The sequence below is a fragment of the Glycine soja genome, chromosome 4 (assembly GCF_004193775.1).
Source record: "Glycine soja cultivar W05 chromosome 4, ASM419377v2, whole genome shotgun sequence".
Taxonomy (NCBI): Eukaryota; Viridiplantae; Streptophyta; class Magnoliopsida; order Fabales; family Fabaceae; genus Glycine; species Glycine soja.
Window position 1 is genome coordinate 9,802,759 of NC_041005.1, and position 72,089 is coordinate 9,874,847.

At 33.8% G+C, this 72,089-nt stretch overlaps 4 protein-coding genes across 8 annotated transcripts; 2 read left to right on the forward strand and 2 right to left on the reverse strand.

The window, feature by feature from the left end:
- Window positions 1-14,529: 14,529 nt before the first annotated feature.
- On the forward strand, window positions 14,530-17,319 carry LOC114409303 (transport and Golgi organization 2 homolog). 2 transcript variants are annotated; one of them, XM_028372712.1, is made up of 5 exons: window positions 14,530-14,680; window positions 14,805-14,988; window positions 15,813-16,019; window positions 16,652-16,843; window positions 16,932-17,319. In XM_028372712.1, the coding sequence occupies exons 1-5, from the start codon at window positions 14,598-14,600 to the stop codon at window positions 16,935-16,937; spliced, it is 672 nt and encodes a 223-aa protein (XP_028228513.1). In that variant the 5' UTR covers window positions 14,530-14,597; the 3' UTR covers window positions 16,938-17,319. The 2 variants fall into 2 exon arrangements, with proteins under 2 accessions (XP_028228513.1, XP_028228511.1); XM_028372710.1 differs by having other exon boundaries at window positions 14,531-14,680; window positions 16,915-17,292.
- A 5,444-nt stretch (window positions 17,320-22,763) lies between these two features.
- LOC114409304 (uncharacterized WD repeat-containing protein C2A9.03-like) lies at window positions 22,764-27,751 on the reverse strand. Of its 4 annotated transcripts, none has more exons than XM_028372716.1 (10): window positions 27,552-27,750; window positions 27,298-27,465; window positions 27,128-27,214; window positions 25,580-25,628; window positions 24,318-24,452; window positions 24,124-24,234; window positions 23,947-24,038; window positions 23,763-23,868; window positions 23,572-23,658; window positions 22,767-23,480 (listed from the first exon to the last, which is right to left on the reverse strand). In XM_028372716.1, the coding sequence occupies exons 4-10, from the start codon at window positions 25,580-25,582 to the stop codon at window positions 23,070-23,072; spliced, it is 945 nt and encodes a 314-aa protein (XP_028228517.1). In that variant the 5' UTR covers window positions 25,583-25,628; window positions 27,128-27,214; window positions 27,298-27,465; window positions 27,552-27,750; the 3' UTR covers window positions 22,767-23,069. The 4 variants fall into 4 exon arrangements, with proteins under 4 accessions (XP_028228514.1, XP_028228517.1, XP_028228515.1 ...); XM_028372714.1 differs by having other exon boundaries at window positions 25,580-26,882; XM_028372713.1 differs by lacking the exon at window positions 25,580-25,628 and having other exon boundaries at window positions 22,764-23,480; window positions 27,552-27,751.
- A 9,520-nt stretch (window positions 27,752-37,271) lies between these two features.
- Window positions 37,272-38,890, forward strand: LOC114410531 (protein MAIN-LIKE 2-like). Its single transcript, XM_028374516.1, has 3 exons — window positions 37,272-37,691; window positions 37,782-38,363; window positions 38,525-38,890. Exons 1-3 carry the CDS (start codon window positions 37,272-37,274, stop codon window positions 38,888-38,890), a joined length of 1,368 nt encoding a protein of 455 aa, XP_028230317.1.
- Window positions 38,891-62,917: 24,027 nt separating this feature from the next.
- Window positions 62,918-63,313, reverse strand: LOC114410533 (uncharacterized mitochondrial protein AtMg00860-like). The gene has a single exon (XM_028374518.1). The coding sequence runs from the start codon at window positions 63,311-63,313 to the stop codon at window positions 62,918-62,920; it is 396 nt and encodes a 131-aa protein (XP_028230319.1).
- Between the last annotated feature and the right edge of the window lie 8,776 nt (window positions 63,314-72,089).

The window sequence follows — 72,089 nt, forward strand, 5'->3', positions numbered from 1 at the left end:
TGTCAGCGTACTTTCCTTTTCAATTTCAGTGATCGTTAATAAAATGAATTTCATAGATATATTCCTTTTCTGCACCTTTGTTGCTTTAATCTCTTAGCATATTTCATTGTGATTAAATGATTTTCTGTAGATTCGATAATGAGTCTTTTGAAGACAGTGATATCGAGATCCCTAATGTCGATCAAGCTATAGAAGAGGAAAATTTGGATTAGGAATTATCTCCTGATTTGTTGAGGATGGTGGAGCAGGAGGAGAGGGAAATAAATCCACATCAAGAGGAAATAGAGCTTGTTAACCTGGGCACTGATGAAGAGAGAAAAGAATTCAAGGTCAGCACTTGTATGTTAGCTAACATCCGAGAAGAGTTGATTGTCTTGTTGCGAGAATACCAAGACATTTTCACATGGTCCTATCAGGACATGCCTGGCTTAAATCCTGAAATTTTGCTACACAGATTACCATTGAAACCTGAATCCTCCCCCATGAAAAAGAAACTAAGGAGGATGAAGCCTGAGATATCTTTAAAGATAAAGGAGGAGGTGAAGAAGCAGTTTGACGCAGGTTTCTTAGTTGTTGCCCGTTATCTAGAATGAGTTGCCAACATTGTGCCAGTACCAAAAACGGATGGAAAAGTGCGAATGTGTGTAGAATATTGAGATTTGAATCAAACTAACCCAAAAGATAATTTTCCTTTTCCTCACATTGACATTCTAGTGGGCAATGCAACCCAATTTTCTCTATTTTCTTTCATGGATGGTTTTTCGAGGTACAACTAGATAAAGATGGTGCCAGAGGATATGGAGAAAGCAACCATTATCACTCTATGGGGAACTTTTTGCTATAAGGTTATGTCATTTGGGTTGAAGAATGTTGGGGCAACATATCAGCGAGCCATGGTAACATTGTTCCATGACATGATACAAAAAGAGATTGAGGTCTATGTAGATGATATGATTGCAAAGTCTAGAACAAAGGATGAACACATAGTTAATTTGTGGAAGTTGTTCGAGTGACTGCATAAGTACAAGTTGAGATTGAATCCTGGGAAGTTCACATTTGGGGTGAAGTCTAGAAAGCTACTTGGTTTTGTTTTTAGCCAAAAAGGGATAGAGATGGATCCAGACAAAGTGAAAATGACCCTAAAGATTCCTAAGCCACGTACAGAGAAGCAGGTTTGTGGATTCTTGGGAAGATTGAACTACATTAGTAGGTTCATATCATAGTTGTGAGCCTCTATTTAGATTGTTGTGCAAGAATCAATCCGTCAAGTGGAGCCATGACTGTCAGATGGCGTTAGAGAAAATTAAGTAGTGTTTGATGAATCCTCATATACTCGTGCCACTAGCACCTGGAAGGCCTCCCATTCTGTACATGAGGGTGTTAGATGAATGGATGGGGTGTGTGTTGGGGCAGCACAATGAATCAAGAAGAAAAGAGCGAGTCATCTACAACTTGAGTAAGAAATTTACTACATGTGAAATGAATTACTTCTTGTTGGAGAGAACTTGTTGTGCATTGACATGGGCAACAGATCGCTTGAGATAGTATATGTTGACTACACTATTCGGTTGGTATCCAAAATGGATCCAATCAAATACATATTCAAAAAGCTCGCTCTCACTGGGAGGATAGCTCGATGGTAGGTGTTATTATCATAGTTTGATATTGTTTATGTCACTCAAAAGACAATTAAAGGGAGCGCTCTGGCTGATCACTTGGCTCAGCAACCCATAGAAGATTATCAGCCTATGCATCCTGAATTCCCTGATGAGGATATCATGGCCCTATTTGATTATGAAAGTGAGGTTGATGGCTCGTCTAATGTATTGGGGCATGGATGTAGAGCAGTGTTGGTCTTGCTAGATAAAAAATATTTTCCTTTCACAACTAGATTATGTTTTGATTGCACAAATAATATGGCATAGTATGGAGCATCCGCCACGAGGATCCAAGCAACGATTGAATTTAGGGTTAGGCTTCTCAAGGTGTATGGGAATTCAACATTGATAATCCATCAGTTGAAGGGTGAATGGGAAATCAAAGACCATAAGCTAATACCTTATCAGGCCTACATCAGAGAATTGATGGAATGCTTTGATGATATATCATTTCATCACATTCCTAGAGAAGAAAACCAAATGGTTAATGCCTTCGCTACTTTCTCATCTATGTTCCAGGTGAGCCCTCATGGGGACTTGCCATGTATAGAAATTAGATTCACGGTGAGCCTGCTCACTATTGTTTGATAGAGGATGGCAAACTTTGGTATTTCGATATCAAGAGATATATCAAAGACAAGGAGTACCCACACGCGGCCTCTGAGAATGACAAGAGGACACTATAGAGGTTAGCAGCTAGCTTCATTTTGAATGGGGATTTTTGAGGGCCTATTCGATGGAATCGGTTCACGATATTATTATGTTTTTTAGTTCTTTGACGTCCGGACTTCAGAGAAAGTGCCCCTCCAATAGTGTTCTCTTATCATTTGAGGGGCACTTTCTCTGAAGTCTAGACGTCAAAGAACTAAACAAAAAACAATATCGTGAACCGATTCCATCAAATAAGTCCTCAAAAATCAAGCACAAAATAAAAAAAAAGGATTTGGACCCTTCAAACTATGCCTAAGTACCCCTGTTCGGCATTTTTTTAAAATTATGTGGGCGTCGATAACGACATTCGAGGGGCGCTTTTTCTATTTCCTGGACATCAAAGAACTAAAAAAAATAATATTGTGAATCGGTTCCATCGAATAGGACCTAAAAAAACAGGCACAAAATAAAAAAATATAGGATTTGGACCCTTCAAACTATGTCTAAGTACCCCTGTTCGGCATTTTTTAAAAATTATGTGGGTGTCAATAACGACATTTGAGGGGTGCTTTCTTTGAAGTCTGGACGTCAAAGAACTCAAAAAAAGTAATATCGTGAACCGGTTCCATCGAATAGGCCCTCAAAAATCAAGCACAAAATAAAAAAAAAAAGATTTGGACCCTTCAAACTATGCCTAAGTACCCTTGTTCGGCATTTTTTAAAAATTACGTGGGAGTCGATGACGACATTCGAGGAGTACTTTCTTTGAAGTCTGGACGTCAAAGAACTCAAAAAAAATAATATCGTGAACCGGTTCCATCGAATAGGCCTTCAAAAATCAAGCACAAAATTTAAAAAAAATGGATTTGGACCCTTCAAATATGTCTAAGTATCCCTGTTCGGCATTTTTCAAACAATACATTCAATTTTATTCTGGAATTGAAACACGCTGTAAACAGATAAAACTTACATGAAAAACTAAAAAATAAACCTTCCATTTAGTCGTTTAGCGACGTAGTCACGTCGTCTTCCATTTCCATAACATGATTAGTAAAAACAGCTAAAATTTCTATTAGCCCAAATTTTTTCCAGTAGTTAGACTATACTAACACCTTCAACACTTCATCGTTGGTGTTCAGCTCAATAATTTCATATTTTATAACTTTATCTGAATTCTCAAAATGACCTGGTTGCCGAAAAAACAATCGCCTTACCGTTTGTGATTCGTGAATTCCATGAGGAGGAATCCCTTTAGGTGCAACTTGCTTTACCAAATCCTTCAGTTCATCGATGGTACATCCTAAAGGAATTTCAAATTTCTTTGGATTTTTTCCTGTGAACACGCAACCTACAAAGTTGTTCTGGCGTGGCATGTTCCACCTCCCGTTGTAATACAGGAGCGTGTCATGAGTATGGGTCATAGTGCGTTCAAGTAAGTTTAATATTCCATCTGGTGTTCTACCAACAATGCATAACAATTCAATTGGACCAACACACGAAAATTGATTGATACACATTAACATGGTTTTGACATCGTCTTCATTTTTCAATTGCATACATTGAAAGCGAAAATAGCTACCTGTCTTTATGACTGGCTGCCGGTAGTGAATTTCATCCAAAAATTGTTTGTGGGTTAGATTAAGGGTGATGTGTAATCTGGTTTTCAACGTTGCAAGGTCACAACTGTTTGGTACTCGAATGAGCACTGGAGTGGAACTTTGGAAGTAAACCCCACTATCGTTGTAAATAATTGATCCATTTGAAAAAATGAAACCCAACCTTGAGTTCACAATCGTCTGACTGCTTGTTTCTCCTAAGAATGACATACTTTGTTGTAACAATTGGGAGAGAATGTGAAAGCAGGTAGATGTGTGATTCTGTTAGCGAGTTGTCGTGTGTCATATATATAGATCACCGACAGATTGCTTCACTTTGTTTTAAAAAAAAATTCACACGCGTGAACATGTTTCGTGTTTATGTTCCCAAGTAAACTAATATGGCCTCAAGAAGCTTTATCGTGCATCAAAACGTGTTGTCAGGTAAGTCATTTGTCATGTCACGCTCAGACTTTATAAAGCATGCATTTCATTATGTGTTGTCAATTATGACAATGATGTATCATACATGTGTAGATTATTTTAGATGCACAAACAAATTTATTCCATAACGCAATAATTAATTAACAACTAATGATTCATTATTATAAAACAAATTACATTCAGTCTTCATTTAGGTCCACATATTCTCTTCTAGTTGTCTAATGGCTAATGTATTGTTGTATTCTACCAATATATGCAGTTGGCCACTGTTTTGCCTGAGGAAGAGAATTGCTTGACCAAAACAACGCTACAGGCGGTAAAGGACAATGCTCTTTCAGATAAACCTGTTGTACGTGAATAAACATTATCAACTCAAATGAACGACCCAAGCCATTGCATAATTGTAAAAATTAGAATAATTATCTTCAATGTACCTGAACAAAATGATTTCCAAACATGTGACCGACACATATCATGCGATGCATAGAATAATTTGGTGGTGGTTGACTTCTCAAAGGAAAAAATGTCATGCTTTGTTGTCGGGATAACGATACAATGATTACGTTATACCTAGATGCAATGACATATCCCATGTCTGTTATATCCATCCACTTGTCCACACTAACCTGAATCAAAGAAACATACACATGTAATTATTTTAAAACTTTGTTTATTTTTAAAAAAAATCACAAATACAACATACATGGGAGAACCCATCAACATGTAGCGACATCCTTAATTGTTCGAATCTCTGTGTGCCACCGAAGAGGTTGATGTAGTCATGCAACCATTTGCCAAGTTCTTTGATCAATTCGTTGCGGACCATCGACCAAGATTCTTCGCCCATACCTAATAAAGCGTCAATGGAACGATATCCATAGTTACCGTCCACTTTGACATCCACAAAATCCTCAATGAAACCCTGGATAAAAGGCACAAATTGAAACAACATCAGGATGATCCTTGTTGGTTTCGGCGGTTCATAAGATGATGCACTACGTTTCACTAAAGTGTTGCTGCTTTAAACAGAATGAAATGCATCAACGTACTCCCAATAAGATGGATCACGCTTTGTGGATCTTTCGCTTCTTTTCATCGGTTTCTTCGGTGCACCTTTAGTCTTGACCTTGGACGGAGGAGGAAACATAGAGTTTTCCTCATGGTATGCAATTTCTCGAAGTTTACTCTTCAAAGTAACTTTGCCGCCAACATCAACATCCTTAAATCTTTTACGTATGGTCTCTATCTCATTGTTGATGCTGACTTCTGCCTCACATAACCCTTGGTTAGAAAAATAAAGTCTCCTCCAAAACATATGGACCGATTCCAGAGGGATGCTAGCAACAATATACCTAGACAGCTCACATGCACAAGGAAAACCGTGCGTGGATCTCATAGCACAACCACAAGAAGAGGAATCATTGTCAAAATATTGTACGCTGTCCAACTCAGCAGCAATCTCATTTAAAGCGTATCTTGAAACCATTCCAAGAAGCCTCTTGAATAAGGTTTTTTTATATACATGTCCAACGAAATGTGTGCTTGTTTCGAAGGATGCTTTAATTTGAGTGTGTTGCAGCGTCATCATGTTGTTCATGGCATCCCAAACACTACACTGGTCGCCAAGGCTATTCTGTAATATTCTTTTCAGAGACCAATGAGCAGATTCAACCCTACATTAAAAACACACAAGAAACGGTTAAAAAAAATACATGCATTTACTACTAACCCATACTACAACCAATGAACATTTTAATACATGTTTGTTGTTGTGTTGCATAGGTGCATCACCTTGTTCGTCCATGCCGTAACAAATTTTTCCTTGTGTGGGATAATCCACGTTTCATAGACATAGTCGATGAACATCGGCCATGGTGAAGAAGTCATTTCAAACTTATGAAGGCACTCAGGGAACTGTTGTTCCGAAGGACAATTTGCCAGAGTACCCCGGGTATCCATCACATAATCCCATGCATTTTTTTGGCCGATTAAAGATTTGCACTTGGCCTTTACATTCTTGTTGATGTGAAACCTGCACAACAAGTTGGTACACTCCGAAAACACAGTATGTTGGATCAAGTGGCCTCGGAATAATTAAGAAGGGAGGGTTGAATTAATTATTAATAAACCTTTACTAATTAAAAATCTATCCTTCTTAATGTTACTAGATTCAATTAGGCTTTTACTATAATGTTAAGAAAGTAAAGAACAGTAATTGAAACTTTAACCAAAAGTAAAAACAATAATTAAAGTGCACAGTGGAAATTAAAGAGTGTAGGGAAGAAGAAGACAAACCCAAGAGTTTTATACTGGTTCGGCAACAACCTTTGCCTACATCCAGTCCCCAAGCGACCTGCGGTCCTTGAGATTTCTTTTCAACCTTGTAAAAACCTTTACAAGCAAAGATCCACAAGAGATGTACCCTCCCTTGTTCTCTTTGAACAACCAAGTGGATGTACCCTCCACTTGAACTGATCCACAAGAGATGTACCCTCTCTTGTTCTCAGTTACAACAACCCAAGTAGATGTACCTTCTACTTGTACCACAAAGGATGTACCCTCCAATGTGTTAAGATAAAGTTCTCAGGCGGTTAGTCCTTTGAAATCTTTTGTTTAAGGGAAAGGGAAGAATCAAAAGAATTCTCAGACTGTGTCGTTTTGAATTCTTTGAAAAGGGAGAAAGGAGACACAAAAGAATTCAGGTGATTAGTCCTTCATTCTTTTGGAAAAGGGAGAAGAGAGACACAAAAAGAATTCAGGCGGTTAGTCCTTGGCGAATTCTTTTTGGCAAAGGGAGAAGAGAAAGAAAAAGATGAATAACACACTTTTGTTTTTTGTGAAAGAACAAGGTTTGGAAACCAGAAAACTTTGAAAGCTTTTGGCAAAGGGAAAAGAAGAAGAAGATATTCAAAAGTATATTAGAAAGGTTGTGTACAAAAGTTGTAAAAAAAATTGTTCGTCAAATGCAAATGAAGGTCTTGCTTTTATAGACTCTTCATGTCTGGTCAAGAAAACCATTAGAAGAGTTATAACCTTGGGAAAAAAACTGAAAACCATTGCAAGAGTTATATCTCTTGATTTTTATTCAAAACTTGTCACTGGTAATCGATTACCAAAACCATGTACTTGATTACACAAAGCTTTTTATGAAAGCATATGACTCTTCACAATTGATTTTGAATTTCAACGTTCAGATACACTGGTAATCGATTACCAATATATTGTAATCGATTACACCATTTAAAAATCAATTGGAACGTTGCAAATTCAGTTAAAAGCTTTTGAAATCAAACTTTGCCACTGGTAATCGATTACAAGAAACTGGTAATCGATTACCAGAGAGTAAAAACTCTGGTAACTTAGAAAATTTTGAGAAAAACTCTTTCGAAAAAAAAATTGTGCTATGTTTGTTTTCTGAAAAATCTTTTCAATACTTCCCTTGTGAAGTCTTCTTGATTTCTTCTCTTGAATCTTGAAATCAAACTTCTCTTGATTCTTGAATCTTCTTGATTTCTTCTCATGAAACTTGAAATTAAACTTGATCTTGAACTTGTTGACTCAATCTTGAAATCATTCTTTGGGCTTTTTGTCATCATCTTTGTCATCATTAAAACTACTTGAATCAACTTGATTCATCATCATGAAGCTTGCTTCTACACAATATTCACTGCTTTCATCAATGTTAGGTCTCTGTCAGTAAGAATAACACCAGAGAGGCGATCTTTTCGTAAAAATAGACCTCAGAATCGTTCCAAATCCCATACAATATTATTCACACGCTCACCCTCCAGATATGCAAAAGTAGCAGAGAAAGTCATCACCATTGGTGTCACCCCGATAATGTCAAGCAGTGGGAGTTTGTACCTATTTGTTTTGTAGGTATTGTCTATCAAAAACACCAGATGACATGCATTGCATAATTTCACTGCATCTGGGTGACACCAAAACAGATCATGCACCACAACTTCATCCTTTAATTTGTGCCAATGAATATATTGGTCACGTTCGAGAAGCTTCATTAGATGTTGCATTTCAGTATCAACTCCTTTAATTGAAGAACGATATGCACTTCTTGCATTGTAAATTTGTTTGATTGTGGTGCAACTGTGGGCATTGTGTTCCTTCAATGTTAGGAAGGATGTTTCTTGGTTTCACCATCGACTTTGTCATATCTTCAATAATATTCTTCTCAACCTTCGTTAATCGCCCGGCGTATGGATGTCCAACTAAGGACTTGGCCAATTCATGATTGTGCATCCCACAAATCAGTTTCACCATCCAACCTTCCCCTCCACGCACTGGTTTCTCACGCAACCTGAAGGGACAACCACATTTCCTAGTACTAGTGTCTCTTCTAACAAATTCTTTATTCCTACACTTGTATTGACCGCTTCTTTCACAGACAATTAACACAAACGAACTTCTTTCTCTACGACCAGTATCTGTGTCAGACCTAATAATAATTACAACAAACCCGTTTTCATGGGCAACAGATCTAGTCCACAGCAAAATATCATCTCGAGTACCAAAGACCTATAAAGCAACCCTCACATATTATTTTTTATACAAAACATACATTCAACCAAACGACTGAAACTAATGAACATCATTACCTGAGAAGTATTAAAAGCGTCTGAACAATCAACATGTCCTTCATTCACACCACATTGTTCTTCATCTTCAAAATCCATATCAAATTCTTCGTACATCGAACTATCATACGTTCATTGATCTTCGTCCATCTTAATGAAAACTCAAAAAAAAAACAAATATGCATCGTCCACAACTTAATTCAAACTATAACTATCAACTCATTCAACATTTTAACAATCCACTAATTAAACATTTTACGACCTAATTTTTATCAATTAATTCAATATTTTACTACCAAATTTGAACATCGTAACTATCTACCTAAATAAATTGTCAAATAAATACATCATACAAAAAATACCAACTAATTAAACATTTTGTTACCTATTTTCAACATTATTACTACACAAATAAACTCACAAAAAAAACTTCTAACAATATTTATCAACTAATTTTATCAACTAATTCATTTTACTACCTAATTTTATCAACTAATTCAACATTTAACAACCTAATTTGAACATCATAACTACCTAAATAAATTGTCAAATTAATACATGATACAGAAACTACCAACTAATTTTATCTTCTACATACTTTATAAATCTATCCTAATTCACCATTTATCCACAAACTGATGAAATATGGCATAAAAAAATTAAAAATGTTACCAAATTAAAAATATTAACATTTAATCTTTAAAAAAAGAAAAACAAAAAAAAATACTTCATACGAAAGAACTTCTTCCATATGAAGTAATTTTTATAACTATGGAAGAAGTTCTTCCATGAAGCCCATACGAAAGAAGTTCTTTCACAGTTGTTTATCTACAACTACGGAAGAAGTTCTTCCGTATGGGCTCCATGGAAGAAGCTCTTCCGTAGGATTCATATGGAAGAAGTTCTTCCATAATGAAGTAATTTTTAAAACTATGGAAGAAGTTCTTCCGTATGCTTTATACGGAAGAACTTCTTCCGTATGTATAACTTTTGCATTACGGAAGAAGTTCTTCCATATGAATCCTACATAAGAACTTCTTCCGTATGTTCAAATTTCTTAGGAAAAGCTTCTTCCATAAAAAGCTAAACGAAGAACACTTTATACCTCGATCGAGTCGAAATGAAAACAGCACGTTCCAACTACATAGCAACACTAACCCTCTAACAGCTTCAAAAAACCACACTTTAATACAACAACAGGACCACACCGGAAAAACGACACTTAAAAGGTAAGCTAGTAGGGACCACAGCAAAAAAACGCAAAAAAACAAAGCCAAAACCGTAAGCGAGGAGGGACCACAAGCTTCCTTTTAAAGAAAATAATCAGAGGGGCAAAATGGGGATTATTTAATATTGTTGGGTGCACCAGCAATGTTGCTGGGTGCACCTAGAAAAGACCCAACTGCAATGGGAGAGGTTGGACTAGGAGGAAGGAACGGGCCTGAATAGCCCGATTTCTTTTCGCAAGGAGAGAAACTAATAAGAAAAAACTTGTTAGCAGATGAAAAAAAAATTGATGAATTGGAAATCCATTTATGAAAATGATTAATATTGCTAGATTGTCCAACGACATTTTCCTTTTTCAACGAAAATACACCATGCCATTGCTTGAAGGTACAGGTTTCATGGCCTTTAAGCCTTATAGTTCACCAATGGATCTTGGAATTAAGCTCCATGTCTCTGAACGAGATCCTTTATCTAACATCTATGCTTGTAAGAGGATCATTGGTCACATCATATATCTTACTATTGTGAGAGCTGACATTATTCAATTCATAAGCTCAGTCAAAATACATGGTTAGTCCTCAAATGTTTCACTTACAAGAAGTTCATCACCAACTACATAATTCAAAATAATATCCTAAGCAGCAATTACTTCTATTTCTAGTTCAACTTTCTTTCACTATTTCTGCTTAATTATGCAGATGTTGACTAGGGTAACTGGTTATTAGACCCGTGAGCACATGTAACACATTGAATATTGAACCACTGCAACAACCGCTCTTGAACACTTTTGGTCGTAGAAGCAAATCGTCGATGATTTTGAAATTTTACCTCAAACAGCAATGTTGTTTTGTGTTAACAATTCTACTATTCAGTTAGCCTCACTTCCCAACTTCTTTGATAAGTCCAAATACATTGATATCGCCTGTCATTTAACCCCGGATCACATTTCTGCTGATTTCCTCATATTAATTCATATCTATAAAAATATATTAGCTTGCAAACTTCCTAACCAAGCTACTTTGATCAAATATTATCAAGTTGGATATTTATATTCCAACTCAAGAGGGTATTGACAACTCACGGACCCGTACGTTGTAGCTTATACGGTTAAAGATTGTTAATTTCTTGTGAAGTTTTCCTCACTACAATCTTGTATATATTTCACCATTCATTCATTGAGAATCACTATCACTTTGGTCCCTCCAATCAATATCGCTTTAATACAATGGTTTTAGATCTATCTCCTATATATTATAAAACTGTAATTATTTGCTGATTAAAAAAATATATCTAATACAGAAATTAAAATTTTGATTTACTCAATAATTAATTTTTTCACCAATAATTTTTTTTGAGTAAGTTAGAAATGATTGATTTTCTAAAAAAAACAAAATTATACTAAACACATACTTAAAGAATGTATCGCAAAGATTAAATTTGGATAGTTGAACAAATAATTATTTTTTTTAAAAAAAAATTCTCAGACAATAATAAAAGTAAATTAATTAATAGTACCTGGTTTTGAATTTTCATCAATGAAGTTTTATGATAATTTTTACCTAAAAAGACAATTTAAATGTTAAAGTAAATGCCATCATTAATTGAATGATTAAATAAACACAAATATTAACTAGTGTTCTAAGGAGATTGGTTAAAAAATTAAAAAAAATGTTTTTTATTAAAAGATGAAAAATTATGTGATTTATATTATTTTATCATTTATGTAATAAATATTTTTTTTCCTTAACCAACATCCGAAGAACTGGTCAACAAATCCCTTAAATAAATCACACTTACATTTGGAAATTAAGATGGGTGTTTGACACTTGGAATGTTACAAATTAGAAAACATTTTTCACCACCAAAACTAACACTATAAAACATAAGTACTGTAAATTTTAATTATTTTATCCTATTTAATAAAATCACTTCAAAATGTTCTTTATTTAATTAAGAGTATATTTCCAATGATATTTTTTATTTTATTTTTATATCAAGTTCTAATGAATGACAATTTAGATTTAGGATAAAATTACTTTCTAAATAGTACTCCTTCAAGAATCAAATATAAGTAAAATTAACTAACTTTTGTAGTAATTAAGAAATTTATTTAATAAATTGAGAAATGTCATCAATATTTTCTTTGCCACTTCCTTTACAACAATTTCTCTATAAATGATTAAAATTTGTTAAAAATCACTAAATTTGATTGATGTCACTCATCATTTAATAATAAAATTTAAGCTAACATTTTTTTTTGTCAAACAAAAAATGGGTTGAATTAGATTTATTTTTTTTTGTGAACTCTGATATCAATCAACAAAGAATCAAAGATTAATCCCTCAAGATATTGAGATTGATTTAATTAAGGAGTTGACTTCTCCTAACAACTATTTTTTATGCATAAAGATTATGAATTTAATCTATGATCACATGCTTAAGGATAAGGTTACCTATTAATCATGTTACATCATGTTGTTAATTAGATACTTTAATGATAATTTATTCATTTTTCCAAAATAATATTATTTACAAATAAAAGAAATAAAAATACTTAACAACATATATAATAAACAACATTTTTTAAATGATAATAAGTTTGTGCATATTTAATTTAAGAAAAAAAATCGTTTAATATCATTTTTGAGTGAATTATAAAATCAATATTTATTAAAATTTAAACATCTATAAATATTTTATTATTATGTTTCACAGTAAATGAAATGGAAAGTTGGAAACAATGTGAGTGTATGTAAGGAATGAATTAAGTTTGATAAGGCCTATAATTTAAATGTTATATAGATCAATAATTTTATTACTTTATTAAATACTGCATTATTATATTTTAAAGGAGCTGAACTCATTTTGTTAGGCATCTATTTAGCCTAAGAGCTGCCCAAATTAATGTATGATACTACTGTAATAATTAAAATAATGCTTTTTATTTAAACTTTAAAGTTTAAATTTGAAGAAATAAGCTCCATCTAAATTATATCAATTCGTTTAGGTTAATTGATTAAGTTTTTCCAATTTAACTATCAGAGTAATATCCATGTCATTGAATTTAAGTAAGTCTATTAGCAAAGTGTGGCTTGGTGGATAATAACTGCTTTCTTTTTAAAATATGTAATTAAGGATCTGATCTCAAATTTATATATATGAAAAAATATTTGTTGAAACAGATCGATTCTTTAACTAAATTTTAATGTCTCAAAAGATTAATATTTGATTTTTAGCTTAGAAATATCTTGGGTTAAAAAATGATAATAATTGAGTCCGCATAGTAACAGAGTTTGAGTCATTTATATATGAAGTGATTTGAACTTCATTATCATTTTTTTAAGAAAAAAACAACTTGCATGTGACCATTTGATTAGGTTCTTCTTCCGAATACGGTGGCTTATTATAGGACTAGCCGAAACATCATATCAGAAGTAGGAGTGAAGAGCTGTCCTAATTATAGTTGTATTAAATTCAACATGCTCCTCTCAGCGGCTAAATTAAACCAACCAATTATGAACGTTTCACTGGGTCACGCATGCACATCATCCTCCACCAATTCAAGAAAATCTTATAATGCAGGTTTTATGGCTTTTAATTCGCTCCACTCCTATGATTTCCTTGGAGACAAAAAGGGAACTATCCTCTTACCCCATCAGAACTCAAGGTCTCAAACAAGCTAGCAAAGCAAATGACTTCGATTTTGAAGATAGACCAAAACTAAGAATCCCAAATTTAAATTTGGACACTCTAATAGCATTAACACCTAATTGAGATTCTTCTCTTTTTTTTTATCGTATCACGTCACTTATTTTTCTTCTTCTTATCTCATTGTCTAGATCAAGGAGTGTCCACAATCTTTTTCCCAAACTTATTAAGCTTGAATTGTATCAATTCGGTGTCATCTTTTATGCTTCAACAGTTCAACTTTAGAGAGCTGTGTTACTGAAACGACTCATTCACAAGATAAGGTTGGAAAAGCTTGCAAGTTTCCGGGAATTAATTTTCGAAGATTTTAATTTTTGCACACTTAATGATCTCCTTTTGAGCCCCCACATTTTCTATTGATCCTAACATCCTAACTTGTAGAGTTCACAGCTTGGAGCAAGGACATAAAGCAGCTATCAAATAAAGACTACGATTATAATTGAGGAATTATAAGTTGTAACCAAACTAATCGGTTGTTTACAATAGATAATTCTTTGTCATGCCTCCACCTCGATCATAAATGTAGCATTAGTTGTGTAACGGTGGTGTGTTAAAATTAGCTACTTGCTTTAAATTTAATGAAAAAAATGGATAAATGAAAATTGCCAACTTAATTAGCTTGGTAGCCTATAAAGCCATTCATTCTGTCACTTACAAAACTACCAATATACATTGTTCTGTTCGGTCAGTGGTGCAGCCAACTAACTCAACAATTCTGAACAATGTGTATAGCTTTGTTTCTTTGGCAATGCCACCCACTGTACCCTTTTCTTCTTTTGAATAACAGAGATGAATATCACAATAGGCAAGCTTTCTTACTCTTGCTATTTTTTTTTTCCTTTAACAAAGTCTTTTGTAATTGATGACTAGTGTAATATGCGTGCACTTACATAATAATTATTTTTTACATAATCATTATTTGGATGAAGGCCTACGAAGCCAGTGTCTTGGTGGGAAGATTGTGATATTTTGGCAGGAAGGGACGAAATAGCAATGGGAACATGGTTGGCTTGTTCCACACAAGGAAGGGTGGCTTTTCTCACCAATGTTTTGGAGCTTCATACCCTCCCTGAGGCCAAAAGTCGTGGAGACCTACCCGTACTATTTCTCAAGGTATATTTAGTACGAGCTGCGTTGTTCATACAATAACTCATAAAATACTAACACTTTATGAGTTTATCTTTTTTCACAGCATCATTTGTTACATCTCATAATATTTCACTCTCTTTCTTCATAGTTGTATAATTTCATAATTTGTTGCATAAGTGTTATACAAATAACGTTTCTTAGACTCAAGATTCTTGTAACTTCACTGTCTGGCTAACAGCAGAGAAATTAAAAGAAATGAGATAAGCATGTTTAATAGGGGAGAAAGAGACAAAATAATTGAGGATCTAATTCTCTCAGACACGTTTGGTACATCAATAAAGCATCAATATCCTAAACCCCATCTGTCGTGATTTTGTGTATACCTAATTTACATAAGTTTAAGCCAACTAACATTAATGTTATAAAGTTTTCTCACATATTATTGTTTTATACTTTACTTAAAAGTGATGACGGTTGTTCACTGAGTTAGTGTACAAAAATTCAGTAAGCTAATCACCTCAATCCAAATTTTTAACTCACTTAAATTAACCACGCATGTTTCCTGTTTTAAAAATAATTGTATGATATCAGCGATTAAAAAAAAAAAACTCTCAATTTTTTTATGCACTTTTAACAGAACTATAGCATCAGTTTTTCCATTTCCAGCACAAAGAATAAGAATGATGATTACTACTATCAGGGAACATTTTGTTTTACATCTTAAGACACCCGAATTCTTTCCAATATCCATATTATAAGTTGGTCAAATTAACTTCCAAAGTGATGGGTTCATATTTCCTCACTTATTCGTTTTTGCTTCTTGTATCCATGTTGATGAATAATGGCAGAGCAGCAAAAAACCGAAAGAATTTGCGGAAAGCCTAAAATCAGAGGCTCATTATTACAACGGGTTCAACTTAATCGTGGCTGATATTGTCTCGAATTCAATGGTGTACATCTCCAACAGGCCCAAGGGACAACCTATTACCATTCAAGAGGTTCCACCAGGGTTGCATGTACTTTCAAATGATAAGTTAGATTCGCCATGGCATAAGGTTAGTTAATATATATAGTTATTACATTTCATCTTCTTATATTAAGACGAGGGCTAACAATACACTGCCTAACTTATTCCTTCAGTCTTTCCAACACACTATATATTCTTGTTTAAATTCTATATTATTAATCACCCAAACATGAATTCTATATATTTTCTGGATATAAACTACAAAGTCAGAAAAAATTGTGATTTTTAATAAATTTTACTCAATAATATTTAGTGTGTTTAAAAGAGTATATTAAAGAGACTTTATTGCTAACATAATTCATTTAAACCTTTGCTTCAAACCACGGAGAAAGTAAACTAGAGGAGACCGGAGAGAGTTGTAGGGAGAAGAAAAAAATTGTCATTTTCTAAAAGAATAGTTTTTTTTTTTTTCATGTTTCATTTTTGATACATCTGGACAGAAAAACAATACCTTGGCAGATTTGTTTAGTGGCTAGTTTAAAATTTTAATCGTGGCACTATAATTACAGTTTGTCGATCACAGCAAAATATCAATGCTATTATATCAGATTTCTACGTTCTGCGAAGGCAACTAGAAATATTAATTAATTCTTGTGTATGTTATGTTTTGAAATTTTCTCTACCAAAGCAATTCTAATTTTATTTTTACCCCTTTTGCAGGCTCTGCGCCTAGAATTCAGTTTCAAAGAACATGTTGCCAAACATGGGGAAGGTGAGATACCTGTGAAGGAGGTGATTCAAAAGCTAATGAAGGACACAGTTAAAGCTGACAAAAACTCACTACCTCGTATTTGTTCACTTGATTGGGAATTCAATCTGAGCTCCATTTTTGTTGAAGTAGAAACACCACTGGTAAGTTAAGAATTGCATCCATATTAATTATTCCTATCATAATCATGGAATGTATGACCTTTGACTTACAGGGTTTATATGGCACTAGGAGTAGTGCTGCATTAACCGTAAGATCAAGTGGTGAAGCAAGCTTTTATGAGGTTTATCTGGATGACACAAAGTGGAAGGAACATGTTATCGATTTCCGTATCGGGAAGTTGAACTATGTCACGGATGAAGTAGCCTAGGGCAAAAGTAATATATAGCACAATGCTAGCTTTACTATGCTTAATTAATAAACTCCATCACTCATAAACGAGGAAGGATCAAAATCAATTGATCCATTCTCTTCTTATTTATGTAATTGATGATATTGAAATGATATGCCGTCAATAAGCTAGCACGGCTAACAGAGTGCATGTATGAAGATTAGCTAATGAAATAAAGTTTATGATGAATAACATACAAAATTGTACCGGCCAAATGGAATTTAATTCTCCCAGCTTTTACTAAACCAATGCATTTTCTTATTAGGGTTTCATTCCTCGTTCGAGTAATATTAGTTTGAATAGTTTCGTTACATGTGTTATTTATTTTTTTACTCTTTTTAGGCTAGCTAATACTAGAAACTTCCCCATGTACTATCCGGTAAATGTAAAACTTCTTAAAGCTCAGGTCCATGAGCCCATCTTGGCAACACAGCACCTAAAGGACCAAGACCTATTGCAAATGGGCCTACCTATCAGTTGGGGGCAATTGCTTCGTGCACCCAGAGTTCTTCTAGTACACCCAGCAAATTACTGTAAATTTCGAAAGTACCCTTGCTGATAAACATACGGATTCATAGTCCTTAAGAATAAGCTTACGGATTCATAATCCATAAGAGTAAGATGGATTCGTAATCCATAAGAGTAAGATTATAGATTCATAACTTGTGACTTTCAGGTTATTAGCACGATACTTTAACCAACTAAACTAACAGGTCAATTATATTATAAAATAATTAATGTCGTTATATATAACATTAAACTTTCTAATGTATATTTAATACACATGTAAATTTACATAATAAATTTTGTGATAATTAATTTTTGTCTAATAATTAATTTATTTACATATATAAATTTTATGAAACCTATGATTTTTATTTAAAATTTATATATGTAAAAAAATACATTATTAGATCAAATTAAATATATATTAGAAATTTTAGTGTTATATATATCTTTATTAATTATTTTATAACATAATTAACATATTAGCTCAGCTGGTTAGAACGTCGTGCTAATAACCTGAAAGTCACATAATTCGGATTGACAATCCGTATGAACATACGGATTGCTAGTATACGGATTACGTGTTATGGATTATAAATCCGTAAACTTACTCTTACAAATTATGAATCCGTATGTTTATAAGCATGGATACTTTTGAAATTTACAATAATTTGCTAGGGTTATTGGCCTTGTTATTTTTACACGCTATTCTCTGAGTTCACACCACAATTTTTTCAACTTTTTTTTTACAAAAATGCTCTTGATAGAAATTTATTTCTGTATTAATAAACAAAAAATATTTCTGTCAACACAAATGAAAATACATTTTCCTTATGTTAACTAACAAAAAACACGGGCGTTGTTGTGTCCGTGTATCCACATTTCTATTTCGCTATCATATTTCTTTACACTAAATTTGATAAATTTTTTAAAATTATTTCATTATCCATTGGTGTATATATTAATATTAGTCAAATAAATATACTTTTTTACATTGCACGCCAGCCAATAACAATAGTATAAAGAACTATAATTATTATATACACAAACATAAAAAATGTCAGAACTATGTCATCACACAAAAAAGAAAAAAAATATTTATGTATCTACAGTAAAAAGATAAATTATTTTTCATAAATCTTTCTTGATCGACAAACTAAATCATAATTGCATTTTAAGATAATCTTTAGCTTTCCTAAATTTTATGAAAATAAATATTAATATTATGCCATTATTTTTAACTAGAAATCCATATTATATTCATAAAAAAAGGTCATTTCTGTCGACACAAAGAAAACATGTTTCTATTAAGTAAATTATAAGTTATGAAAAATTAAATTTATTTGATTCTAAAAATATATAAACTTAATTATTAAAAAACATAAGAGACCGCGAATGACAATGAAAGCATAGTAGCAAGTTTTGTTTTCTGGTTACCATCAAGTACAGTTAAATTTAAAAATGGCAAAAATAAAAATGAAAAACTTTACATGGACAAATCAAGATGGAACACCAGTAAACTAACATTAGGTGTTACTCGGAGCTTCCCAATGGCATTTGGGTATATCATGTACGTTGGAAACACGAAATGTTGGTAAATACAGTACAGGGGGGGATTGATTCCTAAATCCCAACGTTGAAGATTTTTCCACCTTCTCGCGTAGTATACCAAATTATCCATTCATCTCTTGAAAATGACCACCTGTACGTTGTTGAGTCGGTTTCAGAAGGGGCTCAACTGAACAACCTGTCATTGTTTTAACATAACTTGCTATCTGCTTTGATATCTTCGACCGTTGAACAGATACAAATCTTTAATTAACAATCAAATTAACAAATAAGCAGGTTGTATTTAATAATACTGATGGTGCCAAAAAATATTAAAAAATAGAGTGGTAGCTAGCCAGCGTATGAAATTGGGCATTTGTTACGCAAACGCAGGCAAAGCTTTTGAGGGGGCACTTTCAGGATACATACGCGTATGTTGCTTCCAGATTGTAGTAAACTCTCTCTCTCTTTCTCTGCGTGTACAAGATCACAAGATTTTCCCTTTGATCAATTTAGTTTAATAATATACACTGTTTGTTGTAAAATAAATTTTTTGTATAACATTATAGGATTATCAAAAGCGAACAAGTAAAAGTAAATATTGTTTTGTATGGGGACATATGGGAGTGGGACCTGTATTAGCAAGTGACTTCAAACTTCATGACAGGGCCCTCAACGTTATCGAATGAACATTAAATCTTCGTTTGTGTTTGGTCGGTAGTAAAATAATGATTCTTTTAATAAATGGATACCAAACTCGTCGTCTTTGCTAATTAGCTTTAGAAGAGTCCAGAGAAAATTCAGCATAATGTGTGTATGTGTAGCATAGATATTTAAAATGAGCACAATGTTGCCAGTGTCGATGGTACTGCATCTGTTTCCTTCTGCCCTGACCCGTCAAGGAAACATATATGCATACATGCCTTGTATTACACGCTTCCAATGTAGAGAAGAACAGATATATCTTGGAAGGATACATAAGTGTTATTCATTTGCTCTGATAAAGTCAAATATACAAAACAGAAAATCTCTTATATTTAGACATGACTAAAAAAGTTTCTAATATGATAAGAACAAAATCATAACTCCTAAATAATATATCCTAAGCAATAAATAATTTTAAAATTTAAAAAATTAGCTAAAACATCCACGTATGTAGTTATTGTAGGCACAGTTTCAACAAATCTCCTCTTTGCCTCAATGGTTGCAGACACCTAGTTTATTTCTTAAAACTTCAAATCTAGCTTTTGGAAAAACTTTTGTTAAGATATCTGCACTTTGATCTTCACTTCTGCAGTAAATTAATTTGACTTCACCTTCTCTGTGTGTTTCCCTTAAAAAAAATAACTTGATCTTGAAATGCTTAGTCCTGCCATGAAAAACAGGATTATTTGAAATGGAAATAATTGTTTGATTATCAACAAGAATCTGTGTAGGTTCCTTTTGTTCCATATGTAAATTAGCAAGTATACGTCTTAGCCAAATAGCTTGATTCACAGCTGTAGTGGTTGCCACATATTCTGCCTCAGCTGTGCTTTGAGCCACTGTGTCTTGCTTTTTTGAACTCCAAGAAAACATACCCGAACCAAAGCTAAAACAATAACCTATTGTACTTTTTATATCATGCTCCTCTACCTTATCAGCCCCGTCCTCTTTATTGAATTTTTCCCTTTGGTTCATTGGAGTAGCAGTGCTTTTGTTGTATCTGATAAAAACTCTTGGTTCTGCCTTCTTGTCCAACTTGTCTCTTTTAACCTATGGTACAAAAGAAAAATAAAGACAACAAAAAATTTTCATATTCTGCAAATCTGGTTTGTAACCAAACCAGCCTTCAAATGAGATTTTTTTATTCAGCACTCTAGATGGTAATCTATTAAGCAAAAATACTGCAGTGCTTGCAACCTCTGTCCACAGCTTCTTTGGCAACTCCTTTTCATATAACATGCACCTTGTCATCTCCATGATACTTCTATTTTTTTCTCTCACTTACATCATTTTGTTGTAGGGTGTACGGTACAGTGAGTTGGTGCTCTGTGTCAACTTCTTCACAAAATTTGTAAAAGGTGTCATTTACATATTCATTCCCATTATCTGATCTTATTATGCGTAACCTACAACCACTTTGATTCTCCACCAATGTTTTATATTTTCAGAATATGTTAACTACCTCAGTCTTGGATTTAAATAAATAAATCTAACAAAATCTAGAATAATCATCAATAAATGTAATATAATATCTATTACCATTCAAAGATGTTGTTCTTTGAGGTCCTCCGACATACATCTGTATATACTAACTGCAATTTTTGTGTTGCTCTTCACCTTGTTTGGGAAAATGATAATCTAATTTGTTTGCCATATTGACAAGCTACACAATCAGACAATTTGTATAACATCATAGGATTATCAAAAGCGAACAAGTAAAAATAAATATTGTTTTGTATGGGGACATATGGGAGTGGGACCTGTATTAGCAAGTGACTTCAAGCTTCATGACAGAGCCCTCAACGTTATCGAATGAACATTAAATCTTCGTTTGTGTTTGGTCGGTAGTAAAATAATGATTCTTTTAATAAATGGATACCAAACTCGTCGTCTTTGCTAATTAGCTTTAGAAGAGTCCAGAGAAAATTCAGCATAATGTGTGTATGTGATAGGATAGATATTTAAGATGAGCACAATGTTGCCGGTGTCGACGGTACTGCATCTGTTTCCTTCTGCCCTGACCCGTCAAGGAAACATATATACATACATGCCTTGTATTACACGCTTCGAATGTAGTAGTATTCTGTTTAATTTTAATTATTTTGTTATAATTATTTTAAAAAATCATATTTGTAATGATTTTTTTATCATCTAAAAGTGTAAAATTCCTTACACAAACAATACATCAAAATTAAACTCTTAATTTTGGTTCAAAATTTAATATTATTATAGGATAGGGTATTAATGTTGTTATTTGTTTATTTACACTCTTATATTTTATGGTTTATTATTATAGGATAGGGTATATTTCTTAATGGATCTATTAATACTTAGTGACAACTCGTAATTATTATTTCTTGAATTAACTTGATTTAAATTAAAAAATATTAAATAATTTTAACTGAACGTATCAATATATGGACACACTCTTGTTATCATTTTATGTTTAAGACGAAAATAAAACTTAAAATCTTAATTTGTTAAGGAACTCAAATATCAAATTATTTTATTCAAAGTTGTTTGAAATCTCAATATTTATTATAATATCTACTTTATAAATCTTGATAATTTTATTTTATTTTAATTAAATTAATGAGAAAAAAACTCTATGAAGAAGCCTTTTAAAATTTGAAAGTTTCACATTAATCCCTCGTCTTGCATTAGACACAACCCGGCAACACCTTATTTTTGTTACAGCATGATACTAGAATTGGAGGGTTAATGTTGAAAATAACAACAAAAAAATCAATATGTAAATAGAAGTAAATGTTTGGAAAATGAAAATTAGAAATAATTTAATAAATATTTAAAAAAAAGTCAATAGTCCATCTCTTATGATTATTCTAATATACATCAAAATCTTAACTGGTAACATTATAAGGCGAGACATTCGAAGAACAGGAAGGACCATATTGGAAAAATAATTTTAAAGCAATATATTGCTTGATTTCATTACCTTTTAATATTCAATAGCAAGCAAATAAATTCTTACAAAGGAAAAACTAATCAGCTATTCCAACGCTAATAAAATCAAAATTAAAGAAATCTCAAAAATAGCTTCCTATAGCCAAAATTTACAACTTGCTTCTCCACTAAATTCAACAGAAAAATAACCCTAGAAAAACATTTCACCATATATATTTCAAACCTATTTGAGAAATCCTCTGGTGGATATGCACATGGAGTAGTTGCTGTACATCTTGATGCACTCCACTCCATCAAAACGAGTCTAGGTAATTATAGTGACGTTTTCTGTTGAACTCTAACAAGCTACCATAGGTTCGGTCAGCAATACCCACAAATAGAGCCTCTGTGTCCGGGCTAAAGGATATGCCAGCAATCTCGCCAAATAGATCTATCTCTTGACCTTGTTCATAACCAGAATGTGAGTCAAAAATATGGACAAAGTCTGCAGGCTCAGCCATGGCCAAAAATCGTCCATCAGATGTGAATCTTAGGGCTCTTATTGCACCCATTCTTCCCTTTAACACAGCCATAGACTGTGAAAGATTTCTTATGTCCCACAATCTGCATGTTTTGTCCTGATTCCCAGTGGCCAATATTTGTCCATCTGGGTGCCAAGCTGATGAAAAAGAGTAGTCCAAGTGCCCTTTTAGGCTCCCAGTAATCTGGGCGATACCATAAGATTATATAATATCAGAAATCATATTAAACATTAAGGACGATAAAACCTTTAAAACAATTGCAAATCGAAGATACCTTTCCGGTGTTAGCATCAGCTATCAAGCACTCAGTACTGTCCCCAAGAACAGCTAACAACTTTCCATCCGGACTAACAGAAGTGTTCTGCAAAGGCCAAAATATGTAAACATGACTGCTATTTTCCAAAAAAGTGTTTTAAGAGATGAAGACTATAGTAACAGGAATATTTATCAGTTGATGACACTCACATTAACAGACCAATCATACTTGAAACAACCAAGAGAAGCAAAATTCTCTGCATCAAAAACCCGAACTTGGAAATCATTATTTGCTGTGATGACCCTCAATGACCCACTGCAAAAGTGAAGGTTCAGTTACAAACTAAACTAAAAACAAAATTTCAAACATAAAGTTCTGCATTTAGCTGCTTACGCAGGATTGCTGTAAACATCCACAGCATTGGTTATGGCATTATCATCTGTAGTTATTTTACCACAGAATAGAACTCCAGGATGTTTCAAATTCTGGTCCAAAAAAATTCACACGCATTAAAAAGGGGGCTTTCATATAGTTAATTATTAGATTGAAATGAATAATGATCAACGCTACCTTACATATAAGCTCACCCTGGAAACCACCTGCCACCATCAGATTTTCCTTAACAGTCATGGTGCTTATTTGCACTCTGGAGACAGGTTGAGCTAAAAATCCAGGACGCTTCTACATAAGAACAGAATAACACTCATATCCAATGCATTGAGTACAAATGAAAAGCATCTGATTAACTAAGTGGGGCTACGTACAAGGGTTGGAATAATTGGTTTGGCTACGTTAAGCACTTCTTTACCCCTTCGTAGTAATGCGGACCAGTGCATCACTGAATAGTTTTGCATAAAGTATACATCATGCTTCGAAGTTGCCCACAACAAATTCCTCAGCTGCAGACAAGAATTGATGACATCAATATCAACACCCAACAGGGAAAAAGAAGAGAGAAAAATATGATGTGGTAAACAAGCCACCAATATACTCCATGCATCAAGGGGTCCAGAATTGAACATGACCCTTCGATTAGAAATATTTCTATCAAAAAACATTAATCTAACTGTTAGAAGTAAGAGGAGTAGGGTATACAGTATACCATGTTATTGTGGTATTATTGTTTTAGTGTACTGTGATTGTTATTGAGTCAGAGTTTGTATGTCTACATTTGTACATGACCTAGATTAGTGTAAATAGTATAAGGTCAGTGTTATGCGCAACAAATTTTAGCACTCTATATTCCACAATTAGTTACGCAAATTATGCACTCAGAAGTAACTGCAGTGCTACTTTCTGAGCTGAAATGACAGGAATTGTATTTGTGGCAGAAGACATTGGACTTAAAGCACAGAATTATAGATAGTAGAAAGAACTTTCTATCTTTGCCATTTCCTTTATTGCAAGATGTAGAAGTCAACCAATGGGGTGTTAAAGACAAGCATAATGCATGCCAGTGGCCAAACTACAGATGATAACTCTGATTTCTGGAGGGATAACAAGGAAGACGAAGGCAGAGAACTAAAAAAAGGCTATGGTTATAATCATGTGTAAACACCACAATGATCATTACACAACGAATCGTGCAATTTCATGGAAATCAACAATCACTGGTGCATGCACGGTTCATGATCTACAATAGGAAGGCCGGCAAGAATACAAAACTTCTGAAGAAAACTTGATCATACATGTTGTTAACAAATAAAAGTAAGCACTTTATGATGATGATGTGGAATCGCAATTTCTCTTAAATACTATCGAATTTATCAAACAACCACAGTTCCATGCAGTATGTGTTATCTTCATATAAATGCTAAATGTAAAATCTACATCTATCAAAGTAGGAAAAAAAAACTTAAAGTAAACAGTAATTAAACGATAACTATTCTATAGACAAAAAGATCCTAGAAATATACAGCTAAGCATGAAGCATGAAGAGGCAAGGCCTCTCTTGACAAGGACAAGATCAACACAACTAATAACAGATATTGTTAGAGCCCTCTGGTCAGATATTTTCCTATCATACCATAATATTAGGTCCTGCCAAGCTGCTCACATTCCACCTGCCTTAGAAGCTGAGATAAAGAGAGAAATAGAGGGCCCAAATGCAAAACAGGTTAAGCAATAAATAAAATTACAGAAGAAAAAAAAATAATGCTACAGCCACTACTTACACGAATAAATATCAATTACAAAGAAGAATGTATGTATGCTTGTATAAGGGTATGGGATTGACACCTTAGCTTAAGAATTATTAAACAATTGTAATTGTACTGTTGCAGTTGTAATGGATATTCTGCAACTGTACAAGTACAGAACTTACCGATATTATAGTCCTAGTGACACCAGTAGTAAATATGAAAGCTAATTGCATTGTCAAAAGTAAAAAAGAGAATACAAGACAGTCTGTCAACAATGTAAGCTTTCCTCTCCGGGAATTCAACAAGAAAGCACATCAACGCAGAACTAAAATTAATGTAAGGTGGGCTAACTTTAATAGAGTAAGACTCTGCCAGTTCCACTTTGAAACAGTATTGGTATAATACAACACAGAATCATTTTAGTTCTGAGAAAAGATGGAACAAAGTCGATAGAAAAAGGCTCTACTTGTCTAATCCAAAGTGTTACACGTGGATGTAGATAGGTGCTGTGTGTGCACCGTCATTATGTTTCAAGTAAGCACATTAATACAGATGGAACACAATATGTTCACAGGAAATCAACAATTTTTTTATGAATGTCAAGTCATACCATAGCCTTGATGCATCCATATCCATAAATTGGCATGAAACTGTCTTTTGTCTGTAGAAAAGAATATCTGGTGTCTATTGGAGATAATTCTTTCGAAAATTTGACTCCCTTTATTTTTTAAGAAAGAAAGTTGAATAACAAACAAAGTGAAAACGGATAGAAAAAAGCATCCTTGCAAAACATTTACCCAAAAATATGAGGATTTGGTGAATAAAATTCTGGCATAAAATCCTTCAGCAAATTATAAGGAAACTGCTGAAGCATCTTCATCAAGAATTTTTCGTAAAGAAGATTCATTTCTTTTTCGTAAATAAATCTAGACATTGCACAAATTTAACCCAGAATAGAGTTGTTATTGACATAATATATTATGTTCCCGTGGAAGAAGATTCATAGTGGCTGAGAATTTTTTTAAAATCCTTATATAAACGAGGTAGCCTTTAACTCCGTCCGTGTGTAAAGGAACAATACATAATTACATAGCCCTGCAAAACTAGAATTGCAAAATTATGCATAACAAAACTTTTCACAGTCTGATAACTCAGCCAGGTATGGCTGCGAACAACAGTAAGAACTCCCTGCACGTATTAAAGCAAAAAATCCATTTATCTGATGAAAATAGTTCATAAAAATAAAAAATAAAATTACGAAAGTAAAATAAAGACGATGATATGTCAGATCAATGAACACATGCTCATGGTTTAAAGTTATTTAATTATAATAATAGCCGACATGTAGCAGTAAAAGGCAGAATATCGCAAATGAACGATGATCCGAATGTTCCGGAATCTACATAATAAACAGCGATGAACGAAAGCTTTACCTGAAAGTGCACAATAGTGGATTTGACAAGCCTGGTATTGAAGAAGAAGTCATAGAAAGTCTCCCCCTTCTGCACTTCCAAACACTCCTGCGAACCAAAATAAGAAAAAACGCTATGAAGTGGTATTGAACTATTGATTGATTTGCAACCAAAAGAGTGAGTAGAGAAACCTTGCGGAGGTCGTGACGAGAGCGAGAGAAGTTCTGGTAGTTTTTGTACTGCTTGAGTCTGGTCTCGCGGTATTTGTCTCTGCTATAATTAAGCCTCTCCCACGGGATTCCTTGTATATCTTTCCCGTTTCTGGCTTCGGAAGCAGTGGTATCAGTCTTTGCATTACTCTGTTAATCGGCTCTCATTCATTAATCGATTAAATTAAATGAAGCGAAACGCAGCGTTAGAAAATAGAAAAGGAAGTTTAGATTACCGTTGGAAACTCGTCTTCGAAGTCGGAGTCAACATCGGAGGTTAGTTCAGGAACAATGTCGGAGGAGGTGTCTTCGACTGCAAAATCGGGAACGTCGTAGTACTCGTCGACAACGTACTCGAGATCGTCGTTGTTGAAGTGCTCCATGGTTGAGAGGAAAGGGTTAGCGAAAAGAAAAGAAAAGTGCAGAGACAGAGAATGGGTGGTGGTGATGTACTTATAGAGGGAGCTGGGGAAGGAGAAGGAAGTAGGAAGAAGGAGGTTGAGAGAGGTGGGCCCCACTGTGGGCTCCATTCAACCGTCCGTTACTTTACTGTCTCTGCCGTTTACTAATAAACTCTCTCCTCAAACCAACGCGGGAGCCTTGGGTTGGCTTTGCCCCAGGATTTTCTTTTCATTGGTATAACGGCTCTGACACCAATGTTTTTTTTTTTTCTCTTTTTAGTTTAATTTTTTTTAACTGCCTCTTTAGTTTAATTAGCACGTTTTCATTTTTTTTTTATCAAATTTTAAATTAAGTTCCTGATTTTGTTTTATTTAATTGAGTCCTAAACTTTTTTTTTTCTTCATCTCCTCTAATTATTGTTATGAAACATGAATGAATGAGAAACACTGAATTAGATGTGCTGAAAGCGGTGAACCGATTTTTTTTTTTAAAGTGTGTTATAAACACAATTAACTGCATTATGGAAGTTTTTTTTTTTTTTTTGTAGAAGATTAAAAATATGCAGAAATCTCTCATAATTACTCAATTGTGCTTATGACATATTTTTTAAGTACAATTTCATTGTCTGTAATCAGGTGTGTGTGAAGATAAAATAGAAGAAAAATATGATATACTGATTGGATGTATAAAAAATAGGAAGAAAATTAAGGATTTTTTTCTCTATTTATTTAAATGAAAGAAAAAATAGTAGAAAGAAAAATATTTTTTAACATAAAATTAGTTATTATATTATGAAAGACTAAGTTATAAATAATTTTAAAAAATAAACCACCGAAAATAAAAAAAATAAAAAAAGAAAAGTAATCGTGACTCCCCTTTTCGTTCCAATCTAGGAAAAGAAACTAATTCCATATAAAAATATTTTTTAAAAAAACACATTTATATTTTGTATTAAATTAAAATGTTTTAAACTAAATATATTAATATTTTAAATTTGCTAAATGTTTCTTATTATGAATGCATTAACTTTAAATGCCAATAATTGTTTGATCCAACTTATTATTATTATTATTATTATAAGTTGTTTTTAAATTAAATTTAAAAATAAGACCATAACAGAAAGTTAAAAATAAGAATTAAAGAAATACAATATTTTTTCAATTTTATTTAGCTTAAAACTCCCTTTTAATTAAAATTTAATGACAAAAAAATTAGAAGCTTTAGTTTTATTGAAAAATAATTATCTCTTCCAATAAAAAAACAAATTTATAAAATAAAGATATTGTATAAAATTAATTTAATTGACATAAAAGTATAACTGAAATTAAATTATATATCATGAGAAATAAATTTAAAAAACTATTATATAATATGATGAAATATTATATATATATATATATATATATATATATATATATATATATATATATAACTTAAGGATAACTGACATTTTTAACTAAATATTTTTTAAAAGAAAAGCTTGAGATAGATGGGAAAAAAAGGAAGGGTAAATAGTCATTTTTATTTCTAAATGTGTAATTTGCTGATAAATGTATTTTTGAAATATGAAAGTACAAGATTTAGTTCTCAAAAGTGTAAAAAAGTGCGATAAATATATTCATCCGTCATAGTTAATAAAATAGTCTACCTGACACAGAGAGACGAATTTATCACTGAAATGATTGTCAACATAGGGACATATTAATTATATAATATTTTCTTGATTTTTCGTCTTCATATCCTCTAGAAATATGAATGGGTAAATAGTCATTTTTTTTATCGTTGAATGTGTAATTCGCTGACAAATGCGTCCTTGAAAAGATGAAAATACAAAATTTAATCCCCAAAAGTATAACCACATTTGAAAAAGTGAAATATGGGATATATTTATCTTTTAGGGTAATTTGAAAAAATTTGTAATGATTGGTACACTGTTACAATGTTTTATTATGGTAAACTAGTACAATGTTTATTTTGGATAATTTCTATCATGACAGACAAATTATGGTTGATAATCAATATTATTGTTATTATTATGTTTGCCAATATATTTTTTTAAGTGATTATTATAATGTTATGCTTATAACGATAAAAAAATGGCGAACATTTATCCTAAAATTATATTTTACCCTTAAATGAAATGAAATTTCGAGTCTAACAAATTAGTCCAATAGAAACATATTGAAATTGGTTTAATAAAAAAATTATTGACATTTTTCGTCCAATAATGACAACTTATTAACATTTTTGGTCCAATAGAAACGTAATGACATTTAGGTTTAAAAAAATTATTGACATTCTTCTCTAATAAAAAAATATTAACATTTTTGTCTAAGAAAAAATTATTGACATTTACATCTAAAAATAGTATTTTAGTGATATTTTTGTCCAATCTAATTAGCATGATCACGTTGATAATTATTTCAATAACAAATTCGTCTTTCTGTGTCACGTAGACTATTTTATTAATGATGATAGACGGAAGTTAACGATCAAATATATTTATTTCTTTTCAAGATTAAATTTTATATTTTTATCTTTTAAAAGATATAATTATCTCTAAATTACATATTTACAAAAGAATAAAAATGACCATTTATTCTAAGCTACTTGAACCAAAGGCTGCTTTGGAAGGGGAAATATAATCCACCAGTGGCGATTTGTGGTGTCCACGTGGCTGGCTGAGAGGAAAGTTCACGAAGTCTGGCACTCGGTGGTTCCACCACGTGGCTTGTGCCCAAGGACTGGCCCACATACTTTGATTTCCCCAATAGCTAACACCGTTTGGTCAGCGTTAGTTTAACCATGATTAAAGTCATGGTGGAACCTTAGTTTCACCACCTCACCCCATTTGGTATTTTCAATCTCAATTGTTTCTTTGAGAAACAAAATGAATAGACCAATATAAAAAATTTATTTTATATAGTTAATGTTTTGTTTCATTTTATTTTATCATAGACTTTTTTCTTCTTTTTTTAAAGAGAAATATAAACTTGATTGAGTTACTCTAACACGAGAATAAAATGGAGGAGGCTAGAAGGGTAATGCGAACAAGGAGAATGGGGTTATTGTGTAGTGTGTACAAATACAACAAACGTAGATGCTGTTTTCAACATAATAAAAATAGGCTGTAATGGAATGTGGTAGCCTTCCCCATGAGCGACGACAAGACAGCATTGAATTGGACTCCAACAGCTATAGTAAGTAAGGCATCACTGGATTGTTCCGTTTATTCAACAAGGACAAAGAGACGCCACGCTTCAAAATTTTATTGTATTATTAATTATTATTTTATTATAAAAAATATATTTGCTTAAGTCATTATTATTTATATAATTTATATTTTAAATATTTTTTTATCTATTTTCATCATATAAATCATTTATATTTAGTTTTTTCTTATAAAAATATAGTTTTTTTTTCACACTTCTTAAAATAGGAAATTGCATTCTTGCCTGAATGGGCAGATTGGGATCATATCAGATCATAATCAATGAAACATACACACCTGCAACATCGCTTCCGAAGTTAATAATCTCCACGAATATAAGTTTTTGTTTTTTATACTGTCATATTATTTATTAATAAAAGGATTGCATGGTCCAAAGGTAAGGTCCAAGTCCTTACTTTAAGCCCACCGGCGGTCAGCTACATATTTAAAAATAAAAAAATCTCTCATTTAACACATTTAATTCTTTTAATTTTAAATAAAAAACAATAACACTCTTTTTTTTTCCAATAAATCAATAAATATTCTTCTAAATTTTAACTCTTCATCTCTTCCCCTCTTTTTCTCTCAAGAGAATTGAATTCCTCTAATTTATATGTTACACGAAATTGATTACAATAATTTAATAAATGATTTTGTATCCCATAAAGCCCAAAAATTAATTTTAAATAAAATATGAATAATTTTATTAAATATTTTATTAGTTTAGAAAAAAGTTTCATTTTTTATCAACAAAAAAGTCTTATTTGGAAGCTTACTTTAGGCCTACTAATGTGTTGGGCTGTCCTCGATGGATTGTTTCTTATAATTTTTTGATATCTTACTTAATAGGCTTTTGTAAACGCTTTTACTAATAGATTTTCTGTACATTAAATGCATGCTGGTCTGTGGAACCAAAACTCTGAATATGTCACAGGTTTAAATGCATGCTGGGTTAAGGGGTAGGCGGATGAAAGGTTGATGTAGAACTAATAAAATCTAATGCATTAATTAAATAGTTGGTTTTAGGGTTTAGATAAATAATATGTATGTAATTAAATCTTTTCAATATGTTAAACAATATATTATTTTTAATTGTGCACATAAAAATGCTTTAATTCCCAATTACGTGCATAAAAAAATATATAAAACACACTTTGATGATTCGTGTGTTTTTTAAATTAATTCATATATAGTTATTAGAAAAATAAGAATAAATTTAATGTATTATTAATGTAAAAAAATTGATATTATCAGTCAATAAAAAATGACACATAAACTTATCATGCATAACAATAAATGATTGGATGATAATATAATTTTTTTTTATTTTTTCACTGTATTAATTAAATTAAATTCTTAAAACATGCTTTTTTTAGATCTCAAAAATATCTTAATGCACGGACATACATGCAGAGAATAATACAGAGAAAAAAAACACCACACAAATGGAGCAAAACAATAATACATGCGGAGAATAATGGATCTTTTGTTTCAATCAAATGATGATCGAACTATACTTTTTCTATCAAGGGTCTTTATGTTTGTTTTTTTTCCTATATATTCACGAAAAAGATACATATAAAAGATACTTTAACGCCCAAGCCAGAATTCGACTGAGAGCAATATGTATGTATAGTCAAGAAAATATGTAATCCTTATGAATTGATTAGTGTCCTTACTTAGGAGGTTTGTTCCTTTTTATACAAACTTTTGTGGACCTTGGTTTATAGGCCTTTATGGAAGAATTATCATCTAGGTAATTCTTTCCTATGTGAGGGTTAGACATTCTAAACCTTTATTTTTCCTTAATTAAGTCGTCTTGCATTATCGGGGTTTAACTATTTTATTCATGGAGTGGTCGAGGTTTTCTTGTACCGAATAGGTATTTGATGGGCCAATTAGGTATTCGGTAGGGTCAAATAGGGAATAGCGATCTTGTTGAATACCTATCACGTATAGATGCTGATAAATTGAAAGCATGAAAATAATTGTTTATTATATGTATATATTTAGTGGAAAACTCAACGTTTCTTAATAAGATAAAAAAAATCAACTCAAGGCATAAATCAGCCTTTTAAAAACATATTCAACCAAAGTAAAAGCTAGCACCTTGTTCTAAAAAAAAAAAAACTACACACGTTTGCACTTCATTATGTCAGGAGGTTTAGTTTAATTTGTTAATTAAGGGTGCACAAGTTATTGTAAACTCTTGATACTACTTTCAATTCTTATGGATAAAAAAATTACACTTCACAGTGAATAGCACATTAAGAATAAAATTTTGATACAATTATATTTTTTCTATAAACTGTTTTTGATACAATGTTATTAATAATTATAAAAGAATGTTATTAATAATTATAAAAGCATTATATTATTTTTAATGATTTGTAAAGGCTTTGATAAAATTGATTATTTTAATTATTTTATTTGCAAATTATTAAAAAAAAACTAAAACAAGGCAATATTTTTGTAACTACTACTAAAGCGTACCAATTTTTTGAAAAAAATAAATAACTTTCCTTAATTAAAAATTAAAAATTCCCTTTTTCACAATAGTGGATCTGATAGGTAGGGATTAAAGTATACTCAGACCTTGTGGATACGCACAAAAATACTTGCAAATGGGTAAATAAATACTCACTTATTAGGGATGAGTCTGGGACAAGTATTTACTTGCAAAAATTTTAATGGGAATGAGTGTGGTATGGGTACTACAATACACATCCCGCCCTGCACCTATTATACATATTAGTTTAATTAAAATATCTTTTAATATTACTAATTATTAATTTAATGACAATTGGTAGGAAACCTAAGCTTTTGTTGATGCACATATAAATTTGTGTTATCTTTATGTGAATTATGGATCAATATATTTGAAAAGCATTCTAGATTGAGTGAGATTTGGTTTTGGAACTAGTTGTTATTACACTGGTGCATGAAATATCATGTAAATTTATTTGTAATAATACATTTTTTTATTGTTTCAAATTTAAAATCAAGATAAATCATATTTCATTTGGTGATGTTTTTGTTTTGTTATTAGTGAGTGAATGCATAATTTAAAATTAATCTTGATCAATTAGTTATCATAACTTTTAATTTTTTAATAGCTAGATAAACTACGTATATAAAATTTAATATATAAAAACACAATTCCTTATAAAATAAATTAATATATAACATGTAAACACAACTATGTACATAAAATTTAGTATAAACCATAACAAAACATAAATAGATCCAAATATATTTTTTAACCCCACACTTCTAGGTCTTATTAAACAAGTTTCTCATTCTAATATATTTGTTTTTTTTTGCTTTGAACTAACTATAAAATTCTGATATAGAGTAACATCACTTGGAGAATATATAATTATAAGTTTATTAGTTTCAATGTATTTCTTTTGAAAGTCTTAAAGAATACAATCAATGAAAGTTTATAATGATTATGTTAAATGTTTAAAATATTATGTTTAAAAGTAATTTGTTGCATAATTATATTTATAATATTATTTTTTATGACTTATGTTAGAATGACTTTAGATTATATTTGAATGATTTAAAAGTGAATTTTGAATTTAATTATAATAATTTTTTAGTGAATATTTTTTTGATTTGTTGATTTTATATATAAGTAAAATGTGAGTAATGAATATAGATACCCATGGGAATCCAATGAATATAGAAATGAGAATTAAAATTATTATTAATATAAATATATGATCGAATATAGATATTTTTTTCGAAATATAGATATGAGAACGAATAGTATAATACTCCATTTTCATATGCACATATGGTACTTGAAAGATTGAAATTATGAATTTCGCATATATTTCAATATTTGCAGATAAATCATGAGCTTCTTTAATTGCTAAGTTGAATTGAATGTACCGACATGTTTCCTACCCTAAAATTAAGCACGTATCACTTCTTACCTACTGTTTACATCTGCCTCATGGAAAGTAATCATTGAAACTTAGTTACCCAAGTTAACTATCAGTTTGCGTGATTTGCGAAACCGAAATGCTTGGAATTAAATATTGTTTTCTGCAAAGTGTAAATATAATATACTTTTTTTCTACCAATAATGACTACAAAAAGGTTACTTGCTATAATTATATACCACTACATTTTAATAAGGGACACTAGAAAGCAGTGCCGACTGCTTAATTAGATAAGGTAATGAAAAAGACTTTCATTAGATAAGGTATTTTAATTAATTAATCTAGCGCCGATGTGACATATTGCATATTGAGGCAACTTACCTAGTTTGGAGCGTATTGAATTAAGATATTGAAGATTTAAAAAGATTTTTTTTATAAAAAAGTTGTGAGATTTTGAATTAAGACTTTTAAATAAAATAAATAAATTTTGTGATATTTAATTAAAATTATTAAAATTTTGTAAAGAGTATAACAAAATTTAAAAATTCAATTAAGATTTTTTATATTTTTTTATATTCAAAATATAAAGATTTTGATGCGTTGTAAATAGAGCCCTCAGAACAACTACTTGAATCACAACGGGATAGACCTCACTAAATGACGTGGTTATCCTAACCACATGTAGGCATCTTATTGGACCACATCACAGAGGGTCTCAATACCCGTTGCAGAAAACGGGCACCATAGGAAGTGGCATTTTGGTTCTCACTCACTCACTAATTATGGCCATTTGTTAATAATTGCTTTATATAAAGCAATTATGGGGCGTGGGACAGAGAATGTATTCGAGGGGTAATGGACTAATGGTAATGGCTGTTGAGTGTTATGTTGGGGGGGATTGATAGTGAAGGCAGTAATTTCATGTTGTGGTGTTGGGATAATTCTGTCTTCATATAGTTAATATAACATGATAAGGATCAGGGGAAACTGGTCCTGGGGGACCTTTGCAGGGGAGATGAATGCATATTATAATGTAATGTATGAACTTCTTTTAGGTACTTCTTGTACCATTTAATAAATTTTTTGCTGATAAAAAAAGATGTTATCTCCATTATACAAAACAAAGGATTTTTTTTTTTTTTGTTCCATACGAAATAAAGGTTTTAATTTATTTGCCTGTGATCGTGAGAGAGAGTCACGAATCCAATTCCACAATATACGAGTGAGAACCAAAGCAATCGTGAGATGAGAGAGAAAGAGAACAGGTAATAGGTGATCATGGGAGGTGCTGCAATACATGAGCGTGAGCAAGAATGAGAGCCAATACGTACGAGAGGTGCGGGAGGCAGTCACATTGCAGATTTTCTAATTTTAAAATTAGTTTAATGTGACATTATTCTTAATTAATATTTGACACATGTCTATTTTATTAGGTGTGCTTGCATGGGAGGTGTTACCTAGGTGTGAATATCTCTTCTTTTGAATGTTATTCTTAGCCTAAAAACTAAAACAACCAAATGGAGAAGTCATGACTCATCATTGGGCTCGATTGAAAGTCTTTTACCAAAATGAAGATGGGACATGTTAGGTGCACCCACTAACATTGCTGGTGCATCCAGCAATTACGTGAATGGGCAAAATTACCCTTATTTAAAATTTTAAAAATGAAGCGCACCTAGTAGTCCACACCTTTTCGCCTTCTTGCTTTTCTTCTCTTCCTTCTTCCTCCACGTGTCTCTTTCCTCTGACTGCTATTTCCATTCGTCTTTGAAGCTTCTTGTGGTGTCGTTGCTGTGTTTCTGCCTCAAGGTTAGTATCTCCCCTCCCTTCCCCTCCTAGGTTGTTTATTTAGTTTAGGAGAGGCTGGATTTAGGGTAGAAGACGAAGTGAACTCTAGGGTAGAAGACTTGCTTGGAACCTGTAACGATTTGGTTGTTCGGAACAAGTTCTTCTGGATGGTTCTCCGGAAGAACTTCTTCCATAAGAAGAAACTGAACATTCCGAAAGAAGTTCTTCCGGAAATGTTTTCGGAAGAACCTTCTTCCGAATGAACAAAATGTTCTACCAAAAGAAGGTTCTCCCAGAAACAGGAATTTTTTTTAAATTAGTTTTTTTTTAAATTTTTTTTAATGAATGAAGTTGTTATTAATTTTAAAATTAAGTTGTGTATGTTTAATGATAGAAATATTTATGCTTGCATGGTGGTATGTAAAAAATTACTTAAATATTATATATTAGGTTAAATTTTTGTTTATTATATATATTTTTTATATGTTTGTTTAGTGGTTGAGTGTGTAGGGTTTAGTTTAGGGTAGTCAACAATGCTTAGGGTAGTGTGATTAGGGTTTATAACGTAAGGCTGAAGATTTACGTAAATATATGTAGGTTTTTAATTATATGAATAGTTTATTTGACCCAAAAAAATACGTGTTCTTCATGATTTGCAGATCATGGTTAGAACACGAGGTTTAGGTCGTGCTTTAACTAGGGTTATAGGGCGAGGTAGACAGGATGAGCATGATGCAGTTGATGTTCCCCGAAGGCGTAGGCCTACTGCATCAGCCCGTAGGCAACGGGTACATATTGCGGTTGATGAGGGTGTTCCTCAGGTGACTGAGGATGTTCTTCATATGGCGGAGGATGTTCCTCAGATGACTGAAGATGTCCCTCATATGGCTGACGATTTTCCTCAGATGAGTGAAGATGCGCCTCAAATGATTGCGGGCATAGATGCGACTATTGCAGAGGACTTAGGTCGTGATGGTGCTGAGGGATCACATGCTGATGAGGGATTCCCTGGTGGGCCCCGTGACCCATCAGTTCTGACTTCATTTGTGGAGCATGTCGCACATGCCATTTGGACTGGACATGTATTATAATTTGTTAATTTTTTCTTCTTGATTTGTTTGTCATTTTTTTTTTATATTTGTGTATTTGGAATGATTTGTACTTCAATTCAGGAGCGTTCTGAGCTGAAGTTGGTGTCGCACGGGAGGAAGGTGACGTTAATTGGGAGGCCAGTGCCTGAGATTGAAGGGCTGGTTGCCGCCACAGGATTAAGTCCATTGATCGGGTGTTCAGTTGTAACCGGCGATCCTGGACTTATATCCGCATTTGTGGAAAGGTGGCATAGGGAGACCAACACCTTCCACCTTCCAGTAGGAGAGTTGAAGATCACACTAAATGATGTGTCCTCACTCTTCCATCTCCTTATCAGTGGCGCCTTCCACAGCTTCGAGGCTCTTTCCGTGGACGAGGCGATATTTTTGTTGATGGAGTTGCTTGAGGTGTCCGGTGAGGAGGCTAGAGCCGAGACAGTACGAGCGCGCGGGGCGTATGTATGCCTCTCATGGGTTCGGGAGATCTATGAGATGAGATGCCAGACACGACGATGGATTGTAGCAGCTCGTGCTTATCTCCTGCACCTGGTCGGTTGCACTATTTTTTCTAACAAGAGTGCAATATATGTTCATGTGGTGCATCTAGAGGCTTTTCGCGACCTGGGTCAGAGTGGGGACTATGCCTGGGGAGTTGCAGCCCTGGTTCATATGTATGACCAGTTAGATGAAGCTTCTAGGACCACAACATGGCAGATTGGGGGGTACCTTACTTTATTATAGGTAAATTTTGTGTTCGTAATATGTTACATTGGATTATGATGTAAACATGTTTTTATGTTATGGTAACCTAATTTTTTTTGTAGTGTTGGATCTATGAGCACTTTCCGAGTGTGCATCAATGCATCACCGATGATGCGTACGAGAAAACGTCCCCTCGTGCCTCCCGGTGGCTGACGGTGAAGGCTCATATGAAGGGAATTACAGGAGCATCGTACCAGGCAAGTTGTGATGCTTTGACGGTCACAAACGTGTGTTGGTTGCCTTACAGTGACCATCGTGGGGTTAGGGGGTTTGAGCTGATTTCATCGTTCCAGGGTCAGCTGAGATGGGGTCCTATGGTGGTCACAATTCGATCAGAGAGTGTGCTACGCCATTTTGGGTACATTCAGAGCATCCCTCTGCCGTCTGTTAGCGCTTTGTTGTCATATGATGATATAGATGACAGATGACAGGTGGATGCATTTCTCGGACTACGTAGTAGCTGTGGGTGAGCTTTGTGTAGTGCCTGGGCAGGTATCTGCGGATTACATGGAGTGGTTTTTCCAGATATCTCACCCATTCATGATGCCGACCTAGGCAGGTGACCAGCCCAGACATGCACCTGCCCCAGACCATTAGGACTACATGTAGCCGGACATCCCACAGGTTCCAGTGGCATTTGACCCCCCTCGACATGCAGTGGTAAGATTATTTGCGTGTTTAATGTTTGATGAATAGTTATTTATTTTAAATTTTGTAATAAATATTTTTTATGACTGTCACAGGATGATTACGAAGGCTATGAGGTGATCACAGAAAGGTTGGAGCGTGTGCTCAACCTTAGGATGGTCATTGTAGGGATACAGTTACATGATATCATGCAAGATTGCCTGAGGATCGCTAGGGGGGTGCCAGCGCAGATGGAAGTGTTAGGGCTCGACAAAGACGACGCACAGAGCATTGATGATGTTTTTTTATGTTTTGTAGTTGACATCATTTTTTGTATTTGTTACACTTTTTGTTTAATATAGTTTACTTTTTGTGCACTCTATATGACACACCGATTCTGATTAACTGACGTTCTGATTCTGATTCCGAAAATCATGAATTTCCTTTATAAGAATGACATTAAAATTATAAATTTTTAAAAATAAGATAACTAAATATTTATGTTTTAAAATAAGAAGATCAAAATTAAAAAAAAAAGGATTTGGAGCCTTCAAACATGTTCAACTACCCATGTTCGGGGGTTTTTTAAAATTATGCGTGAGTCGCCTATGACATTCGTAGGGTGCTGTTTTTCATGTTTGGACGTCAAAGAATCCAAAAAAAATAATATCATAAGCCGATTCCACCGAATAACACCTCAAAAAACAAACGCGAAATTAAAAAAAAAAAATAAGATTTGGACTCTTCAAACATGTTCAAGTACCCATGTTCGGGGGTTTTTTAAAATTATGCGCGAGTCGCCTAAGACATTCGTGGGGTACTGTTTTTCATGTTTGGACGTCAAAGAAGCCAAAAAAAAATAATATTGTCATCCGGTTACACCGAACAACACCTCAAAAAACAAGCACGAAATTTTAAAAAAATAGGATTTGGAGCCTTTAAACATGTGCAAGTACCCATGTTCGGGGGGTTTTTTTTAAAATTATGTGCGAGTCGCCTAAGGGATTCTTGGGGTGCTGTTTTTCATGTTTGGACGTCAAACAAGCCAAAAAAAATAATATCGTAAGCCGGTTCCACCGAATAACACCTCAAAAAACAAGCACGAAATTAAAAAAAAAAAAAGGATTTGGACCCTTCAAACATGTTCAAGTACCCATGTTCGGGGGTTTTTTAAAATTATGTGCGAGTCGCCTAAGACATTCGTGGGGCACTTTTTTTCATGTTTGGACGTCAAAGAAGCCAAAAAAAATAATATCGTCATCCGGTTCCACCGAATAACACCTCAAAAAACAAGCACGAAATTTAAAAAAAATAGGATTTGGAGCCTTTAAACATGTTCAAGTACCCATGTTCGGAGTTTTTTTTAAAATTATGTGCGAGTCGCCTAAGACATTCTTGGGGTGCTTTTTTTCATGTTTGGATGTCAAAGAAGCAAAAAAAAATAATATTGTAAGCCGGTTCCACTGAATAACACCTCAAAAAACAAGCACGAAATTGAAAAAAAATAGGATTTGGACCCTTCAAACATGTTCAAGTACCCATGTTCGGGAGTTTTTTAAAATTATGCGCGAGTCGCCTAACACATTCGTGGGGCGTTGTTTTTTTTGTTTGGACGTCAAAGAAGCCAAAAAAAATAATATCGTCAACCGGTTCCACCGAATAATACCTCAAAAAACAAGCACAATATTTAAAAAAAATAGGATTTGGAGTCTTCAAACATGTTCAAGTACCCATGTTCGGGGGGTTTTTTAAAATTATGCGCGAGTAGCCTAAGACATTCGTGGGGCGCTGTTTTCATGTTTGGATGTCAAAGAAGCAAAAAAAATAATATCGTAAGCCAGTTCCACCAAATAACACCTCAAAAAACAAGCACGAAATTAAAAAAATAGGATTTCCACCCTTCAAAGTATGCCTAGGGTGAAGGTGGAACAATAAAAATAAATTATATTTAGATCATTCAAACAACACATTCAATTTTATTATGGAATTCAAACACACTGTAAACAAATAGATAAAAGTTACATGAAAAACAAAAAAAAAAGAAACGTTGCATTCAGTCGTTTAGCGACGTGGCATCCACATCGTCTTCGAATTCCATACCATGTTTAGTAAAAACAACTAAAATTTCTATTGGCCCATATTTTTTCCAGTAGTTCGACTATGCTAATACCTTCAACACTTCATCGTTGGTTTTCAGCTCATTAATTTCATATTTTATAACTTTATCTGAATACTCAAAACGTCCTGGTTGCCGAAAAAACAATCGCCTTACCGCTTGTGATTCGTGAATTCCATGAGAGGGAATCCCTTTAGGTGCAACTTACTTTATCAAATCCTTCAGTTCATCGAGGGTACATCCTGAAGGAATTTCAAATTTCTTTGGATTTTTTCCTGTGAACGCACATCCTACAAATGTGTTTTGGGGTGGCATGTTCCATCTCCCGTTGTAATACAAGAGCGCGTCATGAGTAGGGGTCGTAGTGCGTTCAAGTAAGTTTATTACTTCATCTGGTGTTCTTCCAACGGTGCATAATAACTCAATCAAACCAACACACGAAAATTGATCATTACACATTAACATTGTGTTGACATCATCATCATTTATCAATTGCATACATTGAAAGCGAATTTGGTTACCTGTATGGGTGAATGGCTGGAGGTAGTGAATTTCATCCAAAAATTGTTTGTCGGTTAGCTGAAGGGTATTGTGTATTATGGTTTTTAGGCTTGCAAAATCACAGCTGTTTGGTACTCGAATGGGCACCAAAGTGGAATTTTGGAAGTAAACCCCACTATCATTGTGAATAATCGATCCATTTGGAAAAATGAAACCCAACTTGAGTTGACAATCGTCTGACTGCTAGTTTCTCCTAAAAATGCCATATTTTGTGTATCAATTGGGAAAGTATGTGAAAGCAAGATAATGTGTGATTTATTAGCGTTTGTCGTGTCTCATATATATACATGGTTCTCACTGACAGATTGCTTCACTTTTTTTTTACAAAAGAACACGAGTGAACATGTTTCGTGTTTATGTTTCCTACTAAACCAATGTCGTGCATCAGAATGTGTTGTCAAGTCAGTCAATGTCGTGTCACGCTCAAACTTTAATACGCATGCATATCATTATGTTTTGTCAATTATGACAACAATGTATCCTACATGCGTAATTGATTTTGGTTGTACCAACTAATTTTTTTCTTAACGCAACGAGTACTTAATAATTATCCTTTAATGACTTACAACAAATTATATCGCATAATGAATACAATTAGATAAACAATGCATGTTCAGTCTTCATTTAGGTCGACATAGTCTCTTTTGAATGACATCAAGCTTGTGTACTGCTGCATTATACTAATATATGGAGTTGGTCACTGCTTTGCCTGAGAATAACAATTGGTTGACCACAACAACGCTAGAGGCGGTAAAGGACAATGGTCTTTCAAATAACCCTGTTGTGCATGAACAAACATTATTAACTCAAATGAACCAGGGAAGTGATTGCATAATTCTTAGACTAGCTACCTTCAATGTACCTGAACAAAATGATTTCCAAACACGTGACCGACACATATCATGCGGTGCACAGAAGAATCGGGTGGTGGTTGACTTCTAAGAGGAAAAAATGTCATGCTTTGTTGTCAGGACAACAACACAAGGATTACGTTATACCGTGATGCAATGACATATCCCATCTTCGTTATATCCATCCACTTGTCCATACTAACCTGAATCAAGCAAACAGACACATCTAAGTTATTTAAAGTTTGTTCTTAAAAAAAATCTAAAAACATACCTTGTAAAACCCATCAACAAGTAGGGACAGCCTTAATTGTTTAAATCTCTCTGTGCCACCGAAGAGGTTGGTGTAGTCATGCGACCATCTGCCAAGTTCTTTAATCAATTCGTTGCGCACCAACAGCCAAGAATCTTCCCCCATACCTAAAAAAGCGACAATGGACTGATATCCACAGTTACCGTCCGCTTTCACATCCACAACGTTGTGAATGAAACCCTGTATAAATGGTGCAAATTGATCCAACATGGGGATGATCCTTGTTGGCTTTGGCAGTTCAGAAGATTATGCACTATGTTTCACTGAAGAGTTGCTTCTTTGAACAGAATGAAAAGAATCAACATACTCCCAGTAAGACGGATCATGCTTTGTGGATCTTTGACTTTTTTTCATCGGTTTCTTCGATGCACCTTTAGTGTTGACCTTTGACGGAGGAGGGCACATAGAGTTATGATCAGGGTATGCAATATCTCGAAGTTTACTCTTGAGAGTTAGTTTTCCACACACATCAAGTTCCTCAAATATTTTAGATATGGTCTCAATCTCTTCCTTGATGCTGACTTCGACCTCACATAACCCTTGGTCTGAAAAGCAAAGTCTCCTCCAGAACATATGGACTGAATACACTGAGATGCTGTCAGCAGTATACCTAGAAAGCTTACATGTACAAGGAAGACCGAACATGTTTCTCATCACACAACCACAAGAAGAGGGATCGTTGCCGAGATAACGTAGATTCTCAACCTCGGCAGCAATCTCATTTAAAGCGTTTCTTGAAACCATTCCAACAAGCCTCTTGTATAAGTTTTTTTAAATACATGTCCAACCACATGCGTACTGGTTTCAAAGGATGCTTTAATTTCAACATGTTGCAGCGTGATCATGTTGTTCATGGCATCCCAAACACTACACAGGTCTCCAAGGCTATTTTGTAATACTCTTTTTAGAGAGTAATGAGCTGATTCAACCCTACATTTAAAATACACAACAAACATGAAAAATATACAACAATTAAATACCATTTATTAATAATCCTTACTAGAAAAAAATAAGATTTTAATACCTGTTTGTTTTTGTGTTGCCTAGGTGCATGACCTTATTCGTCCAGGCTGTAATAAATTTTTCCTTGTGGGGGATAATCCATGTGACGTTAACATAGTCAACGAACATTAGCCTAGGTGAAAAAGCAATTTGAAACTTCTGAAGGGACTCAACGAATTGTTGTTCGGACGGACAATCAACCGAAGTACCCTAGTTATCCATCACATAGTCCCAGACATATTTTTGATCGATTAAAGATTTACACTTCGCCTTGACATTCTTATCGATGTGAAACCTGCACAACAAGTTTGTACACTCCGGGAACACAGTTTTCACTGCATTCATCAGTCTTAGGTCTCTATCAGTGACAATAACAATAGGGAGACGATCGTTTCTTAAAAATAGACCTGGAAACCGTTCCAAAGACCACACAATATTATTAACACGCTCACCCTCCAGATATGCAAACCCAGTAGAGAATGTCATCGCCGTTGGTGTCACCCCAACAAAGTCAAGTAGTGGGAGTCTGTACCTGTTTGTTTTGTAGGTACTATCTATAAAAAAAACACCAGATGACATGCATTGCGTAACTTTACTGTATCTGGGTGACACCAAAACAGATCATGCACCACAACTTCATCCTTCAATCTATGCCCATGAATGTATTGATCACGTTCGAGAAGCTTCATCAGATGTTGCATTTCGGTATCAACTCCTCTTATTGAAGAACGATATGCACTTCTTGCATTGTAAATTTGCTTGGTCGTGGTGCAACTGTTGGCATTGTGCTCCTTCAACGTTAGCAAGATGTTTTTTTGGTTTCACCATCGACTTTGTCATATCAACAATAATTTTCTTTTCATCCTTAGTCAATCGCCCAACGTATGGATATCCAACTAAGGACTTGGCCAATTCATGATTGTGAATCTCACAGATCAACTTCACCATCCAACATTCCCCTCCATGCACTGGTTTCCCACGAAGCTTGAAGGGACAACCACATTTCCTACTCCTAGTGTCTCTTCTAACGAATTCTTTATTCCTACACTTTTACAAACCACTCCTTTCACACCCAATTAACACAAATGAACTTCTTCCTCTGCTACTAGTATTTGTGTTAGATCTCATAATCACTGCAATAAATCCATTTTCATGGGCAACTGTTCGAGCTCACAGCAAAACATCATCTCGAGTACCAAATACCTACAACACAACTTCGACATATTAATTTTTATATGAAACATACATTCAACCAAATGACTCAAACTAATGAACATGATTACTTGACAGGTATTAAAAGCATTCGAACAATCAACATGTGGTTCATTCACACCACATTCTTTTTCATTATCATAATCCATATAAACTTCTTGTTACATCGAATAGTCATACGTCCATTGATCTTCGTCCATCTTAACGACATATTATTAAATTATGCATCATACACAAGTAATACAAAAGTTAAAACTAAATTATTTACTTAAACTAAAGTTAACACTATAACTAACAACTAATAAAACATTTTACTACTACAACAAAATACAATTATTTTACCTAAATCATTTAATAATATACCTAAATTATTATACCTAATTAAACCAAATATCCACAATTTCAAAAATATGAAATACAAATATTATAAATTATAATATTCATATATATTAATTTTTCACAAATTTAAAAACACAATTCGAAAAAAATTAAAAAAATACAATTTTCGGAAAAAATTTTGTCGGAAGAAGCAGTGTGCACTACCGGAAGAAACTCTTCTGGAAACTTCTTCCGGAAGCTGACACACCTTATTACGGAAGAACTTCTTCCAGAATAAGTAGCATCAACTTTCAGAAGAACTTCTTCCGGAAGAAGTTTTTACTGGATAACCTTCCTCAACATTTTACTGCTTCTGTAACAGATGAACACAAAAAAAAAAAAACCAAAAAAGACCATAAAATGCGTACCTTCGACAGAATAAGAAGAACAACTACGATAGAAACCACCAATATTTAACCTTCACCGAATAGCTACTTCCAACAAACTTGCAAAAACCATCAAAACTTGCAAAAACCACCCCGCACACACGACGAAAGTGAAAGTGAAACAAAGAAAACGTAAAACCGGAAGCAGACACAGTAAATTTAAAGAAAAACAAGACATGGGCAAAATTGTCATTAAATATTTTTTTTAATTTGGGTTATTATTATAAAATTCAATGCATATTTAATTCACATTGTTATAAAATAAATAATATATGGATTACATATAAAATGTTGTGATAGTAAATACTTTTTAGTTTTTAAAAAATATACAGATTACATAATTTGTATGATTTAAATTCAATTCAATTATCACAAAATTTATTATTCAAATTTACATTCTCATTAAATATGCATTAGAAATGTTAGTGATAATTATGTATAGTAATAATTTATGTATACTAATATTATTTATTTTATAACGTAATTGATTTATTAGCTTAGTTGGTTAGAGCATTGTAATAATAACCCCAAAATCTTGAAGGATTATTCTTCCAGCACTCAATAAATTTCTTCTATATCTAATATATTTTGAAAATTCTAATTTTATCATTTTTTATTTCTTCTTTTGTAAGACCAATTCATATAGTATAATCCATAATTAATGGCCCATGTAAGACTCAAATCTATGATTTTCAGGTTATTAACACGACACTCTAACCAACTGAGTTAATAGGTCAATTATGTTAAAAAAGAATTAACATCGATGTATATATAACATTAAAATTTACAATGTATATTTAATATACATATAATTTTACATAATAAATTTTATAACAATTAATTTTGATCTAATAATGTATTTTTTTACATATATAATTTTTTTAAAATCTATATGTAAACTTATATTTAAAATTTATATGTAAAAAAATATTATTAAATCAAAATTAGTTGTTACATAATTTATTATGTAAACTTATAATGTGTGTGTGTGTGTATATATATATATATATATATATATATATATATATATATATATATATATATATATATATATATATATATATAAATGTTAATTATTTTTTAACATAATTAGCTTATTAGTTCTGATGAGAATCATGAAAATGGCCAAATACAGACTAAAGGCCCAAGTGGAGAAGGACGAAAGCCCAAGTGGAGAAGGACAAAGCCCCCGAGTGGAGAAGGATGAAGGCCCAAGTGGAGAAGGATGAAGGCCCAGAGGCAAAGACACTATCAAGACTATTAATTGTTGCTAAGGCCCAAACCAATTTGAAGGCTCAAGTTAAATAAGTTTTTAGTTATAATTTATTTTTATTTTTATTTTGGCCCAAACTGTTTAGAAGGCCCATGTCTATTTTTATCTTTTAGTTCAGCTACACTATAAGTATTGGTTTTTGTTTTGAATAAAAAAACTTTTGGCATTTGATAAAATTGGGTGAGAGTTTCTCTCTAGGTTCCTTGTTGAACCAATTATCAGACTTATCAAGGTAATCCTTGTGGCGTCTACCTTGACTTATCTTCCTTCACCGGAAGTGACGTCTACCCTGACTTATCTTCCTTCACTGGAAGTGGCGTCATCCAAATATTCGTAGCCTGTATCAAGCGATCCGCCTCGTAAGGTTCACATCAAGTTCATTTGGTTAGAGTGTTGTACTAATAATGCGAAAGTCACATGTTTGAGACCTACATGAGTCATTTATTTTAAATTATTTCGTAAAATATATTTTTAATATAATATGAGGCTTACGGATTTTCAATCCCATAGAAGAAAATCCCATACTTGAAACTAGTCTAATTAAAATTAGGCACGAACCTTTCTCGTAAGTTCAGATAGAATGAACAATCTTTAATTATTTTATATATTTTAAAATAAATCTTATATTAAATTATTATTTACGTTTTAATGTAAATAATATAAACAAATGAAGAAATAGCCAAGATCTCAATTATAAAATAATTAAAGATTGCTCTCAAAAATAATTATTTTATATATTTTAAAATCCCATACTCTAGAGAAGCTCTCAAAAGAGCTTATGGCTTGTATGCAAACAGACATCTTTATGTGTCTTTTCCATAAGAACTTTTGAAGAGGGAAAGTGTAGTTTACCAAAAAGGAAAGACTACTTCCCGAATTTAGTTACGCTATTGTAATTTACATGGATTTCAATGACTTTGTTTTTAAAATTTGTTGGGATGGATGATTTGGAATGTAGTTCTTATTTGATGTACCATGCTAAATCAGCAGTGTTGCAGAAGAAAATACCCATGTCTCAAATAGATGTGCCCTTCACAATCTGTTTTCTATTAGAATGAGGCTAAGCCTATTTGATGGAAGAGAAGTGATGGCTTACAACAATTTATATAACATGTTTTGTGTCTATCTCTCTCCTCTTTCCTTTCATTTATTATATTTTAAATTCAAATTTATCTTTCTTTTTCCTCTTCTAGTTGTATATTTTGTATACGATTATAATTTCTCTTAATGGAAATCCAACCAGACTCCCATTTGTTCCAAAGAGCACCAATATCTGGTTCTTGAAGCTGCAAGAAATGACATAGTCCTCTTAAAAAACTCTCCCACTTCCATAAACAAGCCCTAGTATTTCCCCAGCAGTGATATGTCCCAATGCCAATGCTTCTCCCACTAACTCTTCTAGGAAACTATGCTGGCCCTCCTTGCAAATATGTGACAATATTGCAAGGCTTTCAACACTATGTTAAGAACGTTGTTTATCATCCCGAAGTGTTCTTTGGCTCAAATAGACCAGGTAGTGGAAGTTGCAAAGAAACTGGATTATGTAGTGCTGGTTATGGGATTGGATCAAAGTGAAGAGAGGGAAGAACGTGACTGCGTTCATCTTGACTTGTTGGCCAAGCAACTTGAACTCATCAATAGCATTGCTGAAGCTTATAAGAAACCAGTTATTTTGGTGCTCCTTAGTGGTGGGCCTATAGATACCAGTTCAGCCAAGTATGACTATAAAATTGGAGGCATCCTCTGGGCTAGTTACCCCTTGAACTTGGAGGCATTGCACTCTCACAGATTATCTTTGGTGACCATAACCCAAGTGATTTTTCTTTTGTATTTTATGAATAAATGTCCTTGATATTGTAATAGTTTTTAACTTTAATTAGTCTCTGACTTTACAAAACCTTTAATTTTTATCAAAACATCATTCACTTTAGGTCTAAAGTATATTTTGCAACATTTTACATGGATTAAAGTGACTAAACACTTGTAATCTCAAGGAGTGAAGTGGAGATTTACTAGTATTATATTGATCAAGTAATGAACAAAGAAACAAAATGGCCTAATAGTTCATAAGTTTACAAGATTATTACTGAAATGGTGTGTGTTGTCTATCATGAATACAATGTAGATGGAAGACTACCAATTACTTGGTACCCAAAAGATATTACATCAAAGTACCAATGACTGACATGTGAGCTCATCATTCAACCGACTATCCTAGGAGAAGTTAACAGTTTTACAAGGGTCCAAAGGTCTACGAATTTGGCTATGGACTAAGCTACTCAAAAGTATTGATATGAGTTCGTTTCTGTTACACATGACAAGCTTCACTTCAACCAATCATCCACTCATTTGATGGTTGAAAATTTGGAAACCATCAGGTACAAACTAGTTTCAGAGTAGGGTGAACAAACCTGCCAAAGCATGTCACTCTCACTCAGAGTGAGAGTTCAAAATCATGAAAGCTATTGTAAAATAAGCATAACTCACAAAATTAAGGGAGATGAATACATACTTTTTTATTGAATGATCATGTGTTTAAATACATATTTGTTGTAACAGAAAGAAGTAATAATAACTGACTTCCTAAATAATAACCAACCACTAACATAACAATAACAAACCATTAACATAACAATAACAAACCACTAACATAACAACTACTAAGTAACAGAAAATAAAACAACTAATCCTAAAAACTCGGTCAAACAATTAATAGAAAATAACAAATTAACAAGCAACTACTAATACACGTTCAACACTCCTCCTTGTATCAGTGGTTGACAAGTCCAAACTTCTCTCTCAGTAGTTCAAGATTTAATATAGTCGTACCCATGTCTATCTAAATGCTCTCTTTTTCAACACACAATGACTTTGCTTCAGTAGCTATTCGTGCAGCCTCCTTGAAATTTCTTGCAGCAGTAGAAACTTTCTTTTCCGTTTCTAGTTCTGAGACTCTTTTATCTATGAAAATAATCCTCTGCTTGAAGGATGCTATACCTTGTTGGATGCTTGACTTGTTGGTTATTTTTCAATAAGCCTTATAAAATATCAAATGAGCACCAAAACACATTACGTCAGATTATCAAGAGGTTTTATGGAATACCTGGATCCATAGAAAGTTTGATCAACGCGTAGCGGAATCTAATAGTGGTCACGAACAATTAATTTAATGACATTCCTCAACCAAATCACCTTCTTCCTTATGGGACCTTTGTTTTCTCTTCAGATGGAGAGAGGAGAAATTGTTTATTGATTTGGTGTATTGGGGATCATAACCATGCCTTAGGTTTTAAACCTATTAGGGTTCTCATTATCCCCTAATGGGCCAAACTGGTTTCCGCTCATTAAATCCATATCAATTTTCTGGCAGTCTAATGGGCTCACTTAAATAGATCACTTTATATTAAACCCATTTAAATGTAAATAACTAATATAAATGTTATAATATAATATGTAGCCCATATTAATTAATTAGGAATTATAAAATTCCTAACAATCTCCCACTTAGGCTTCATATTAACCTTATACATTTATATCACAAAATTCTTTAGGCGCACAACCGTATGTTATTTACTTTTAGACTCATTTTGTACAATCTGGTCCATCTCATATAGCAACAGGAAACCACTATAGTTTTCATCACAATTTAGCTTGACTAAGCCACAATGATCACCACTATTACTCATACTCGATGACATAGATCAAATATGGATAAGTGGCATGAAAATTACATACAATGTGATCTTAATCATGTCTATTTCCAACTAGTCCAAACTTTATTCTTTATAGAGATCAATCCAAAATGCAATACAAACATTGCACACAAAACAAACTCAAAATAAAATGATAAACATCAATTTTATTTCTGTAGAAAATCCAAATAACAAAATGTTAGTAAATCGTAAGATATAGAACATGAGCAAGACTCCCACTAAACTAAGGTACTGTCAGGAATTATACCCATATAAGCAGTGTGCTCATGAAAAAAAACTTTAGTGTCATACCTTTAGTAAGTGGATCAGCTAGCATGGAATGAGTTCCTATATGTTCTATACAAATATGTATTTTCTAAATTCTTTATTCAATAACCAAATACTTTATGTCAACCAAAAAAAATACTTTTACTTAGTTGAATCCTTAACAAGATTGCTAAGATATTGTCTCAATAAACACCTGATAGCTACTTAATGTTGGCGACAACAGGCAAGCAGCTACAATAATTTAGCAATCATAAATTCTAGTATAATGTCTCATAGCAAAATATTAACTCCACCAACATGGTCAAATGCGAATCCATATGTGAAGTGATTGCTATTAAGACATTCTGAAATAATCGAAGTCATAATACCCAATTATCTCTAAACTTCTAGACTTTCGATATGAAAACATGTAGTTCGTTGTTCTCTTCAATTAATGCATAATGCACTTTACTACTTTCTAATGTTGCATACCAAGATTACTCATATATCACCTTAGGACTCCCACAAAAAAATTTCAAACTCTAAATTTTATACATGCAGATTTGGGATTCACATATGAGTAATTTAAACCATAGTGGTAACAACAACAACAATTAAAGAAGAGAACAATAAACATGTAATGCACAAATAATCTTTATGGTAAATTTCAAGACCCAAACAAGATACCTAATGCACCATTAATCCTCAATCTTTGGATTGAAAAAGACTAACTACAAGTGGTACTCTCAACGCATTGATCAAACATTGGTGATAAGTCTCGTCAAACAAAGGTTGTCTTTGGACATTCCATTGCTCACATGAAAATCTTATATGATGATTATTCCGGTCAAATAATGATTGTCTTTGAACATTTCATTATTCACATGGAAAATCACACTATTTATAATCACTACATGTTTACCATTGCAAGCATGCAATTATTTTGTCAAAATTGTGTCTTCCTTTCGGCCAAACACACTTCACATGAATAATTTCATGCAACATCCATGTAAATTCAATCAAATCAACTTACGCAACAGAGGTTACTTTGGCAACATGTTGTTTCAATCAATTTAATCCAAAAATACAAGACAAATTAATATAACAAATGGGAGGTCTTAAAATTACACAAATTTTTCTTAAAATTACACAATTTAACCAAAAGAATCATTTGAAGATACTAGAGAAAAGGTTTCTTTATAGTCAATGCCTTTTTTTTGAGTAAAGTCTTTAGCAACTAGACGAGCCTTATATCTCTCGATATTACCCTTTGAATCCTTCTTGAGGTTGTTGAGGTTGCTCTAAAGGTATTTGAGAGAGAACCTCATTGTTGTCTTGTTCTGGAACAATATCAATAGTTTGAACATTGTCTTCTATTACTGGAGTTGTGTCTTGAACAATAATAGGTACGAGGACTTGATCACTTTAAATAACAGGTTCTTCCTCAAAGACAACATTCCTTATGTTCTCTTCCTTCCCAAACTCAACTTCCTCAAGAAATCTCGCATTTCCCGTCTCAAAAAAGGATCTTAAGGTGGGATTGTAAAATTTATAGCCTCGAGAGCATTCAACATAGCCAACAAAATAGCAGCTAATTGTTCTTGAGTCCAGCTTTCTTTCATATGGTCTATAAGGTCGTGCCTCAGCTGGACAACCCCAAATGTGCAAATGTTTAATGCTTGGCCTTTTACCAGTCCAAAGTTCATAAGGGGTTTTATTAACTGCTTTACTTGGCACCCTATTAAGGATGTAAATTGCGGTCTTTAAGGCTTCTCTCCAAAGTGACTTTGGCAAAGAGGAATGACTAATCATACTTCTTACCATATCCTTAAGAGTTCGGTTTCTTCATTCTGCTACACCATTCATGTTGGGTTTTCCCGGCATAATGTATTGCGGAACAATTCCACACTCATTGAGGAAAAGTGCAAAAGATCATGGATGTTGTTCTCCTGATCCATCATATCTGCCATAATACTCACCACCACGGTCAAATTTGGCAGCCTTAATTTTCTTTTCAAGTTGAAGTTCAACCTCAGCCTTGAAAGTCTTAAAAATGTATAGGGATTGGGATTTCTCATGTATCAAATATAGGTAACCGTATCTAGAGTAGTCATCTATGAACATAATGAAATATTGTTGTCCATTCCAAGAAGTTGTAGGAAAAGGACCACAAATGTCTGTATGCACTAGTTCTAAGACGTATAAAGCTCTTTTGGCACCTAATTTTCTTATGTTTGTTCGTTTTCCCTTTATGCATTCAATACAGACCTCAAAGTTTGATAAATCCAAAGGGTTAAGAATTTCATCCAACACAAGTCTCTGAATTCTTTGTTTAGAGATATGGCCTAAACGCTTATGCCATAAGGTGGCTGAATTCTCATTCAATTTTCATTTTGTACCATGTGAACTTATTTGCAGTATTTCATTATAGGAACTAACAACATCAAGCATGTAAAGATTATCAATTAAAGAACCAAAACCAACCATATTTGAATTTTGGTAGAGAATAACTTTATTATTTCCAAATGAACAAGAAAAATCCAAATTTGTCCAAACTAAAAATAAAAATCAAATTCCATCTAAAAGACGGTACAACAAAAGTCTCAAATAAATCCAAATAAAATCCAGTTTTTAACTGTAATCTAAAAGTTCCAATAGCTTCCACTACAACCTTCTTTCCATCATCCCCAAAGATGAATCTTTCATCATCACTTGGTAGTCGGCTCCACAGGCAACCCTGCATAGTCATACTTATGTGAGTAGTAGCACCAGAATCTACCCACCAAGTATTTTTAGGTACAAAAGCCAAATTAACTTCTGAACAAACTAGAGTAAGAAATTTACCTTTCTTCACACACCATGCGGCATACTTGGGACACTCTTTCTTCATGTGTCCCGACTTCTTGCAGAATTAACAGGCAAATTCCTCATCCTTATTTTGTTTCTTTTGCTGAGAAGTCCCTTCCGCAACACCCTTAGTCTTCTTCCTTTTCTCGAAGTCAATGAACACTTTCAGTCCTATCTCTCTGCAGCCTCTCCTCCTCTTGCACACAGTGAGATATAAGCTCATTGAGGGACCATTTGTCCTTCTGAGTGTTATAGCTCACTTTGAATTGCCCAAAGTGTGCAGAAAGAGAGATCAAAACCAAGTGCACGAGTAGGTCTTCACCAAGCTCTAACTTAAGTGACTTGAGTTTTGATGCGAGATTGGACATCTCCATAATGTACTCCCTTATGTTTCCTTTGCCTTTATACTTCAGGGAGATGAGTTTAGCCAAAAGGTTACTTGTCTCCGCCTTTTCATTTTTGGCAAATTATTGCTCAATTTCCTCAAGGAATTTCTTTGCACTTTGACCCTAAAAAATAGAGCCCCGAAATGCTTCTGAAATAGAGCGCTTCATGATCATAAGGCACATTCAGTTGGACCGATCCTACTTCTCATTTTTTACCTCATTAAAGGTTTCCGGAGTGGAAATGGGTCGTTCCATCCTCAATGCCAAGTCCAAATCCATACAGCCAAGAACAATTTCTATGGCTTTCTTCCAGACCTTAAAATTTGTCTCATTCAGCATTGGGATAGAATTCACTTGGGCAGTAACATTTGCAACACTAGTAATATTAACTAAACAGAGAACAAAAATAACATGTTCACAAATAATCAAGCAAGTCATAAAAAGTATAGATAACAAGACATGCAAATATTTCCCATAACAGATCCATCACAAGATACCTAGCACAACATTAATTCTAATCTTTGGACAAAGAAATTAATTTGTAATTGGTACTCTCAAGACAATGATCAAATATTGACAATTAGTTCTAACAAATAATAGCCTTTCTTTGGACCGACTACTATTCTCATGAAAAAAACTTAATAATTATCACATATTTATCATCGCAGGTATGTTATTATTTGGCCAAATTGTGTCTTCCTTTGGGCCGAACATAATTTGCATAAATAATTCCATACTAACATCCATGCAATTTAATTAAACCAATTTACGCAGTAGAGGTTACTTTGGCAACATAATGGTTCAACCAATTTAATTAAAATTACTGGACACGCAATTAAATGGAAAAGATCTGTAATGGTTAAATTTGTACCCAATTGTGATAGCAATAAATGTTTGAAAAATAACATCATGGTAAACTAATTACGCATCCGAAACAAACATACCACGGTACTATCACAAATTTATACTAACCACATGAATAACATAAATTATCAGCTTATCACCGTTTCATGAAAAAAAAAACTATTTGGCAAAAAACAATTATTCATATAAGACAAAAGACCATTGTCTTATTACTGATTCATATAAACAAAAAAAAATATATTTATGAAATTGTGCCACATACTAAATGCCAACACCAGATACGTAGAACTTTTATCCCAGATAGAATAATATGCTAGCAAATGCGACACAAACAAAAAAAATTGTACACCCTGTAAATCAAATGCAGAGGCCTTTTATTAATTCTAAAAAGGAGAAAAACTTTATGGCCATAACACATAAAATTTGGGGTTTTACAATTTTATTGATCAAAATAGTTTCTCCCCAAAATAAAATTAGGGTTCATATAGCTAAAAGGATCCAGATATAATACATATCAAACAGAGCTTTAAATCCCAATAATATAACAGTAATGGTGGCTCTGATACCACTTGCTGGGAATTTTTTCAATAAGCCTTATAAAATACCAAATGAGCACCAAAACACATTATGTCAGATTATCAAGATGTTTTAAGGAATACCTGGATCCATAGAGAGCTTGATCAACACGCAGCGGAATTTGACATTGGTCACGAACAATTGGTTTAATGACATTCCTCAACCAAATCACCTTCTTCCTTATGGGACCTTCGTTTTCTCTTCAGATGGGAAGAGGAGAAACTGTTTATTGATTTAGTGTATTGGGGACCATAACCATGCCTTAGGTTTTAAACCTATTAGAGTTCCCATTATCCCCTAATGGGCCAAACTGGTTTATGCTCCTTAAGCTCATATCAATTTTCTGGCAGTCTAATGGGCTCACTTAAATAGATCACTTTATATTGAACCCATTTAAATGTAAATAACTAATATAAATGTTATAATATAATATGTAGCCCATATTAATTTATTAGGAATTATAAAATTCCTAACATGACTTTCTTGAAGATAGTTCCTGCAAGGAAGCTCTTGCGGCAGAAACGTCCCGTTGAAACAATTTCACATCTCCAAAAAGCTTTTCCTCGTTCTTTGCAAGTGTTAGTTTGTCCTCCTTAGACTTCAATATAGATGGCATCAAACATCTTCTTAGTTTAACAATTTCACGGTATCCTTCAACTTCCTCTGTAGAAATTCGAGCAAATTCCCTAAGTCTTGCTCCCATTTTTTCTTCTAGAATGAGAAACTTATTAATTTGCTCCTTCTTTAGAGCCAAAGTTTCAGTCTCTAATTGCACTCGAGCAAGGACAAATTGCAATTTGTCGTACTTGACATCAATGCTTGACTGCATCACTTTAAATCCAGAGACAATTTTATTTATCTTATTTTCTACAGCTTCTAAATTGGAGTCATTGTCTACTATCTCCATTTCTCTGTTTAACTAAAGCAAGAAGTTGTTCCTGTGACACCCTCTACCCCGCACATATATGTACTAATAATAAAAGAAATAGGAATGAGGAATTAATTAAAAGTTTTTAAAACACATTCAAATAAAAACATTTCAAAAGGGTAAAAGGCTCACAGTCACTTCTCTAACATCATAATAGAACTTGTCCAAATAAATAATAAAATCATCTTGGCTCAAAACAAGGTCGTCCAAAACATGATGCAATTAATATAGAAACCTATGTCCCAATGTCACATCCTATCAGAGCATTGTGTCCCGACGTCTTTCAACACACGGTTCCTTAAAACAATTCATCTAGTGATATGCTCCTATGAACACAAAGTTCAAGATCATCATAGGATCCAAACACAAACAACACATGGGGAGTGAGTTATCACATTCCTAACTAATAGAGAGAAACAAGACAATATGTAGATATACATATCATATAATCAAAATAAAACTTACTTAAACATAGTTCACGTCATTCTAGCACTTGTCACCTAACATCACATCTCAACACAACACATCTCATTTATTTTTACATCATTCATGTACTCAAGGATCAAAATACAATATCACTAAGTCAATCAAAATTGATCAATACACAAACATTATGCAATAGACACACTAAGACTCAATCCTATATGCAATGTGGTACCATGTCATTGAAAAACCACACTGGGGTGCTTAGGAGTACATAACAAGACACACCACACAATGGGTATGTCAGGTCACTTTCACTAAGTAAAATCATAAGGTGACCAGTCAGGGTCACTCTGTTTTGCGAGAATGCTCCAACCATATGGGATCAACATAGACTTAAAGGAGCACTCAAACAAAGTGTCTTTACCCCTAAGGCATAAACTCCGAAGAATTCATTAGGGTCTCACCTTCCTGATTCAGGTCCAACCCCTAAAAAAATTTTTGCATGCAGACACTGCTCATGAATTATAAAATACCCATGATCTCACACTCGTGTTTCAAACACGTTTAACAAATTGCGCTACAATTTAACACTTTAGGTTCCTAACTAGGAATCTTACACTTTCCCTTTAACACTGTGCATAAATACTTTTCTAAAGGTAAACACCAATCGGGTTATTGTATAATTCATAGCTCACAACACAAGTATTGTCACATCAAGTGTTAACCACACTTATTCATAACCAAATTTCATATCCACAATTTTATCATATCACAACATAACAATCCACCATTATATGTTTACGTGTATAAGTCCGAGTATCGTATCCACAAAGACTTTATTTGTACTTAGGTAGATGAATATTTAATTTACAAGTAATAGATAAGGAATTTAAATTAGAAGATAAAGAAAGATAAAAGATAAGATAAATATTTAAATTAAAAGATGATAAAGATAAAAAAAAAGTAGAAGATAAAATAAATAGGAAATTTTAATGTAAAAGATAAGAAAAATAAAACATAAAGATGATGACAAAAAGATGAATTCAGAAGATGAGAATGATGGGAACTTAGCCTACCAGAGCTACTCTTTGATGTAATGTTAATGATTTTTCTCTATTTATAATTATTCCAATTTATACCTGCATCTACTAGTATACTCTACCTTTGGTCCCCCGCATGAAAGAGCCTAATTTATTTATTTTCTCTCCCAAGTTCCTTTGCAGAGCTAAAATAGTAAATTGCATTAAGAATAAAAATGTATAACAGGCTAAACAAATATTAACCTATCCCTAGTGATGACTTTATTTAGATACCCTTTCCCAGTTCTATTAGAAAACAATGTTTCCCAACGCTACCCCTAAAACTTACCATGCAAATGGGTGATCAAACCATAAGCAATAATATTAATCACAAGAAAGGATAATCCAAATATAATATTCATAAATAGATAGGAAGAGAAATTACATCAATAGTAGTTGACTGCCAAGTTCCCAACAAGGGGTTTAGCCTCTCATTATCATGGAGACTTTACAATTGCAAGAGGGGAATATTTAGTAATGGGGGGGAAAAGATAAGAAAGGGAATAAAGGGAAGGAATGACTCTCATTGTCATGGAGACTATACAATTGCAAGAAGGGAATATTTAGTAAAAAGGGAAAAGATAAGAAAGGGAATGGAGGGAAGGAATGACTTTCATTGCTTGCTTCTCCTTCTTCTAGCCTTTGCCTTCTATAAAGAATTGTATTTTGTTGGAATTTATGTGTGTCTTCTCCTTCTTCTCTCTTCTTCTTTTATAGGTGCAGATTAGCGGGCTTATGAATTAGTCTGATTTCCTTAATTAGTCCTTCTTAACTTAATTATTCTGCTTTTCTTAATTATTTTGCTTTCCTGGTTTCCTCAATTAGTCTTCTTTCCTTAATTAGTTTATTTTTCTCAATTAGTTTGTTTTCCTTAATCAGTCATTCTTTCCTCAATTAGCATGCTTTCCTTAATTATTCCTGTATTTCTTGGCTTTATTTTACACACTAAGCTTCATAAATCCATTACTTTTAATATTCTCTACACAAAAACTTAAATGATGTTAATTTAACAATTATTTGCCCAAAAAGGAAAAACTATAAGAGAAAAATTGCAAATTCCTATATAATTTAACTCCAAAATATACTCATAATTAGTAGTTATCAAACTCCCCCAAATTTAAATCTTTACTTGTCCTCGAGCAAAAGGAAAAAGTTCAGAGTTTACCAATCATAGTTCATAAGATAACTTCATACATTCCAAAAAATTTCATTGGCCAATTCTCAAGTTCACAGTTGTCATAAGTTCATGAAAGGAGCAGAACAAAATGTACTTCAAATGAAATGGTGAGCAAGAATGACATATCACAAGGAATAATCACCAAACTTCATTCCTCATACGGCTAGTGTTTCTCTCAATCCCACAATTGTCTTGGTAAAAGTATTTGAATTATAACAATTGAATAGTAAAATTATCAACTTTGCACATTATCTCAATCAATGCTATCATACATGCACAATGTGGATCACTAAGGACTTTATTAGGCTTGTAACATGGCTGGGCTAACAAAGAAATCATGGTTTTTCTAGAAATCAAAGCTTAGGATATAGGATAGTATTCAGTCCTCCATATTATTTACAAACCATAACTTAGAATTTTTCACAACACCAACCTTATTGTTTTGCTACTCTTTTCAGCACCTTTATTTTCTTTGATGATGGTTTACCCCAGCTTTTATTCTTTAAAATAACACAACTTTTTTTTTTAAAATGTAAAAACATTCATACTAGGTTGGAGTAATACCATATTTTGTAACTCAATTTAACTTGCGATGTATATTTATTTTCTTGCAATAGAAAATCACTCAAAAACATTCCCCCCAAATTTTGGACAAATTTGTCTGAATCCATGAGTACTCTCGTACAACCTAAGAAAGGCTAGTTAGTAAATATCACTTTTTGGGCTTGGGTTCCAAAAATTTTACATTGAGCTAAAAAAGGGTGCACGGGATGCATTCATTCACAGGATGAATTTTTGGCTAAGTAGCTGAATAAAATAACAAACAAGGCCTTGATCATCTTTGCATCATACATCCATTTCAAGCAATCCAAGAATTATGCAAACTAGGAAATTAAAACCAGTCATTCTCTGACAGTTGAAAGTTCACACAACTTACCGGTTTTCATTGAAGTATGAAGGTTCTTATTCCATGCTTTTATGTCAGAAACACTAACCTTTTCACTCTTGTACTATTAGTTCACACTCCATCACTTACACTGATGCATGCTGTCACGAGAATCAACCATTCACAAAAATACTCATTAGTATGCAGTTAATCTCACTCATGCAATCAGTTCACTCAAAATGTGTTGCAACCAATCAATAAATATCAACCTCTCTATCATGCATCAAACTATATTAAAACTATTAAATGACTGAATTTAAACTACTAAAATTAAACTATTGAAATTATATTATCCTAAATGCAAGAATTTAAAATGAGAATAAAAGAAAATGAAACCAAAACAAAATAGATAAAGACAAATAAAAAGAATTAAAGAAAAATCAAGATCAAAATGGGTCTCAATCCTGTGTGGGCCCTAGATCCCAAGCTTCATGTGCAGCAGTGATGCCCGCAATGTAATCATCATCAGCTCCATTGTTACCCATGCTAGAGGTGTCACCCCTTTTTATAGAAGAGAGCTGGACTCCTGGCCAGGCAACTTGCTGTAGAAAAGCTTCTGACATCATCAGTGAAGGCTCCATAGAAAGGTGAATGGATAGTTGGTGCAAGTTATGCTCTTGGTGGGAAGAAGAGGAGAAGAAGGGCTTGCAAAAGTGAAGGCGATCGTGAGCACGAGATGGTGCGCTTGGCGCCTGAAGCTTCTTTTTGAAAATCATCAAAATTTCATTAATCGTCACCCCAAAAACTGCAAAATCACAGAGAATAATATTATTTTTTTGGATTTTTAGTAAAAATGAAAAATTAACAAAAACAAGATGAAGATAGAAGAAATCCTAGGTTGCCTCCCAATAAGCGCTTCTTTAACGCCACTAGCTTGACGTGGGACCCCTTCATGGGTCCTGAAGGTGGATGACGGTGTTCAGTCTTTCAATGTAGCCACCATTATAGATCTTCAATCGCTTACCATTAACAATCTAGCTTCTCTCAGGGTCACTTGAGGCAGGATCCACTCGCTCCAGAAGGCCTCACTTCTTTAATTATGAAGGGCCCAAACCATTTAGACTTGAGTTTACTTGGGAAGAGCCTTAACCTTGAATTGAATAGCAACACTTGTTGTCCAGGTTGAAAGTTCTTCTATATCAGCTTTCGATAATGGTACACCTTCATCTTCTGCTTATAAATTTTGGAAGACTCATAGACATTGAGTCTCATCTCTTCTAGCTCCAGCAATTGCAGCTTCTGCTTCTCATTGGACAAAGATTCATCAAAATTAAGGAATTTGAGGGCCCAATAGGCCCTGTGCTCCAGCTCCACTAGCAAGTGACAGGTTTTTCCATAGACCATATGAAAGGGTGACAATCCAATGGAAGTCTTGAAAGCAATCCTATAGGCCTATAATGCATAATTTAACTTAGCGGCTCAATCTTTTTTGGAGGAAGCCACAGTCTTCTCTAAAATCCTCTTCAACTCTTTGTTAGAAACCTCTTCTTGGCCATTTGTCTTAGGATGATAAGGTGAAGCCACCTTATGTCTAACATGATAATGCCCCAAAACCTTCTGTAACTGTGCATTGCAAAAATGTGAACCTTCATCACTGATGAGTACTCTGGGAACCCCATAACGGGAGAAAATATTCTTCTTGAGAAACTTGATGACAATCTTGGCATCATTCTTCGGGGAAGCTACAGCTTCTACCCACTTAGACACATAATCAATAACAACCAAGATGTATTGATTCTCATAAGAGGATGGTAGATGACCCATAAAATCAATCCCCTAGCAGTCAAAGACTTCAACTTCCATGATATTATGTAATGGCATCTCATTTCTTCGAGAAATGCCCCCTGATCTCACTAAAGCACATGATCATAGGCATCCTTGAAGATAGAAGGCTAGAAAAAGCAGCCTGTAGGACCTTAGCAGTAGTCATATCCCCACTGTAATGTTTGCCACAAGAAGAATTGTGATAGTGCCATAAAATGCTTCTGGCTTCTTCCATAGTAACACATCTTCTCAACAGATTATCCACTCCAATCATAAATAAGTGGGGATCATCCCAGACATAGAAACGAGCTTCATGGAAGAACTTCTTTCACTGATTCCAATTGAAGTCACTTGGAATGATACCTCCAGCCATATAACCGGCCATATCTGCATACCATGGCCTCTCATGCACATGTAGAACAGATTCATCAGGAAATTCATCCCGAATGTCCTGCTCCTCTTGAGTGACCTCTTCATTGACTAACCTGGAGAGGTGGTCAGCCATTACATTCTCTGAGCCCTTCTTGTCTTTAATCACTATATCAAACTCTTGAATCAGAAAGACCAATCTAATCAGCCTTGGCTTTGAATCGGCCTTCGTGAGATGGTACTTAATAGCTGCATGGTCAGTAAAGATGATGACTCTAGAGCCCACCAAATAGGATATGAACTTCTCTAAGGCATAAACAATGGCGAGCTTTTCTTTCTTAGTGGTGGCATAATTTAGTTGCGCATCATTTAGGACCTTGTTGGCATAATAAATGGCATGGAATACCTTATCTCACCGTTATCCAAGAGCTACCCCCACTGCATAGTCTCTAACGTCGCACATGAGCTCAAACTTTTTACTCCAGTCAGGTGCCACTATTATGGGAGCAGACACGACACTGGTCTTCAAGGTCTGAAAGCCTGTCAAGCATTCTTCATCAAGCTTAAACACAACATCTTTATTCAGCAGGTTGCTCAAGGGTCTGACAATCCTGGAGAAATCCTTTATGAATCTTCTGTAGAATCCAACATGTCCAAGGAAACTCTGGATGCCTTTCACATTTATTGGCGGAGGTAGCTTTTCAATTACATCAATCTTTGCTTGGTCTACGTCTATCCCTCGAGCTGAGATCTTGTGGTCCAACACTATTCCTTCTTGGACCATGAAATGACACTTCTCCCAATTCAGCACCATATTTTCCTTAAAACAATGTCTCAGCGCATGCTCTAGATTAGTCAGGCAACAGTCAAAAGTGTGGAAGCAAAGCTTTCCAAGTTTATTTTGATGATGTCAAAGACTCAAGTCAAGAATCAAGAGTTAAACAAGTTTCAAGAATCAAAGAGTCGTTCAATCAAGAATCAAGATTCAAGTGAAGATTCAAGAGAAGACTCAAGATATGAAAGAACTTTAAGAAAAACATCAAGATAAGTATAAAAAGATTTTTTCAAAAGAAAATATTGAGTAGCACAATTTTTCCAAAAGAATTTTTCAAAGAAAAATCTTTTACCGGAGTTTTTACTCTCTGATAATCGATTACCAGAAGGCAGTAATCGATTACCAGAAGCCCAAACAGTTTTATAACTATTTTACAAAGTAGTAATTGATTACCATGGGCATGTAATCAATTACCAATGTTTTTAAACGTTGGATTTCAAATTTCAAGAATCATAACTTGTGATAAAACATTTTCAAACTTGTGTAATCGATTACACAACATTTGTAATCGATTACCAGTGTTTCTAAATGTTTGTTTTTCAAATCTAAACATGAAGAGTCACATTTGTTGATGTGTAATCGATTACACTATAATGGTAATTGATTACCAGTGACTGATTTTCAAAAATAAATTGCCAAAAGTCACAATTTTTAAAGTGACTAGTTTTCAAGAGAGTCACAACTTTTAAAGTGACTAGTTTTGAAGAAATTGTCAAGAGTAACAACTTTTAACTTGTTTTTTTCAAGAGCCATCAAGTGGCTATAAATATGTGACCATGGCACGAATTTTAAAAGAGATGATTTCATTCAATTATTCTCAACATCTTTCTAAGAGTTTTTGTTCAATACTTTCTTTGTCAAGAAAAGTTCGTTGGGAAAAAACTTGTTTTTATTCTATTTTCTTCTTCTTTCTTTCTCCTTCTTGCCAAAAGAATTCAAAGAACTAATCGTCTGAGAATTCTTTTGATTCCCCAAACAAAGAATTCAAAGAACTAACCGTCTAAGAATTCTTTTGATTCCCCAAACAAAGAATTCAAAGAACTAACCGTTTAAGAATTCTTTGTCCAAACACTGAATTCAAAGAACTAACCGTCTGAGAATTCTGTGTAAGAAGCGGGTAGCATCTTGGTTGTAATAGTGAACACAAGGGAGGGTACATCCTTTGTGGTTCGCTTTAAGTAGATGGTACATCTACTTGGTTGTTCAAAAAGAACAAAGGAGGGTACATCCTTTGTGGCTCTTTGTTTGTAAAGGATTTTACAAGGTTATTGGAAATCTCAAGAACCGTGGGTTGCTTGGAGACTGGATCTAGGCATGGGTCGTTGCCGAACCAGTATAAAACTTGTGTTTGCTTTCTTTTTCCCTATGCTCTTTACTTTTTCGTTGTGCACTTTCTATTTTCGCTTTACTTTTGTCTAAGTTATTGTTTCTGTTCTTTGCTTTCTCATAACTTAGTAGTAAAGCCTAATTGAATATAGTAACATTAAGAAGGATAAATTTTTAATTAGTCAAGACACGTTCATAATTAATTCAACCTCCCCTTCTTAATTATTCCGAGGCCACTTGATCCAACAAAAAGAAGGGACAAAGACAGAGAAGTCTTCCATGAATATTTCAATGCGCTTTTCCACCATATTAGCAAAGATAGCCAACATGCACCTCTGAAAAGTGGCCGGTGCGTTACATAGGCCGAACGACATTCTTCTATAAGCAAAAACTCCAAAAAGGCATGTGAAAGCAGTCTTCTCTTGATCTTTGGGGTCCACTACAATCTGATTGTACCCTAAATAATTGTCCTACAAATAGTAGAAGCCTTGGCTCGCTAACCGCTCTAGCATCTGATCCATAAATGCTAAAGGAAAGTGATCCTTTCTCGTAGCATCATTGAGCTTGTGGTAGTCTATGCACATACTCCATCCAATGACCAACGAGTCAAAATTAGATCATTTTTTTCATTGCGGACCACATTCATTCCTCCTTTCTTGGGCACCACCTAGGCTGGACTCACCCAAGAACTATAAGAAATAGGGTAGATAAGTCCTGATTCAATCCTACCTCCAAGGGCACTGGATAAAAGACTCCAAGAAGATTGAGCCAGAGCTGCTGAAGAAGGCCCTAGGGTTCTCATAAGCCTTAGGGTAAATTTTTGGCCCATGGGCTAAGTATAAGCCCACTTATCTTTGTACATATTAGATTAGGGTTTCATTATTTTTGGACCTTATATTTAGGGCTCCATAGTGTAAGGAGGGTACCTTAGTAATGTAAGCACTTGTATTTTAGAGCACCTAGACTAGTTTTTGTATTAGGGGTAGTTTTGTGATTTCATATGCATTAAGTGCACTATTTGATGTGTGTGTGTTGGGAGAGAAATTTAATTGAATTGAGAGAAACCCAATCCAATTAAATTTTGGACCTTCCTAAGGGGGAGGTGACCATTTGCTTGCTACACCCCATTGTCACATCATATAGTCACACTTTGCGCTTGTCCTTCATGCTTTACATGCCTTCTTACACCTAAGTACACTTAGTGGAAAATCTTTGACTTGATCTTGGATTAGTGGGCTGAACCATAGCTAAAATTTACTAATCATAATTAGTGAAATTTTGGCTCCAAATTTGAGTCCACAAATTCAAATTCAAATTCATGTGAAATTTGAATAGAAATTCAAATTTCTATCCAATTTTGTGTGACACTTAGGCTATAAATAGAGGCCTTGTAGGTGTATTTTTTCAACTTTTATCATTTGAGAATTACATTTCAAAGTTTAGACCTCATTTGAGACATAAAATTTCATGCTCTTTCTCTCCTTCTCCCTTCATCCATCTTCTCCTATCTTCAAGCTCTTATCCATGACTTCCTATGGTGGTGAGCTTGTTCTTGACTCATCTTCTCCTTGAAGTGACGTCTCCAATCATCTTTCTTCCCTCTCCATTCCATTGCCATTGAACTTCAAGAAGCAAAGGACTCCATTGATGAAGAAGATCCAAGGCCTACAAGCTCCACATGGAGCTACATCATGTGATATCAAAGCATCTTTATCTAGGTGATGTTTTTTTGCTTTCTCTATCTTTTTGTTTGGTCAATTCACTTTAATTCCTTGTTCTTCATCGTCTTCTCCATGTATCTCCTCCATTGTCTTGTGGTTTGGTTCTGTTTAGAGTAGATTCAAAAAAATAAACCGACTAAATCTTAGATCTACACTTGTTCTTGCATTTCTATGGTTCAAATTTTATGAATCATGTTTTTGTGTTGATTTTAGGTTCTATCATTTTACAGTCATAATCTTCTTATGTTGAACCTTTAGATCTCAATTTTCTTGCAAAATATTGATTAGAAAAGAAAACACAAAAATATAAGTGTAAATCACTTCATTCATGTTGTCTTAGAGTCATGTTTAGTCATAATAATTGTCACAATATGATCTAAGTTTGTGCTCAATTTTGATTTTGTTAATTGAATTATAGATACATTTGTTCATGTATTCTTGCAATTCTTAGCCTATAATTTGAATTCTGAGTCTAATTCATGCATGTTATTTAGTTCATAACATGTTCTAAATCTATTCCTAGAAGTAGTCTTGTTGTTGAACTTTGTTTTGTTTTCTAAGTTTCCTGTATGATGCCTATGAAGAAATTGAGTTGTGGTGCTGAGTTGTGGCTGGATTTTTGAATCAAAATAAGTCTTAAGCTCTTTTGAATTATGTTATTCAATACAATTGAGCATAAGAAAACACAAATCGTAACTATCCAAGCCTTAAGCAACATAAACACTACTCTTGATTTCTAGGTTGAAATCACTGGTGTTGGCAGCTTGAACATACACACTTGTAAAACTTACTGGGAATTGGTCACTGCTAATTTTGAGCTGAAATTTTTACTTAATTTTCTAGAAATCAGGAAAAAAATTAGAAAAAAAGAACCAAGTGATTTGGATAAAATTAAAAAATAAGAAAAATCACACAAGTTGGCAGGAAAATCAGTGTCCAGAAAAAAAAGTGAAAGGGAAGTGTGCTTGTTGTTTTGGCTCAAAATTTGTTCTATAATTGGTGCCTATTTTATAACAATATTAGTTCTGAAATTTCAATTGAAAATTAGTGTGAAAACAAGTGCCAAAACTAGAGGTTTCTTTAGTCTTTTTTTGTTAGTTTTTTTTACTCTACTCTAGAGCCATTTTAGGTTTCTCTTTGAGTCCTAGTTTGCTTTTATGTGCTTTTCATTGCTTTAAGTGTTGAATAATCCTCGAAAATTTGTCTTGTTAAAAATCTATTGGTTTATCATTAATTTCATTTTTTGGTCTTTGGTTATTGTTTGTCTCTTTGTTTTCTTGTTTGTGAGTTACCATATAGGAAATTGGAAAGGATTGGTGCCATCCCTTGAAGAATTTGGGTGGTCAAGAGGTAAGGGGCCAACCACCTTAAGAGCTATTGGACTAAGAAGTACTCCAAATTGAGTGAAACACCAAAGAGAGAACAGCCACAAACATTGAGGACTTTTTTGAAACTTTGTAATTGGAAATTTACTTACCTTCATTGGTTTAAAATTTTGTAACAAAAAGGCCTTTCATTGGAAGTGTGTTGGGAGTCTCCAATAGGTTACCAAACTTCCATTTGTGTGTAATAATTTTAGGCAAATTTTCCCATAGGATAGTAATTTTTTTGTTGGGATCCTTAAATGTGTTCATCCAAACACTCTTAGGGTCCGCCTAGTTTACATTTCTTGCTTACTTCCATAGCTTAGTTTCTTTACTAGTCACAACTAGTTTATCTTGTTGTTGCATGATACTTTCTTCTTGCTTATCACGCTTATCTTGAGTTCTTTTGAACTCTAGCTTCTACCTTTTGCAAACCCCCAATAAGAAAGAACCATAACTTAGGAACCAACATGAGTCATCATTCATCTAGTGTTAATGGTGTGGGTACTAGTCATAAGGACCCTCTCTCTAGAATCTTAGATGACTTGAGTTCCCTCAAGTTATGGAAAGAAAAACTAGAAAGAAAATAAAAAGGAAAAGAGAGGTAGAAATAAATTAAGATGAGAGAGAACAAATAAGGGAAGAAGAAAGAAGGAAAATACTAAAATAATTAAGAAAAGAAAAACATGCCTCCTATAGTAGTCATGACCCTTGCAAGAGCCTAAGTGAAAAACTTCGTGACTATTATGAAGGAAGGCATAGGTCACACCTTAGACCTCATTCCCATAGGGTAGAAAAGGAAAGAAAGCCTCAAGAGGCTAACATTAACCTCTCATACTTCCATGGGAAAGACAATGTAGAAGCTTACTTAGATTGGGAGATAAGGGTAGAGCAACAACTTAAAAGGAAGTCTACTTCAAAATCTTATGGCCCTCACTCTTATCCAAAGAAAGACCAAGGTCAAGGCATCTTAGGGGCGGCACCTTCTAAGCCCAAAGATGATAAGGGGAAGACAATAGAAAAGCAACCCCCTAAGGCTAGTATGCAAGAGAAGACTGGCTCTATAAAGTGCTTTAAATGTCTTGGAAGAGGACACATTACTTATCAATGCCCCACCAAGAAAACCATGATTATGAGGGATCAAGACATTTATATTAGCCAAGATAAGGCTACTACTTCACCTTCCTTTAGTGAAAGTGAAGAAGCAAAAAGGAAAGAATCTAGTGAAGAAATCTACCCCCAAGAAGAAGGACAACCTTTAATGGTTAAGGAGGAGTGTAATGAGGTAAGTGTCTCCTCCTAGAGGTTAGCTAAGAAGGAAATTCATTTTGCAATAAAGACAAACATTAAAGACACTTCCCCTCTTAGACAACCTTCACATTTTCTCCTTTGTAAAAAGACACTTGTTAGCACTGCCACACTTCTTGGGTTTGAGATTATTCCTCAAGTAAAGGAGTTGTTGGATGAGGGTTTGGTTCGTAAGAGCTTAAATCCTTGTGCTTTGTTGGTGCCCAAAATAGGTATTATGAGGCACCAAATCCCTATGATAGGTGGTATGACGAATTTGTTGAGTGGTGCAACCCTCTTTTGTAAAATTACCCATGCATCCAACATCTTCATAATTCACATATATAGGGACTCATTAGGTAGGTTTGTTCTTATTTTTTGTTTCAATACAAACCTAGGTGCTCATATGGGACACCTTAGGTTTGTCATACTTTTTGGTAGGAGTAATCAACATGAAAATATAAAAAAAGGTACGTTTTATTGCATTACTTTTCTTAATTTTTTAAATAGTGATCAATGGGTTCTCATGGACCCTAACAGAATAAAGGTCACTCCAGAGTGGCCCACTCCACCAAGTATAAGGGAAATTTGGGGCTTCCATGACTTAACAAACTTTTACAAAATGATTGTCCCATATTTTTCTATACTTGTAGCACCACTCATTGAGTTGGTGAGGAACCATGTTCCCTTATGGGAAGATTGTCAAGAAAGGGGTTTTCGGACCTTACCATACTCTAACATACCCAACACTACTAACATATATGTTTTTATTCTTTTTACAAGTGTCGAGGAAAGAAGCCTAGAGTTTCAAGAACCTTTGAATTTGAGGTCAAATCCTTTTCAAGGGGCAGGGGATGATGCAATCCTACCCCCCAAGAGCATTGGATAGAAGACTCCAAGAAGATTGAGCCAAAGCTGCTGAAGAAGGCCCTAGGGTTCTTATAAGCCTTAGGGTAGATTTTTGGCCTATGGGCTAAGTATGAGCCCACTTATCTCTGTACATATTAAATTAGGGCTTCATTATTTTTGGGCCCTTTATTTAGGGCTCCATAGTGTAGGGAGGGTACCCTAGTAATGTAGGATTTTTCAGCCCTTGTATTTTAGAGCACCTAGACTAGTTGTCGTATTAGGGGTAGTTTTGTAATTTCATATGCATTAAGTGTACTATTTGATGTGTGTGTGCTGGGAGAGAAATTTAATTGAATTGAGAGAAACTCAATCCAATTAAATTTTGGACCTTCCTAAGGGGGAGGTGAGCATTTGCTTACTACACTCCATTGCCACATCATGTAGTCACACTTTGTGCATGTCCTTCATGCTTTACATGCCTCATGACACCTAAGCACACTTATTGGAGAATCTTGGACTTGATCTTGGATTAGTGGGCTGAACCATAGCTAAAATTCACTAATCATAATTAGTGAAATTTTGGCTCCAAATTTAGGTCCACAAAATCAAATTCAAGTGAAATTTGAATAGAAACTTAAAAAAATTAAGAAAAGTAATGCAATAATTATGAACTTTGAAGTGTAATTCTCAAATGATCAATTTGTGTGTGCATTTTTCAACTTTGATCATTTGAGAATTACACTTCAAAGTTCATACCTCATTTGAGACATAAAATTTCGTACTCCTTTTCTTGTCCCTCCACTCATCTTCTCCTATCTTCAAGCTCTTATCCATGACTTCCTATGGTGGTGAACTTGTTCTTAACTCATATTCTCCTTGAAGTGGCGTCTCCAATCATCTTTCTTCCTTCTCCATTCCACTGCCATTGAACTTCAAGAAGTAAAGGACTTTGTTGATGAAGAAAATCCAAGGCCTACAAGCTCCACATGGAGCTACTTCAAGTCCAACCTCAAGTAACTTGAGAACTTCTTTCCACACCTCCTCTTTCATGGATGGATTGAGCCTCATTTATGGCTGTCTCACTGGCTTGTACTCTTCTTCCATCATAATCTTGTGCATGCAGTATGAGGGACTAATTCCTTTGAGGTCAGACATATGCCACCCAATAGCTTCTTTGTGCTTCCTAAGAACCTCTATCAATCGTACTTCTTCATCTGATGACAGGTTATTATTGATCATGACTGGGTTGGTTCCATTATCTTCCAAGAACACATACTTTAGATGAGTAGGTAGAGGCTTCATCTCCACCTTGGGCTTCTCTAATAGTGTGTCTTTCTTCAAGTCTTCAAAGGTATGTTGCCCTAAGGGAGCTTTCTTTAATTTGTCTAAGTCTGCCAGACAGTCTCCGATATCTTCTTCTTCTTTATTGGTCAGGCAATCAACAACATTTATAAGGGCCTTCTCTAATGGGGAGTGAATGGCCAACTGCTGCACAGTGAGGTCGGTTTCTTGCTCTATTGCCTCCACCCTGAATAATTCTTTATGATCACCGGGATGTTTCATTGCTTCGAACAAGTTGAAGGTAACTTTCTGATCTTCGACACTCATCTCCAAGTTGCCATCCCTCATGTCCATAACACATTTTGCAGTAAGCATGAATGGACAACCCAGGATGAGCAGACCATTGTTGATGTATTTAGATTCAAAGTGTCTTCTAGCTTAGTGGTTTTCTCATATAAACCAGGCACTTGATTAGAAGGTCGGATGGATAGGCCACCTTGATCGTTGTTGAAGTTGTTCCCAGGATGAGATCTCTAGCCTTGGCCTTGAGAAAAATTTCCTCCCTGATTGTCTCCAAGAGGTCCTCCTTGATGGAACCCTTGACGATTGAGATTGGCCATGTAGTTGACTTCTTTGAATGAATCATCTTAGTTCATGCACATACCTGACTCATGGTCCCCACCACAAATGTTGCATCCCCTAATTTGCATGATTAAAGAATGGGAAGGTTGCACTGCATGCAACTATTAAGGAAGCTTACCCAGCGTTTCTATGAGGGTCTTTATTTGCTTGGCTAGAAAATTGTTTTGGCCTAGTAATGCGTCTTGTGATGTGAGCTCAAGAAGACTCTTCTTTGTAGGTGTGTAGGCTCGATCACAAAGGACAACATGGTCATTAGCTGCCATATTTTCAATCAACTCCATAGCT

Excerpts from the sequence above, each read along its gene's own strand:
- LOC114409303 (XM_028372710.1), top strand. The coding sequence starts at position 14,598 with ATGTGTATAGCTTTGTTTCTTTGGCAATGCCACCCACTGTACCCTTTT. Across the intron at positions 14,989-15,812 it reads TACCCGTACTATTTCTCAAG|AGCAGCAAAAAACCGAAAGA; the intron begins GTATATTTAGTA and ends GAATAATGGCAG. Across the intron at positions 16,020-16,651 it reads TAGATTCGCCATGGCATAAG|GCTCTGCGCCTAGAATTCAG; the intron begins GTTAGTTAATAT and ends CCCCTTTTGCAG.
- LOC114409304 (XM_028372713.1), bottom strand. The coding sequence starts at position 27,698 with ATGGAGCACTTCAACAACGACGATCTCGAGTACGTTGTCGACGAGTAC. Across the intron at positions 24,453-27,127 it reads CCACTATTGTGCACTTTCAG|CTGAGGAATTTGTTGTGGGC; the intron begins GTAAAGCTTTCG and ends TCTTGTCTGCAG. Across the intron at positions 23,869-23,946 it reads GATGTTTACAGCAATCCTGC|TGGGTCATTGAGGGTCATCA; the intron begins GTAAGCAGCTAA and ends TCACTTTTGCAG.
- LOC114410531 (XM_028374516.1), top strand. The coding sequence starts at position 37,272 with ATGGTTAGAACACGAGGTTTAGGTCGTGCTTTAACTAGGGTTATAGGG. Across the intron at positions 37,692-37,781 it reads ATGCCATTTGGACTGGACAT|GAGCGTTCTGAGCTGAAGTT; the intron begins GTATTATAATTT and ends ACTTCAATTCAG. Across the intron at positions 38,364-38,524 it reads CCTGGGGAGTTGCAGCCCTG|TGTTGGATCTATGAGCACTT; the intron begins GTTCATATGTAT and ends TTTTTTTTGTAG.
- LOC114410533 (XM_028374518.1), bottom strand. The coding sequence starts at position 63,313 with ATGGTGCTGAATTGGGAGAAGTGTCATTTCATGGTCCAAGAAGGAATA.